This window comes from Cryptomeria japonica, chromosome 3 (genome assembly GCF_030272615.1).
Source record: "Cryptomeria japonica chromosome 3, Sugi_1.0, whole genome shotgun sequence".
Taxonomy (NCBI): Eukaryota; Viridiplantae; Streptophyta; class Pinopsida; order Cupressales; family Cupressaceae; genus Cryptomeria; species Cryptomeria japonica.
Genome location: NC_081407.1, coordinates 595595271 through 595667359, shown reverse-complemented (window position 1 = coordinate 595667359; position 72089 = coordinate 595595271). Strand labels below are relative to the sequence as shown.

At 35.4% G+C, this 72089-nt stretch overlaps 1 protein-coding gene across 1 annotated transcript; it reads left to right on the top strand.

Annotated features, from left to right (window-relative positions):
• The first annotated feature begins 32225 nt into the window (after positions 1 to 32225).
• On the top strand, positions 32226 to 63615 carry LOC131078627 (uncharacterized). Its single transcript, XM_058016381.2, has 5 exons — positions 32226 to 32491; positions 33274 to 33416; positions 33715 to 33844; positions 50123 to 50314; positions 63119 to 63615. The coding sequence occupies exons 1-5, from the start codon at positions 32324 to 32326 to the stop codon at positions 63326 to 63328; spliced, it is 843 nt and encodes a 280-aa protein (XP_057872364.2). The 5' UTR covers positions 32226 to 32323; the 3' UTR covers positions 63329 to 63615.
• The last annotated feature ends 8474 nt before the right edge of the window (positions 63616 to 72089 follow it).

Genomic DNA, 72089 nt, shown 5'->3' with positions numbered 1-72089 from the left:
ACAGGATGACGTGGACCATTCATTGAATGACACGTGTCTGTACGGTCGTATAGTCAGATGGCATGTCTACTGTTGTGTCAGGGTATGGTGATGATGTGGCAGTATGAAAAAATCTTGCGTGGACGAATGACCATGTATTCTATACGCTGATGTGGAGTGTTGACTAGGTCGGCTGATGTGGCAGTTCGTACTACTGATTGTGCACTGAATGTCCGTTTGTACAATGAGGTGGTGGTCTGATTGTGCTCGCTGACTAGGCCTGTCATATGCTGACATGGTTGAACATGTGGTGATGAGATGGTGCTACATGGTCATATGGTGTGCTGATAGGGCAAAATAACGTGGCCCGACACAGTGGCAGGTCCCCCTGGCAATACGTACTACCAACTGTGCTTGACATGGGCTAATGGGAAGGAGTTGCATGGCGTATATTGTGTCTGCATGGACCATTGAGTTTGCCTGCTGACTGGTTTAATCAGGCGAGTGATTTGTCGCCACATGGCACTGAGAATGGGAGCCGATTGAGAAAATGTCATCGGTGGTGAACTTGTCGGCGGGAGCAACAGGCAACAAAGTAGGCACTGATGGTGGTGGCCGCCGAGAGCGGCGGCCGAACTATGGGCAGTGGCCCGACTGCTAGCATTAAAAAAAATCTGTGAAATAATTCAAAGCACAGTACGGTGTCGGGGGGGTTGATTTTTTTTTTGAATAAAACTTTACAATATGCAGAATATAAAAACTGTGAATTAAAAAATAATATTTACAAAAGAAATTCGTAGAAAATACTTAATATATTTTTTTTATTAAATAATTTGTACTGTATAGCCTTATAGGCTAAAAATAAATTAAAAATTCCAAAGCCCAAAATTTGATCTTCACCAAATATGGCCAAATTTATACTCATTTTTTATGGAAATGACCACCTGGACACAACCATGAGGTCCAAATCACCATAGGATGCCTCCAAAAAGAGCATCTCCCTAGATCCGAAAATGAAAGCCTCCAAAAACTCTCCAAAATGACTAATCAATGAAGCCCTATAGGCTTTGATACTATGTGAGAATTTTTTGAAAATAACCAAGATCTAGGGCACAATGAATAGCACAATAGAGAGACAAAATAGATTGATAAAAATGAATTGTATTCTATTTAAGATAAAAATATTGATCAATTGGATCATCAAGAATTACATACAATGTAGATGAGTCTGCTTATAAAGGCAAGGTTGAGAGACAAGAGAGCACACAATGATGACATGTGGCTCAATGAGATGCAATGGTAGGTAGGGGCAGGTAGGAGAAATAGTAAAATATTCCACATGAGGTGGATCACCCACCGAAGGTGGAATTATCACTCCACAATAAGTGGATGTGATAAAGTAACAAGAAGTTCGCACCATAAAAGGAGGAAATTCTCCTACATACACACTCCCAATGTAGCACATCTCCCTAAGTGTCTCATATGCAAACTACTATGATATGCATGTACCTAAGTAAACTTAAGTAAAGTGTAATTAGATCCAAGATGAATAAACAATTACACCAATAGAGACAACCCACAATTAAGGAGAGAGGGGGAAATGAGAAAAAAATGTAGCCATGTCATTAATGCAGTATGACAAGATGATGTTGAGAGTGGCACAACTTGACTGTGGGCATGGAAAAGTAAGGTGGGAAACCATTATTAAGTCCTTTGCGACCTTGGATGGGACACACATGCTTCAGTAGCCAAAAAAAGGGTGAGAAATAGAGCATGAGAAGGGAACTAAGGTGTGAGAAGGAGAAATAGATGTGTGATAGTCTTGCATTGGATTCAAGTGAATTCCCTTTCAGGTTCCTCTTATCTTACATTCCATTCTTATTTTTTCATAAAAATCTTTGGTATCTACATAAAGTTTAGTCATAGAATGTGTTATGCCCAAAATATGGAATTTTATCTTTTTATTTTTTTTAATTTTGATGCCCATTTGTTATTACTTCTTTGAATGAGGCAGCATATATACAACCTTAATCTCTAAATTTATAAGAAATTAGAATGTTTTGACATCATAAATGTTATTTGTTGCTTATAAATTGTATTTATAGCATTATTATTTTGGGAGATTATAGGCATTTTCTTCAACTCAAAATGGTGTTTGAGTAGTCTATATATGTAAATCCTCCTTTTTCAAGGACAAACTTATAAGTATGTTCAACTATCTTGACAACCTATTGAATGCAAAACCTAACTACTAGCAAACTATTCTTATTTATAATATTAAGTTCTTGTAGCAATCCTTGTTTATGAAAGTGTGTGTGTGTGTGTGTGTGTGTGTCATTGCCCATCTCTCCTTGTAGGTTCTTAAAACTGTGGAGGATCTTCACCCATCTACTAATTCTTCAATAATTGACATCTGCTACATTTGTACATTGGTGGGAGCCTACATTCCTTAGTTTGTATAGACATTGCCTCTATAAGATTAAATATGTCATCACATTCCATCATACCCACCTTAAGACTTGTGAAATGCATGCCTTTGACCTTTCCTCCACAATCTTCTAACTTGCAAAAGAAGGAAGCATCAAATTTGACTATTACTTTGTAGACCCTTTGGCAAGCTTACTTAGAAATGGATAATGCCAATGAATTTAATTTTAATGATATAAAACAATTAGAGAAACAATATTAAAATATTCTAAAAATTAGCTTTATTATTCCAGAATAAGAATCAGCCCTAACATTCTAATTGGAAGGATTAAAAATCTATGGTAACACCGTCTCTACAACCAAACTCTACTTGGTGAGAAATTAGGAATGATCTATAATGTAAAGAAAGAGGATTCTTTAGACCAATTCATACAACACGCTAATGGCCACATGAATGAACTATCAGTTGAAAGAAGCATAAAAAATATATATGGATGTACGCATATATTATAGACTATTTAGGGTGGTATAAGGTAAACAACCAAATATCTTTGGAATAAAGTGGTTGGTTGATTCTACTCTCAATCAATGTATTCCAAATTGGGTATGCAATACTTAACTACGCCTAACCCCCACTTTCCATCTGGGAAGGCTAGCCAGGATGAATCCGCTGTTACTTAGAATGATATAAAACCTCGAGATAGAGACGATCCAAGGATGAACCTCTAGGATTATTGAGGTAGTGGCAAGTAGTTATTGGACCATGCCAATAATCAATGCTTGGAATACTGGTAGAGATTGTCCATCCTTCACTTAGTTCACATAGGTGATTTTTTTTAGAGCTACCCTAGATATGAAACAAGATCGAATACATGGGTAGTTACCTTTTCATGTGGGTAGCAGTAACCAGAGCTAACCATTGTATCGAGAGGGTATTTTTCTAGTCACCTATAGCATAGAGGTGACTAATACCATGTGCTACATGGGTTGAGAAGAAGATAGTTGACTATATCACCAAGGTCACAAAGTGATATATGTTGGAGGTTACTTCTTCCTAGGTGAATAAACTCTTCATAGGTGGCCTATACATAGTTGGAATCCATTGAAATGGTAGGTTCACTACTTGGGGATTCTATCTTGATCCCATATGACCCTTGGATTGGAGGATGAACCCTTAATGTAGTATGGGATACACTGAATCCTCTACCTAGTTGACCAATGTATATTGACCCATACTTGTCACCATATCTACTAGTGTAGAAAAAGAAGAAATAGATGCTACCCACAGTGTAGTGCGTAATACACTGATGTTTGTTTTCTATTGGGATGCACTAGAATAGGACGAGATTGATTCATCCTCTCCCTACATACATATCATACATGATTTGTACCTAACCTTGTTATGACAAGGACAAACCCACGATGTAGTATGGGATGCACCGAAGCTTATATCTAAGTGGTGCAGGAGCACCTAGGACTTAGGCTCATAGTCCTTCTATAATTTTGGCTTGTAATGACCTTAGCCAAGTCAAGTTTCTAATAAGGACTCCAAGAGGTTCCAAGGTGTGTGTGTAATGTTTGATTTGAGTCAAGTGTAGGCTTGGTTGTGTTAGTTTCCTTTCTAGGTTTGCACTTTGTGAGTAGGTGTTAGGGTGAGTAGTTAAAATGGCCTTCTTGTTCATCAAAAGAGGCATAACTTGGTGAGATAATTAGAGAGGTTTAGAATAGTCTTAGGAATGTTTAAAAATGCATGAATAATTACTTGTAATAGGTTGCCTAAGTTGGCAAAGCAAAATTTGGAAAGTTGTAAAAGTTGTCATGACAACTTTGGTCCTAAAAGAGCTTAGCGGTGGAGTTAGGGTTAGCACATTGACCTAAGATGCCTTCACACTTGGGTAAGACTATATAAACCTCCTCTTGCATGGTTACCAAGGTTGGAAGTTTCATTTTTGGTGAATGACAATCTCAAACCACTCATTTTCAGACTGTTATCACTGTTTTTGTCTTATTTTGCATAAAAGTGAGCACAAATGGATTGAATCCATTGGTCCAACTTTGTAGAGTTTTTATTTGGTGTTTTCTAGTACTATTTGGTCCATTTCATGCTTTGTTGATAGTGATTGTTAGTACTTTTACTATTTTGTTTTCAAATAGCCAGTTTTGGCTTGTAAATAGCAAATTTGTGTAAAAAATGGTTGCCCCATAAAATACCTTTGTGCTACCATCATGACCTATTGGGACATGGAAGGAAACCCTATGTACAGTGTAAATATGCAAGGAGGACTTCTGGAAGTGAAATTCATCATAGTTGCCACCTTGTTCTAGGCGAGTCTAGGAGCAACCCGACTAGATAAAACATGGTGTAAATTGAATGTATATTGCAGGGGTGGATCCAAAACCTTAACCTAGTCATTTGGGATGGTTCATGATGTCCATACAGAGTTTTAGTTGTAAGGGGAAGCCTTGACAAGTCCTTTTGATACCCTTTTCATAAAGTTGGAGAGTCACTGTCCTAGAAATCATTGAAACCCTAGTCAAACCCTCATTTTTGGGTTGGGGCACTGTACGGAAAGATGGGAGACTAAAAATTGGTGAGTGATTGAATAAAAATAAAACTCCTTGCAAGGTCTTTTGGACTATAAAACGAAAAACCCATAAAAACCGGACTTAGGAGGCCTAATTAGGTCTCATCCTTGTAGCCCTATTTCTAGGCAATTTTATGAAATCGGTAAGGGAGTTGAAGATTGCAAAACCCCAAATGGAACTAGTTGAACTCATTCCATGGTAAATACCACCTCCACACCTCTGCAAGATCTTATAACAGTATGGGGGTGAAAAGTGGGAAGTTGACAAGTAGTTGTCAAGGTTGCAAGATGAGTATTTGAGAAGCACATTGAATTGGTAGAGTGCCTAGTCAAAACACTTGTTGCAAACACCTTAAGAGTTGTAAGGAGAAAGTCCTAGTAGATATTGGGAAAGACTTGGAGGTCTTGAAGCATAGATAGACCTGGTGAGGTTGGTGGAATTGAGCAACACCAACTAGGTGAAGTGTGAGCAAGCTAGGTAAACCCTATCACTAAGATCATGTACAACTTGTTCCCAAGATAGTTTGTTTGGTCCACCTGGTTGGGGTGGATGGGGTAGTGGTTCACATGATTGGTATTGTTGCACCCCATAAAAATGTAAAATAAAACCTAGACAATTAGGATGATTTGATGACCTTTCCATTTTATCTTCTTGACTAGGTATCTAAAATAAAGATCTTGTATTATATTATTTTCTTACATGGATATATGATAGTATGAATTTAATCTTAAATGTCTATTTAAAATTGGTTCGGGTACTCTTATTCATGCTAATTTTATGTGCACAAAAAAAAATTATGCTCTAATGGAACTGCGTTTTTACATAGGTATCAGAGTCAAGATCAAACTCTAGACCTAGGCACCCATATATTCCATGTTTAATGAAATCTTCTTAAATTTTACAGCCATGGGATGCAGAAAGAAGGGACAATGTAGAGCTCCCAAGAAAACTCATAGGAACCCAAAACCACTACCTAAACCTAAGGAACCCAAGAAGTTTGTATATATTTCATAAATTATATCATATTATATATTAGTAATATATAAATTTATTTATATATATTAATATTAAATATTATATATTGATATTATATTATATATAATTATATAAGAGATTATAAAATATTATATATTATAGACAAACAAATTAATTATAATAAACAAACTAACAAACGATTAGAAAATGCACAAAAGTAACAAATATCTATTAGTAACGAATATCCATTAAGATTTTTGAGAAAAAACTACAATAGGTCTTGGGATTTCCCTTGAGATTGCTTTGGGATTTGGCTTGTATGTGCCAAACCTAGAAAGTCAATAGCAAAAACATGTTTAGAAGTTTTCCTTGGTTTTCCAAACTTTGCCTATGTGGTTAATGACTTTTTTTAATTTGAATTTGATGAAACAAAAAGGTTTGTTAGGAAAATCATCAGCTTTCTACCAATATAAATTATGTCTTATTTTAAAGTTAAGAAAAGATTAAATTATTGATTTTCTACACACATTATGATTAAAGTTCCGATTGATAGGCTGAATGAAAAACTTCTATAACTTTCAAACGATTTCACATTTTTCAAATCTAAAAATGCACCACATTCTATACTTCGCATACTATAGGATAAAAATATAAATATAAAGTTTTGACCAAGTTATGGTGATCAAACATATGAGTTTTTACATTTTTAAAAAGTTCTAGTAAAAAAATCATAACTAATTATTTGCTTGGAAATTCTTTTATAAAAAATATGTGTGGCACATCTAGGCATGTATCCTTTACTTATATTTAAACTCTCATAAAAAAATATTATGTTTTGCTTGTACTTAGGCTGGTCAGACATACACTTGCTTTTTAACTTTTTTCGTAAAATCTTAGTACTATTGCATTGAAATTTCAAAATTTCACCAAATAGATTTACTTTTTTTCATAAAACAACTAGTAGCTTAGAAACTATATTTGATTTTCTACAATTTATGTCCTTACATATTTTTGAAATTACATTAAGAACCTATTCATTTAATTTTTATGTCAAGTTGTCTAACTTTGTTTTTCCAAATTTTCATCACTACTTGAGGGCCTAGTTTGGTCCCTCATGATCCTACACATACTCAAACATCAGTTCATCTTTGGTAGAGTTTATAGCTTTTGACATACTTCAAAAGTTTTTCATCATTATATGGACATATTGTCAAGAGGTCTTATCCTTTTCTTTCTCTCTTTTAGAGGGGATTTTCGTTCCCACTGGGTTTTCTCTTTTTCTCTATTTATGACAGGTTTCCATTTACAACTTACATGAGTACTTTATCAAGCCATGTTGTTGGGACTTGTCTTTTAGTGATTAGCTTACTCCCCAAGTATTGCTAAATGGAGGATATTAGTGTGAAAATGGGTTTAATCTTGAACTAGTTAGGATTTAGCCTACTTAGTAGAGTCCTATCTACACTATACTTGAGCTCACTTAGATAATATCTATACTTTTGTCTTACCTCATGTAGATTCACCAAGTGACCCAACACTTGTATAAAGTCATACACTTGTTTCATACTTGGAGGTGTATTCAAAGTTTGACTCCTACTTTCTCACCTCTTCTTACTTGCAAATTTATAAACAAGGCTCAATTATACACTTTACATTAGATTCAAGTGTGATATTTCTCATTTTGCATGTTTCTTATCTATGGAGAGTTTTGAGTTTGCAAGTTTATCTTGGCTACTCCAACATATTCCTCTTGGTTGAGTGGATGAAATTAAATGTGAAAAAATTCCTCTATAGGAAAGGAATTGACAAGCTATGAAAGAAAGAAAATAATGGGCATCCTCAACTTTGGTGTACCCTTGTCATGCCATATGCACCATCCAATAGGCTTGGTTTGAGCTAATGTAGTCCTATCAATCTTTTCTTTTAATTTGTTAAATATTGGATTGCAAAAATTTGTAAAGGAAAGTCATTGTATGCAAAAATATATTAAAACCTTCTCTCAAATACATATTTCAAAGGGCCATCATCATCCCTTATTTCATCTCTTCACCATCACAAGGAGGAAACCTAGAATTTGGTAGATACCATTTGAGATTCAGATCAAATGTTGCCAAAAGAAATAGGGTATTCTTATTGTTTACCTTCCCATCACAATGGACTTAATAAGTTTCTCACAAAAGCTTAAATTAGGATCTCTATTACGAATTGATTAATTTATATACCTAAGCATGATGCCAAATATCTCATAAATGTCTCCAAGAATATGAGTCTATATTAGTATATCAATAGGTGAAAACATATCTACAAATAAATTTTTAAAAAAGAAATGTTAGAAAACTAGAATTAAAAATTTAATAATATAATCATTAAATCAGTTTATTAATAAAACTAGTAATTTCTTACCTTGCAATGGACAAATAGCTATCATCAAGGACCTTTTATTTGACATTTTTTTTTTCTTTAGTAGTGTTTCTAATACACCATCCATTCCACTTTGAATAAAGCATCATCAATTGTAAAGCATCTTGCACCTCAAGTGTTCTCTCTAATAATGTGAAATAATGGGATACCTAGTCTCCACAAGTTTCAAGAATTCATTCTTTGAAAAATTCATGAAGAAAGGAAGTGAAGTGTGGTGGTTGCAAATGAACAACTAAATATTTCTAGATTTTATCACCACTTGCTACACTTAATATATCTTCCCTATATCTTTTAATGTATTTTTTCAATGCTTGAACACGACATGGGATCTAAAAGAGGTGATTATAAACACCCTCCACCATCATGCTAGATAATTTGCATACACATAAAAAAATTGATAACCATTTATAAAATATTCAAGGCCTCAACCTCCTCTATGACCTCTCACAAAATATGAAATTGAAATTCTACATCCTTGCACTTCCCAAAATAATCAATAGCTCTAAGAAAATAAGAGCCAAGTGAACATGTGACTATAAATTTGATGAGTGTTGGTGTCTAATATCAGTCTACCCATTAATGACAAAGAACAAACTATCTTAATCCAACTCTACCTCATATGCTATATCACCAAAATTACAATATAGTATTCTTTATCAAGTAGTATAGTGTGTATCCAAGGGGAGTGAATGAGAGACCAATAAAATCTGCATATTTTCATATTTTTTAAAGTAGAGATTACATGGGTAAAAAAATGGTAATGGAAGACTTTGGCATATCTTGTGCTTGCATTTTGAATATAACTACAATTATTCCCACCTTATCAATAACACTAGTATATATCTTTCCTCTTCTAGAAACATCACCATTACCACTAGTAACCATGAAGGACATAGATAAAGTTGATTTTGTAAATTGTGTCAGCATTGGCATACCCTTAGACTTTGCTTCCACATTCATATGCAACCTATGAACCTTTACCTTCTCATCCTCTTTTATAACTAGACACACTTTAATCCCATGTCTCATAAGGCTCAAGAAATTATAATAGATTCTAATGTAACCCCCTCTAAAATATGTTTTAAAAATGTGACATAACCACACCCCACTACCCCTCAAATTTTTCTTTATATCCTTGTTAGAGCTATCACAAATTGAAGAAGAGGTTTTTTTGGAATTAAAAGGGTCCTTTACATGAGGTTTTAAAATGGTGGAAGGATATTTAAATGGATTTTTTGGTTGTTCTCTTTCACCCATAGCACTCACACACACTAATGAACCCGAACTAAGGCTAAAACTATTATCCTTCTTTCTTCCATCTCATGTTCACTACTTGCACTGTATTTACTCATGTTGTTTTGTGAAACAATAATGTAAGTGTGGATTGAAATCTTAAAAAAAATAGATATATTTCTTCTTTGAAACTTTGAAAAATTAAAAATAAATAAATAAATGAAAGTTTCACTTACATTTCCCACTTCTCCTACTATCTCACTCTTCATACTGCTTACTTATTTTGTATTTCTCTTGTTGCACCCCCAAACCCTACTCAAAATAATTTATTTTGGCTCTAACTTGGTATGTAAAAATGAGTTGGAATGATATAGGGAGTTATTTTATTGATTTGGAATTAATTATGGTATGAGAGATCACAAAAAATAAGAATAAAAGAAGAAGGGAAAAGCATTTTGCATTTTTTTTAATGTTTGAATGATTGGGATGGTTGGGGGTGTCAACCATCTTGATAATGTCCATCCATATTCTTAACATCCCTCATCTCAAAAATGTTTCCAAGATGGTTAGGGTGAATTTTGAAAAATCAAGGATGGATGGAAGATATTTCTGAGGCATCCCTATAATTGTGATGATAAAAATATAAAATTCATGGCCCATAATACATGGGATTATAATAACCTAAGAGATGGCATTTTTATGAAGATTTGACTTTTTATAAACCAATGTTAATGGAGAATGAGAAGGCTACAAAAATAGGAATTTTTGATTGCAAAGATAAATAACTTGAGCATGAAGATTATATTCTAGTTGGACTAGTAAGAACATTTCAACCTATAGTTGTATAACGTGTGGAACATATTCAAGAGTAGCTGGAACTTTGAAGATCAATAAAAGTAAGGAAACCCACACAAAAGGCACACGAATCATATGCACTTTATGTAGAAGTTGACGAACCACTCAATGTTTGAGAAGAACTTGAAAGTGATTATACAACAAATTGGAGGCATACAATGGATGTTGAAAATGAGTTGCTCATAAAAAAAAAACTTGGGAACTCACAAATCTTCTTTCTACAAGTATAATAGTTTGGTGCAAGTGGTTGTTTAAACAAAAAAATATAAGTTAGATAGATCAATAGACCGCTATAGAGCTCGGTGAACCAATTGGTGACAAAAACATAAATCTAAATTGTTAGTTTGGATTATCATGACACATTCTCAATTATAGTCAAGATAACATCCCTCAAAGTTTTTGTTATAATTTTAACAGCCTTTGATCTTCATGACCATCAGCTAGATAAAAAACATCTTTAAATGTATCCTTAAAAGAAGTATATATGAAACAACTAAAAGGCTACATACAGGAAAGAAAGAGAGTTGGTGCGCAAGCTTCAAAAGACATGTTATTGACTAAAATAGTTCTCAAGAGCATGGTATGAGTATATTAATGGATTTCTACAAAATGAAAGATGTGATAGTATTAATAATGATTTGAATGTCTACATTAATCATTTTATTGAGCCAATGATATTTTTAGCTTTATTTGATGATTACACTACCAGTATGTCAAGACTCGTTTAAGTCTATACTAGTTGTAGAATTTTAGCTGATCAATAATGATAAAATTCATTACTGTTCTGGTATTCAAATTTTAAGGGATAGGGAGAAAAAAAAAAAAAATTGTTCCAAAACACAACAAGAAGTAGATTATTGTGATGTAGATTGAGCAGAGGATATTGATAGCACTAGTTCAACTTCAGGGATATTGTTCTATTTTTAGTGGAGGTTATTGAATAAATATAAGAGAGTTTAGATAGAGTCTTTTAGAATGATCCGGGAGGATATGCTCCTTAAAATAGTTTCAAATCTCGTGTGGGTGGATGATTCCACACACAGCAATTTCTAGTTGTATTGGCCCAAAATGTTAGTTGGAGGATTCGAATCCTCAACCACTCAACCTCCGATGTTGCCTCAATTCCATTGCACCATGAGATTCACGCTTAGCTGAGTATAGCGCTTAGTTTTATTTAAAGCGTAAGCCACTTAGTGCTATCAAAAGAGGCAGGTGGGAGTTGAACTCCCAACCACCGGTCTCCTAAAACCAAGGATGGCCGGTGCGCTATTAATAGTGCATAAGATATTTTTGGAGGATATTTTACATAACCAAATATATTCCGCCTAACCTTATTTAAATAAGGTTATTTTTTAAAAACAAACCCCTAATAATGGAGTAAAATCCAAACCATAAAATGGAAAGAGGATATTTACGAGATTATTTTCCCAAGGGGGATTATTTTTTGGTTTTGGTGGTTTTAGCTTAATTATGGCTAATTTTACGTATAAAAGGGGGTATTAGGCCTTTGAAAATCATCCAGGTGATGGGAAGGAGATGTTATGTTGAAGAGTTTGTTGTTATTCCTGCATGTTGGAGGTTAAATACTGATGTGCTTGAAGGGAATAGTTTTTGCAAGCATTTGTAATTGATTTCTTGGAGTAATCGGATCGGTCCCCCTATTGGAGCAGGACTCGGAGACGTAGTCCATCTAGATGAACTTCGTTATCAATTGTGTTTGCTCTTCTATCTATTTTTCTCTCTTTTCTTTCTATCATCATCTTTAATATGCTTTGTTCATTTAAGCATTTTAATCATGTTAATTCGCTTATGTATGCTTTGAATTAACTTATGTAATTGCTATAAGCATTCTTATGCAATAGTCATAGATCCTAATCAGATCATAGAAGGACTGTCTGTCTTGGTTTTCCTGAAAACCATGCATCCTTGCTTCAGTTCATTATAATTCAAAAAGAATGATCTAAAGAGCGCCAATGAGATGGAGCAATTGTACTACTTTGATCCCACATTATCTATGCTTTTGTATAAGACAACAAAAAATATACAGAATTGCCAAGTTGTTAACAAATTCGGGCAGTGAGGTTAATGAACACTATAGGAGGATAAAAGTTCACTCCAATAATCAGATTTCAGGAAGGCTGATGCGGTTGATTTGAGCCCTGCTTCTTCAACCATTTTTATGGTTGATCATGTAATATTTATTAATAATGGTTGCGAATTAAGTGAAAAAGGTGTTTAATTTTTTTTATGTATTTCCTTTTATAGCACCATCAACACATGCTAATGTTCTCTTCAACGTCGTTTGTATTAAAGTTATAATTTTTTTTAGGTTGTACACTATAATCACTTGATTCCATTCAATTATATGTGTCATGATTGCATGTGTGATAATAATTGAAGAATTCTTTACTTTCATTTTAGATGAGTAATATTCAATTACTTTGTGGAAATAGTGATACACATAATTAGCTAGAGGATAGCTAGCAAACTATATACTATTTATTATTTTTATTAAACATGTATTTAAAATTTGTTGCTTTCATATTTGGCATACCTAAAATTTGAACTTTAAATTGGTCTCAATGTTGAATGAAGGTCCAAATATGTGTTTATGCGTAAGCAGTGAGCATGTGATCCAAGGTCATTGTCAGTCAAAATATGAAAAATGGATGAATTTTGGAAATAACCAAGAATTGAGGGAAATTATTTGATAGAAATGTCCTTCGCATCATTTAGTGTCATGTGGACAATTTTCGCCTGAACCCAATTCATATTTTACCATATATTAAACTTTCAAATTTTGGTGTCCGTCGCCCAAAAATGATTAAAATCTCTCATTTTAGGTTTCTTCATGAGGATTAAATAATGTTGTTGGCCCTTTTCCCTACCATCGACATGTGTTTCAAATTTCAGAGCTTAATTCCTTACCATTTGAAAGTTCTGCTCATTTTCCTAAGTTTGGGCATTAAATTGAAAATATTTAAATTATTTTTCAAAAAATAATTTAATATTTTAAATTGTTTTAATATTTGGTCATTTTTGGGAAAAAGTTGTCTAAAAATGTCATTTTCATTTCTCCTTTATTCTCCTCTGTGCTCGATGGTTTCTAAAGGTCAAGGTCATAGTATTTGAAAGAAATGGTTAAAGATGCTACGTTTTTTAGCATTTTTAACCCATATTCATAACCTCAAACAGAAAAAGGTTAAGAATGCTCCAAAATGAAGCATCTCTAACCTGATTTCCTAACCTTGTGTGGACCCGCTTTGTCAAGAAAGGTTAGAAATGCTCCGTTTTGGAGCATTCTTAACCTTCTTCATAAGAGTTAAAAAGGAAAATGCACAAATGAAATGCAGTTTCATGGCTTTTTGTAAGCGAATACAATATGATCAATAATGTAAATCTGTAGTGCAAGTGTTTCTACCTTTCGTTCCATCCATACAAAGTCGAGAGCTTATGAACAAATTATGGACAAATTCATCAAAGCTTACAAGGATAGAGGGATTTCATCGATGTTGTAGCTGCCATTGCTTTGGAAGACGTGACTCCCAAACCTGAAAATATCACAAGGATTGATTACAGGATCTATATGCTGCAATTAGCAAATGTAAAATCGACTTCCATGTCGTTAACACTTTGACAAGTTGATATGCATGTCGTGGATATGGGACGTTTTGTAAAAAGCATCAACACTTGATACTTGTTGAACAAAATGCATAGGCAAATCGTGGAAATATGGAGAAAGCATATTAGTGAACTACAGACAATGCACGTGAACTGTTTGATATAATGCATGCATGCTAATTGTTTGACAGAATGCATTGGATAAATGTCATCTTGCAGTGCAACGATTGTAAAGAAATTATCTAGCTCAGATGTAAGGTCGAATTCCACAACCTTTAAATGGGAGCCTTTGATCAACAGATGGACATTCATCAAAGCATAAAAGATAGAGAGATTTTGCCAGATATTGTCATTGTAATTGCTCTGGAAGATGGGGTGCAAACCATACACGCATGATAAAGTTGCTAATTACTTCGTAATGGTGCAAACCGTAGTTTCATAACAGAGTTTAGGACGGCTTTGTATAACATAACTGCAAACCAACACTGCAAATTGTCTAGCGACATGAATACAAATCATGGAAACTTAGCCAATGCCATGAATGTTTGACAGGATGAAGCAACCGTAGATCGTGGAGGCATACACAATACACATAAAGTGTTTGAAGTGTTGCAGATTGTGGAAGCTTAGACAAGGCAAGCGAACTATCTGATAGAATGCTTCAAAGAGATGTAACGACAGGTGTAGATTTGAATGCCACAACCTTTGTCAGTTCCTTACGTGGTATCGGCATTCATCCCGAGCCCAAAGACATAGATGCAAATGTGGAAGCTTAGAGAAGATGCATGAACATTTTAAAAGAACGCTCAAAGAGATGCCATCGAATGGAAGGGAATGGTTGAAAGATTTGTACAAAATGCATGTGTTGAAAAGGCTATATAAACTTTCAAAAAGATGCAGGTGGTGGGTATAAAGCCAAACTCCACAATCGTTGCTTACATCCTATCTACCTCTGTAAAATGAGAACTTTGACATAATAATAATGTGAATTTTTATTAGATGTTGATGTTGTAAATGTCTGATCGACTTGCATGCAAAATGTGGAACCGTAAACAAGGCACATGAACTGCTTGACATAATACCTCAAAAATATGTCGCCTTCGGGATATCATGGTGTTCTATGAGAAGGAATTATGTATTCAAATATCAAAAATATCATATAGTTATGGCTTATGATGTTGCATTTTGAGCTACATTTATGACAGAGGAAAATTTGATCAATAACATAGTTGGAGAGTGTGTGGAAATGAATTCAGGTTATTGGTGAATGAATATTTTTTTCATTTCAATGATTGAGGTATCAATCTATGGACATATTGCAATAGTCAATCCTTTACGTCTTCATGGAGGCTCTTCGAGTTGAAGTTGGCAAAGATGGAAAGATCAACTTTCGCAAATACATGGGAAGACTTTGAATTCATCAAAAGAGAAAAGATGTCCAAGTTGTTGATCTACAAATTACTCATAAATCAAGAGGAGACATAGGACTAATTCTAGCAAAACCAAAGTCATACTCTTCTTTTAATATAATGAATTTCAAATTATATTTTCACAAAAGTGGTTTATGTCACTTGTTGTAACTGAAAGTTTGATATTGGGCTTCATTTTTGTAAAAGTTAGGTAAATCCTAACTTATTTCTAAAGGGTAGTTATTTCAAGTGATCACTTAGGTAGTTATTTTAAGAAGTTATGCTAAGTGATTATGCTAGGTGGTTATCCTAAGTGTTTTCTTATGATAGTTATCTTAAGTGGTTACTGTAAGTAGTTATTCCTTCTAAAAGCCTATATATTCAAGACTTTCGCATTGTAAAGGGGGATACTTTTATGATAGGGGGAAAACTCTGCAGAATTTTGTTGAGGAATTAAGTGAGAATTTTTTATGTTCATACCTTCATACTGAGGGGTTTTTGAACTTGTATATTTTTAAAAAGAATAATGAAGAATGCATTAAGTTCGTGTGTCTTGAATGTATTCATGAGTTATCGTTACTAATTTCTCGTATGTTGAATTAGTAATCCCTTTATGTATTGGCGAGATCTATTGATGAAAGACATCATTTCATGGTATCTTGACTTGCATGTGCTAGTACAACCTATCCCTTCGTATGTCGAGGTTTATTGTACTTCTTTCATCAACGTTGCATGACTAACCTATTTGGTGGTAACCCCCTTTTTGTAATTATTATCATTTATGGAATCCTACTTGGTATTCATATGTCTTCTAGTAGGGTTTTTGTTATTAATCTTGGTTTAAGTTCTATGTTTTCTCCTTTATGTACTTTCAGGTTAAAAGTACACAAAAATCCTAAATACCCCTATCATACGAGGGAGATGCCCCTCTCAAACGTAGAGGAAGATTGTGGTTTACCACAATCTCTCCAACTGTTGGAACGATTGTCACTGCTCATCGGGCAGACAGGGTTAGTTTCAGATAAACGACCATAGTGACAAATCTGTTTACCAACAAATTTTTGGCAACTCTGTTGGGAAGCAAAATACCAGTGCGCTTTGTTCCTCAGAACTTGTAAGGTACCTTCTTCAGAATGAAGGTTGGCAACTCTATCTGAAAGATCGAATTTAGAATAATGGTTTGGTACAAAGGAAATTTGGAAAGTGACAGTGAAAGTGATGATGAAGACTATATATATCAAAAGAAGCAAGTTCCTGATGAGCCCGTACAAGTCAAATTCTTGAAGAGCTTTTATGGTGGCATGCGGTTTACTCCTGATAAGATTCATCCCTCTTTATGTCAAGTGTTTCAAGGCATTGAAGAAAAGGATGGAAAGGATATCAGTTTTCTTGCTTGTGATCATTTACCCAAGTCAACAATCAAGAACGATGAAGACAAAAGTGATCTTTCTCCTAAACCAGTTGCTCAACATAATCAAAGTCTTGATAATCCGGAACAAGTCAACTTATTGAAAAGTTTCTATAGTGGAAAGAAACTTGATCCTCATAAAATTAATCCTTCTCTACTCCAAACTCTGCAAAAGATTGAGGAAAAAGATGGAAGAGAGAACCAAATTTTTGCTCGTGATTGTATTCTTGAATCAACAATGGATAATAATGATGATGCTCATTCTCCTCCACCTATTTCTCAACAAAATCAGATTCTCAATGATTCACATATCAAGTTTTTGAAAAGCTTCTATGGAAATAAGAAACTTGATTTTGACAAAGTGCATCCTTCTCTGCTTCAAACATTACAAAAGATTGAACAAAAATATGATAATGAGAATCATTTCCTTATTGATATGAATTCATGTGAGAAAAGTAATGAAAGGAGCCCATTAGAATGTGTATATGCAGAAGAAGATGAAGTCACATCTACTTGTAAAGATACATGTCAAGAGAAAGATCTAAAGGTGAGTGAGATAGAGAACGAAGATTGCATTGAAAAATGCCATGAGCACTATGAAATTGTCATACCAAAGAAAAAGTCTTCTATCAACTTGAAAAAAATGAGCTTGAAGATGATGAATCAAATTCTTTTCAGACATGCATGCAGTCGAAGCTTGAAGAAGATGATGAAGAAAGAGCGTCCCAAGATGAATCCCCTATAGTCTTCATTCCAACTTGGTGTCTCAATTATTCTGATGATGACTTTCTATGTGGAGAAGATATTATCATTCATCGATCACTAATAGTTGAAGATGAAAACTTTTTCGAGGAAATCAAAGGTATGATACCTAATGGACAATCTTGTATGGATATGACCAATGGAGAAGCAACCAAAAGTAAAATTTTGCAGACATATTCTTTATCTTAAAAAATGGAGACCTTTACTGAACTTCTAGATCAAGCTTAAGTGAAAGAAGTTGAACCATCAAGCATCCACTCTTTATCATACATGTCACCTAAGTATGAAGTTTTCAAATTTCATGAAGAGTGTGATGAAGAGGAATCGTTGGGACAAGATAACACAAAAAGTAATGTAGATGTCTATGAGTAGGTTGAAAATGAAATATATGAAGGTATATCAACAAATGTCCCTATCTTGATGGAATTGCAATCTATGCCTTATGAAGTATTCAAGGTTCAAAGCAGTCCTCCTTGTGAATCTTTAGATAAAAAAGACACCCCTATCAAAGAGGATAGTTTTGGGAACTGTACCAAGAATGCAGAGATAAATGAGGTAATGGATGATCTAATGAAGGAAGCCAATGAAGTTAATTCTCATAATGATTGTATTCCATATTGGTGTTTGAAGGGTTCAAATGATGACTTCTCCTATGGTGAAAGTGTGTGCCTCAATCCTTTGTTTTCAGATGAGTGCATTCATACAGGTGCTTTTCAATTTGATATTCATAAACATGATTCAATGGTTATGTCTACTCAAGTTTCTTCACATCACAGATTATATGAAGGTTGTCCAATTCATGGATTAATATATTGCAAACCAGACTATTAGAGGGATCTTTAGATAGAGGATATAGGTATACTTGAGAATATTCCCAAAATTGCAAATGATGTTCAAGGTGGTGCCAATTTGATTCAAGAGAGCCTACAGATTTATGATGAGAGATGGTTGTTTGGTTCATTGTTCAAAGATGTTTCTCATCTTATACATGTTGATCTTGCCAACCTGTTGAGCTTACAGGTGTCACATGAATGTACAACACTTTTCCGCAAAGGTGCCTATTTCTCTTAGACTCTGAATGGTTTTGTATGAAGATCGTGAAGAGATTTGAGGTGGGATTTGCCTACTATGTACATACTTTAGTTAGAAGTTTTGTTGTGTTCATCCCATTCTTGGTTTGTGTCTGGTTTCTCCAGGTATTCCCTATGTTGTTTCTTCTTTGACTCTGTTGCCCAATGGATAGTGCACTAGCCTGTGAACCAGAGATTTTGGGTTCATCCTGTGTCCTTTTCAGTCCTTGTCCCCAGTCAGAGCCAGTTGTTGCCCCCATATTTAGCATACCTAAAATTTGAACTTCAAATTGGTCCCAATGTTGAATGAAGGCCCAAATATGTGTTTATGCGTAAGCAGTGAGCATGTGATCTAAGGTCGTTGCCAGTCAAAATATGAAAAAAGGATGAATTTTGGAAATTTCCAAGAATTGAGGGAAATAATTTGATAGACATGTCCTTAGCATCATTTAGTGTCATGTGGCCATTTTTTGCCTGAACCCAGTTCATATTTTACCATGTATTAAACTTTCAAATTTTGGTGTCGGCCGCCCAAAAATGATTAGAAGCTCTCATTTTAGGTTTCTTCATGAGGATTAAATAATTTTGTTGGCCCATTTCCCTACCATCGACATGTGTTTTGAATTTCAGAGATTAATTCCTTACCGTTTGAAAGTTATGGCCATTTTCCCTAAGTTTGGGCATTAAAATGAAAATATTTAAATTATTTAAAAAATAATAATTTAATATTTTAAATTGTTTTAATATTTGGCCATTTGTGGGAAAAATTTGTCTAAAAATGTCATTTTCATTTCTCCTTTATTCTCCTCCATGGTTGATGGTTTCTAAAGGTCAAGGTCATAGTCTTTGAAAGAAATAGTTAAAGATGATCCGTTTTTTAGCATTTTTAACCCATATTCATAACCTCAAAAAGAAAAAGGATAAGAATGCTCCAAAATGGAGCATCTCTAACCTTATTTCCTAACCTTGTGTGGACCCGAAATGCCCTGTTTTGGAGCATTCTTAACTTTCTTCATAAGAGTTAAAAAGGAAAATGCACAAATGAAATGCAGTTTCATGGCTTTTTGTAAGCGAATACAATATGATCAATAATGTAAATCTGCAGTGCAAGTGTTTCTACCTTCCGTTCCATCCATACAAAGTTAAGAGCTTGTGAACAGGTTATGGACAAATTCATCAAAGCTTACAAGGATAAAGGGATTTCATCGATGTTGTAGTTGCCATTGCTCTGGAAGATGTGACTACCAACCCTGAGAATATCACGAGGATTGATTACAGGATGTATATGCTACAATTGGAAGATGTAAAATCAACTGCCATGTCGTTAACACTTTGACAAGTTGATATGCGTTCCGTGGATATGGGAGTTTTTGTAAAAAGCATCAACACTTGATACTTGTTGAACAAAATGCACACGTAAATCGTGGAAATATGGAGAAATCAGATTAGTGAACTACAAACAATGCATGTGAACTATTTGATATAATGCGTGCATGCTAATTGTTTGATAGAATGCATTGGATAAATGTCATCTTGCAGTGCAATGATTGTAAAGAAATTATCAAGCGCAGATGTAAGGTCGAATTCCACAACCTTTAAATGGGAGCCTTTGATTAGCAAATGGACATTCATCAAAGCATAAAAGATAGAGAGATTTCACCAGATATTGTCATTTCAATTGCTCTGGAAGATGGGGTGCAAACTGTACACGCATGATAAAGCTTCTAATTACTTCGTAATGGTGCAAACCGTAGTTTCATAACAGAGTTTAGGACAACTTTGTATAACATAACTGCATACCAACACTGCAAATTGTCTGGTGACATGAATACAAATTGTGGAAACTTAGCCAATGTCGTGAATGTTTGACAGGATGAAGCAGCTGCAGATCGTGGAGGCATAGAAAATACACGTAAAGTGTTTGAAGTGTTGTAGATCGCGGAAGCTTAGACAAGGCAAGCGAACTGTCTAACAAAATGCTTCAAAGAGATGTAATGATAGGTGTAGATTTGAATGCCACAACCTTTGCCATTTCCTTACGTGGTATCGACATTCATCCAAAGCCCAAAGGCATAGATGCAAATGTGGAAGCTTAGAGAAGATGCATGAATAGTTTAAAAGAACGCTCAAAGAGATGTCATCTAATGGAAGGGAATGGTTGAAAGATTTGTACAAAATGCATGTGTTGAAAAGGCTATATAAACTTTCAAAAAGATGCAGGTGGTGGGTATAAAGCCAAACTCCATAACCGTTACTTACATCCTATCTACCTCTGTAAAATGAGAACTTTGACATAATAATTATGTGAATTTTTATTAGATGTTGTTGTTGCAAATGTCTGATCGACTTGCATACAAAATGTGGAACCGTAAACAAGGCACATGAACTGCTTGTCATAATACCTCAAAAATATGTTGCCTTTCGGGATATCATGGTGTTATATGAGAAGGAATTATGTATTCAAATATCAAAAATAGCATATAGTTATGGCTTATGATGTTGCATTTTGGGCTACGTTTATGATAGAGGAAAATTTGATCAATAACATAGTTGGAGAGCATGTGGAAATGAATTCAGGTTATTGGTGAATGAATATTTTTTTCATTTAAATGATTGAGGTATCAATCTATGGACATATTGCAATAGTCAATCCTTTACGTCTTCATGGAGGCTCTTCGAGTTGAAGCTGGCAAAGATGGAAAGATCAACTTTCGCAAATACACGGGAAGACTTTGAATTCATCAAAAGAGAAAACATGTCTAAGTTGTTGATCTGCAAATTACTCATAAATCAAGAGGAGACATAAGACTCATTCTAGCAAAAGCAAAGTCATACTCTTCTTTTAATATAATGAATTTCAAATTATCTTTTCATAAAAGTGGTTTATGTCACTTGTTGTAACTTAAAGTTTGATATTGGGCTTCATTTTTGTAAAATTTAGGTAAATCCTAGCTTATTTCTAAAGGGTAGTTATTTCAAGTGATCACTTGGGTAGTTATTTTAAGAAGTTATGCTAAGTGATAATGCTAGGTGGTTATCCTAAGTGTTTTCTTATGATAGTTATCTTAAGTGGTTACTGTAAGTTGTTACATAAAGTAGTTATTCCTTCTAAAAGGCTATATATTCAAGGCTTTCACATTGTAAAGGGGGATACTTTTATGATAGGGGGAAAACTCTGCAAATTTTTTTAGAGGAATTAAGTGAGAATTTTTTATGTTCATACCTTTGTACTGAGGGGTTTATGAACTTGTATATTTTCAAAAAGAATAATGAAGAATGCATTAAGCTCACGTGTCTTGAATGTATTCATGAGTTATCGTTACTAATTTATCATATGTTGAATTAGTAATCCCTTTATGCATTGGCGAGATCTATTGATGAAGGACATAATTTTATGGTATCTTGACTTGCATGTGCTAGTACAACCTATCCCTTCGTATGTCAAGGTTTATTGTACTTCTTTCATCAGCGTTGCATGACTAACCTATTTGGTGGTAACCCCCTTTTTGTAATTTTTATCATTTATGGAATCCTACTTGGTATTCGTATGTCTTCTAGTAGGGTTTTTGTTATTAATCTTGATTTAAGTTCTATGTTTTCTGCTTTATGTACTTTCAAGTTAAAAGTACACAAAAATCCTAAATACCCCTATCATACGAGGGAGCTGCTCCTCTCAAACATAGAGGAAGATTGTGGTTTTACCATAATCTCTCCAACTGTTGGAATGTTTGTCACTACTCATCGGGCAAACAGGGTCAGTTTCAGATAAACGACCATAGTGACAAATTTGTTTACCAACAAAATCTTATTTCTAATTTATGTAGTTTACCATTATAGCATATAAGGTTCAATACAATAAAATCCATACAATATGTGCTTGTTACATTCGAGTCCTAAGCCTTCTAATATGAAATAATCATATCCTTGAATGTTAAATATTTAACTATTTATTGGTGTGAATGAGGCGTTTTACCTAGCAACTTCCCATCTAGGTCCTATTTGCATTTAGTTAGTTAAGGTTTATAAGATTTCAAAGTGCACACAATAATATAATTTCTATTTTAATGTACATTTTTGTTTAAGATATTACAAATTTATATAGGAGTTTAGTCTCCTACATTATAGGAAGCACTCTCTAATAATACACAACTCACGTAGCTATAATCTCTCGTACAACCTATAATATTATAACAATAATATTAAGTTGTTTGTCAACAACTTCATAGCTCACCTAAACACATATGCGAACACTAATACCTCCACCCCCTACCTTAGTGTGAACATGGGGAGAAAGTATATCACAATACTTAATGACCATATTTAGTAGCTCACCAAAAATCTAAGGTAAGAGTAGAGACATACATATCTACTCATGACAAGCAATGGTATAACTAGCCACACCACACTTACTTTACTTTCATCCAAGGATAGGGACAAACACATCTACCCATGGAACCAAGGATAGGGACTAACACATCTATCCAAGGTCTTACATCAAGTTTGGATAGGAAAAAACACATGTCTATCCAACATCAAGGTTATGAACAGGAACACTCAAATCTGCTCACAACAATTATGATTAGGGACACACATCTCCAATCATAATCACCAACTCATTTGATTGGAGACAAACTTTTCCAATTACTTATACCATCTTGTGAATGGGGACAAACACATCCATTCACAAGAAATCAACAATCATGATTAGGGATAAACACAACCAATCACAAATACAATAAAAAACCATGATTGGGGACAAACATGTCCACTCACAAATAGATACTTTTGATTTGATTTAGAAAATATATTCCTCCTCACTATTTTCGTGTAGAGGGTCTTTAGTAGCCACTTCAAAAAGGCATTCTTCATCATCATTTGCAACTAATGTCTTATTAGTATTTAACTTTCCATCAAGGAGATCGTTGGCATGTTGAATACAATTCATAATAATGTGTCCCTTCATCTTGCAATAGTAGCACAAAATTCTATCCTTGAAAAAACGGTTTCCCTTTGATGTAGAAGAAATGTTTTGAAGGAATGGTTGGGCTTGTTTTTACCAAACATTTCAATTTCCTCTACAATTGGGTCCATTTTCTTAGTTCCTTCATCAATTAGAGTAGATATTGTATGTTCCATGCTAGCATCTACTTTGTTCAATGTGAATACAATTTTATCCATAACTAGGAGGCATGCTATTTAACAAAATATATTTAGCATCATTATCATCAACTTTAGCATCTATCTAAGCTAGTTGATTTAATAAAGAATGAAACTAATAGATATGTTGAACAATGTTGTCACCTTCCACCATTTTTAGCCTGAACAATTTATGCTTTAAACCCATCTAAATGTGCTCGATGCTTTTGATCCAAACAAACTATTGAAATAATCCCACACTTCCTTTGAGGTGTTCAACAAGTTGATGTGGTGGAGGTATGCATCTAAAAGTCCAAAACCAATCAGATCTATTGCTCTTTGATCCTTTTCAATCTAATTTGTGCTTCCATCAACATTAGTTAGCCTTGTTGTTGCTCCACTTACCACATTCCACAAATCCTTTTCAATAAGGATGAACTATAATTTGATTTTCCACATGTGAAATTTTGAACCCTCAAAATTTTCTTTCAATGTACTATTTTTCTCCATAAATAAAATATTTGACCCCCCCCTTTATCAATTTCAATGATACTTGGACAAATTTGTGACTTAGCTAGTGTTTTTTTGATATCATTGGTGGTAGATTTGTTTTTTCTTTAGGCACTCAACCTTCTCCTTCAAACATAGCCACCTACAAAGCCTTCAAATTTTTGATTGAATCTTATTTGATCTAGATCCGCCTCCTGTCCCAATGCCTTTGCATGCCTACAAATATGAAAAATTGAACATTAAAATCATCCATGCTCATCGTAGTAGAGTAAATTTCTTGCCTTCCACTTAAAATTTAAATGTATAACTAATGCCTGACTTGACAACTCAACAACATCAAATTAAACAACATTGAACACTACGTTCTATTTGTCCAACAAATTTCTTTTCATCCTACTCTGATACCATATAAGATTTTAGAGTCAACACAAAAATATAATTTCTATTTCAATGTACATTTTTGTTTAACACATTACAAAATTATATAGGAGTTTAATCTCCTACATTATAGGAACCACTCCCTTAATAATATGAGTTGTTCTAACAACTCACATACTTAAAATCTCTCGTACAATCTATAATATTCTAATAATAATATTAAGTTGTTTGTCAACAACTTTATAGCTAATCTAAACACATATGCAAACACTAAATCCAACAAGCTTACTAAAAGTACTTTTAGGTCATTTATTTTTTGTGTAGATCCTATAATATGGTTGTGACATTTGTCATAACTGTATGTTGTCTTATCTTTCACCTTGCCTATAGAAGCAAGGTTCCTCTTATACAATATGTATCTTGTAGCATCTTAAATGTATTGTATAATCTAGAATTTATTTCTTAATACTCCCTTGTGAAAGGTATTTCTGGTTTTGTGGATGATTCTAGTTGCATTAGTTTATTATGTGACTCTCACATAGTATCAAAGCTTCAAATCTATAAGTGTCTTATCAATTTAGAAGATTTTTTAGCAAAAACTTTTGTTGTGTGCATTTTGGAGCAAAATGGACCCCATTATTGAATGTAAAAGTCTCAAAAATGTATAAATATATATAAAAATTGATAGGGTTTGGAGTAATATGAATTGATTTTTTTCAAGGGATTATAGAAAGATTGTCTCAAACAACCTATACATTTCATATAGTCAACGTTCTTGTAAAAAATGGTTGATTGGTTAGCATATTTAGTAAAATGCCATATAATAGATACAGTGTTTGCATCCTCCTCTATGCCATTTTCTATGGAAGCATATAGTTTATGATAATCTACATCGCTCAAGTATGGATTGGATTTTATTTTAAAAGTTTATCAAAAAACATATATTATGAAGCTACTAGTTATGATAAACCAAAGCTTTTGTTTCTTCCTAACTCCTAAGGTCTTATCCCTAATGGGCAATGTGGCACCATTGACCCATGAGCAATCACCACTCATCTATAACCTAATTTCTCTTGGAAGCATAGCCAAAATCGACTACCTCCACCTAGCCTAGTGAGTAGTGACCATCCTACCACTAAAATAGTGGTTGAGCTCATTTTTATTTGTCTTAAGGAATATAAATTTTCAGTAGGGTATCTATTTTTTACATTCTCATAGGTATCAAAAAGCTAGTTCCAAGCACTTCATAGTGGCATAGGTATTTTTTAAAATTTTGTTGCAAGTGCCTAATATAATTTTAGTGTAAAACCAAAATTTACTTGTATTTTTTTATAAGACATATCTTATGTCCACTAAATCTTATTTGGAATTCTTATAGATGTTGGAAAGATATTTTCAAGCTCTACACATTCATTCATGTCATTTTTCTAAAACAACTCTTAGAAATTAAAATTTTAGTTGAAGTGATTTTGACTACTTTGGCTCATTTCTTGGAGGATTATGAATCAATTTCACTATTGATTCATATTGGGAAGCTTTGATGATTTTATGCCTATATAATTTAGAGATCTATCTTAGTTCATGATTGGTTTTTCATTTCATATTTTTTAATCATCTTGCAAAGTGAGAACAATAAACAATGAGATATGGTATCTTGAAGAATTTAAGTTGACTTCATATTTTACCACATCTATATGGGCTTGTTCCTCAACCAAGTATTTTTTCATTTGTTTATAATTTAAAAAATGACAATGTCATAGGATTGATTCGTCTTCACATAAATGATAACACTTAGAATGCCACTGCACACATTGAGTATCCCCGTTCTCTTTAGACTAAAGTTTGGGAGATCCATGGAGATTTAATATTTATTCATTCTTACATGATCTTATTTTAGTATTTCTTATACTTTTTGATGATTTAGACAATATGCTATATGAATATAATACAAATAAGGATATTATTTCTTTGGAAATTCTTGCACGTTTAGATGATGAAGGTGATGAGGTTTCTTCTAATTGTCCTTCTCCTCCAACAAATACACTTGTTGAACCTTCATTTTCATTGATTTTTAGAGCTCAATTATTGAGTAAGATTCCCTTTGTTCTCGCTTCTTTAGAATTTGGCACGTTATTTTATCTTTAGTAATTTAGTTCAACAAAATATTCTAGTAGTTCATATTTAACTTTATGGGATGAAATTTTGAAAGGTAATATAGATTTATTTTGAGTCCCACCTTGTGAATTTAGAGCACACACTAGGGTATTCATTTCCTCTTTGATGGTATTTACAACACAGTTGCTATCTCATTTTTAGAGATTATCCTTTATGAATCTTGACAAGTTTTTGAACTAGTTTCACCTGATTGCATTATAACATCCTTTGATTCTGACATGTGGAAACTTGACTATATTTTAGAGCCACACATCAAGAAACTCCTTACCTTATCTCACTTCTCAAAGAGGGTTTTTCTTTTACATACACCATTGGATTTTTTCTTCCCAAGAGAAGAAATGTTATTTGCCAATTTTGGATAACATTTAAAATTCATCTTTAATCACCATTAGCACGCATGAGCTACTACTTTGTTGGGGAGATATATAGTCCCACTCTTCCTCTCCTATGGGGGTGCTATTACTTATATAATCATGATGGTTGTAGTCCTTGGATATCATATTAACGCCTTCTTTCATCACTTGTATGTGTTTGTTTTCATGTTTTATATCTTTTATAGAGGGTTTTTCCCTGTTGGTGTTTCTCCTTTACTCTATGTTGGGACTCAATTTGACATTACAAAATTTTCTTGAGTCCTAACTCCTTTGTACATTTGGGCCTCATTTTTTCTGTCATACATTGTCAATTAAGTGATCTTTAAAAGGGTCCCCCTTTGTCAAATTTTCCCAAGTAATGCTCTCCATCATCCCCCACATGCCTCCCATATGTCAAAAGTTGTAAAATCCTAAAAAAATTATAATTTTAGGAGTCATTTTGTCCTTTTTCTATCCATAAAATTAGGAACTTTACTTGCACTATCATATATTTCTAACATGAACTTAGTATTTTTTTACTTTCATTATTGTGAGGTTTCTTAGCAAGGCTCTTTGCACCATTTTTTTCTCTCATTTTTTTGTATTCCCTCCTTTTGTTGAATCCCAATAACTTAGTTTACACCTCGTTTCCTAGTCCCTACATGCAAACTTTCTCTCATCCTCCACAATATTTTATCTCCATTATTTACAAACTTTAGAGTGCATCCAAATATTTTCACCAGCCAGCTCATCCACTTCCTATATCTTGTTCCACAAGGTTTCCCTACATCTTTATTTCTATAATTTTCTTACATATCTATGCATTTGGATCTCTAACTGAATGTCCACTCTTCCCATATACTTTCACATCAAATTTTCACACGATCTTTAATTACCTCTCGTCCTTCATTTTTTCCTTATGTTAAATTATGAATAACCTTTCTTTATATTTGGAAATGTTGTCTTGATGTATAGTCCCATTTATTTTACCCACATTTCTTCATAATGGTCCCTTCATTCTTTTTACCCCTTTTACAAAGTTCAAAAATGCATCTAGAGCTCTATTCTACTATCCAATTTTGATATCATATTGTATATTAAAATGATGCGGATTTTTTTTATCTCATATGGTTCCTCATCTAACTTTTGTATTTCTTCTAATTCACTTTAACTACTCCTCTATACTTCCCAAATTATTATTAATGCCTCATATCACTCTTGCAAATACCAAGCTAGTCTTTCCCTTCAAAAAAGCACTGTTCATCCCAAGGATAAAAATATAAAGTTTAAAATAATAGTGGATGATGAAGAACACCATGTCACCATGAATGCAGTTATTGAATTATTTGATGTAATTCATCTCTACACCATCTCAAAGCTACCATTATAGTGAATTCAATGAGATTTCAAATTTGTTACACATGGCATTAATGAGATTTGGTTCTCTATCAATTTTTCATAAGGATTCATTGACCAAACCAAATTCTATAAATGTTATTTCATTCTATATTCAGATTGTCAATCATTTCTACACTTGTATGCAACTAAATTTTTTAACATCTTCTAGGATACCAAATCTTACATGTTCAATCGTTGTTTGAGTAGCACATTTTATAAGTCACAAAGAGATAATTTATTTGTAGAAAAAAATTGTAATGAAACATATGCTCGACCATTTATAGATCATTAGAAAAACATTCAAGCATGAAAGTGTGATAATTTCTTCCTAGCTTAGTGTTTTTTCAAAATACCATTTTTTAATGTGGATGTAAAAATAATTTGATAAATGTTGTAATACTTTAATACATTGCAAAAAATATTTGTAATTTTATTTTCCTTATTATACATGATTTTTTAGATTTTGGAGAGGGATGATTAAGCATGCCTAGTTATTGATATCATAGCTCTTTTTTCATTTCCGTGTATTATATCTTTTGATTGATTTGTAACTATGTGGCCCAATATAAGGCACTAACCCTAGAAGAGTTTGATGCTCCATGCACCTTTAAATGAATAATATTTTTAACCAATAATCTTAGAGTAGGAAGTTAGTTTATGTGCATTTCATGATTTAATATTATACTCAAGAAAAATTTGAAGCAAACCATTTTAATTTTTTCATCTTAGAGAATCATGTCCTATGCATACTTCCATTAACTTAATAGGGTTATATATGTAAAAGGGTTTATCCTCAGCCTAGTGATAGTTTTTGGGACCAAGCATACATTGGATACCACTATAGTTGTTTCAATTTATCTATGTTCAATTATGTTTAATTATTGTTGAAGGTTACCTCTAGGAACACCCTTGTAGGTCTAGTTGAGCACAAATTGAAGAGAATATCTACTCTTAGCAATTAACATCATCACTTCTTGTTGCAATGAGCTTCTTTATCCAGCTTCAAGAATGACATATCACTAGCCTTAGTGGGTCAATCCCTCAAAAAGTGTGAGTAGTAATTTTAGGACCCAATAGTCCATTTGTGATATCAATCTTTTGTACATGGGTATCTAACAATGCCTTGTTACTAATACCCATCTTTGTATTCTTACTTTTGTTTGTTCCTTCCTAAGTTGCACTTAAGGGAGGGTGTTGCTGTGAAAAAAGGTTCCCATATATGAGTTATATTCACACTTGGTTAGTTTAGTTAAATTACAACATTTTTATGTGATTTACATTTTGTGTCTCATGTCAAATGTTTGTGACATTTTTTTCGTAATATTAAGTTCTCCTATATTTCCCATTGCCTATATAATAAAAGTTCATCTTGTAAATTATGTATCTTGTAGAGAAGGTTGTATGAATTGTATAATTATGCATTTTATTTCTCACTACACTTTTATAGAAGGCAATTTTTGGTTTTGCGGGTGATTCTAGCTGCTCGAGTCTATCATGTGACTCTTACATGTGGTATTACATCTCTTATAATATGGAATATTTGTCTATTGAAATGAACAAATCCCATTCCAAGATACTATAGTACCATATCTATAGTATAGTGCATGAGATAAAAACATGGTCTAACCCTAATGAAAACTTACATTTATCTTGAGAGTATCACATAGGTGGATAGGAAAATAAAGGTGGGTGCCTACAAGAGAGAAAGATAACTACCTCCCAAAGAAGAAATATTTTTTTGCAAGCTTATCAAATATCAATTTTCAATTTAGTCCATTTCCAACAATCCCATTGTTCTTTCCTGGATATCAATGTCTCCATTAAACCTCTTAGCTAGAGGAATGAGCACTAATCTTTTAAGTCCTAATGAGAGATATGATCCTTAATCATTTCCAACAATCAATTAGCATATCAAATTTAGAGTAAGACATCTAAAATATTGCACAAAATAGCACATGGATCCTATAGGTCTACATTTATGACCTTATCATATTAGTAACCCCAAAAATTAACTTATTCATAATATGTTTATAAACTTCAAAAAAAAGACATTTTGTTTATGCCAAACTATATATTGACATATCACATGATCTTATTTTAAGATATTCAAACACTCATAACAAGTGATTTTCTTAAATTTATGGTTAGTAGTCTCCATAGCCAATGTGTAAACAACATCTATCAAGCACATATATTTTATATATGTCCCAATAACATGTGTAGAATCAATAAAAATAATAATATTATTTAATATATGGAATTCACATTAAGTGCTTTTCATGGTAACCATCATATTTTAATGGTGGTAGTTCATAATCATTATCATATTAGAAAAAATCTATTTGAATTGAGATAATGAATTTGACTCCTTGAAGAGCTGGATTGCTAATGTTTATGTAGATTCATGAATGGTTAGATATTACAAACTAGGTGCATGATTTTATATAGTAGTTGGAATAGATATGGTGTTCAAGCCATTGTTGTACTTAGATCAATTGATTTCTTTTAGTTTCATCATCCTTCACTAATTTTAAAAATCATAAAGCAAGTTTTCTGATTAGATTAAAGTTTCTCATAACAAGTAGATGTAGGATAATTACATTGTACATTTATTTGGAAAGAAAGAGATCATGAAGTTCTTGGTATAAGCTATAAGATAATCTAGTTATATTTAAATATATATTTTAACACATACACCATGATATTTAAGTCAAAATGGTTAGGGACATGTAATTTGAGTAAATGTGTACTGTAAAAAAAATTGTATTCATTTATAAATAAAAAGAACTATAAAATGAAAAGATCTTGATATGCAAAATAAAGCAAAAAATAATCTACCCTTTCATCATTTAATTACAAAATTTTCATATATCTACAAGTCACTAACATCTTGGAACATCATCTACAATTTTGCTATGTCATCTTTGTACAACTTGATCAAGCCACAAAAGAAATTGGTAAAGGGTTAACATTTGGTATTTACAAATTTTTAAAGGAAAATAGAATCTTTAGGTGTTGCAATTCACAACTATATATGTCATTTGGGTGAGTTCAGTTGAGCTATTTCAAACTCTCTAAACCCTTGCAACTAACCCTTCTCTCTTTTTGATAGGTTGTATTTACAAAATAGAGGATGATTCTATCAATGAATCTAATTATTAGTAAACGGTTAATATTAGGCATTCAAAAATTTATAAAATGTCTTAAAAATAATTTTTTCTATTCTTAAAATAAGTTGTATTTACAAATTAGATGATAAATCTACCAAAATCTAATTATTAATAAAGGGTTAATATTTCTACGTTTTCAATCGTGAGGTATCTTTTTTTCTTCACCTTGCTAAACCAAATGAATATATTATTTACATCAAGTTACATATTTACAAATTGCATTTCATTTAAAAAATAGAATTTTGAATGATTAAAAATAAAATAAAAAAAACAAATATTCCTAAACCACAAACTCTGCAAATGACTTTTAAAAAAGTTGAAGAATAACTGCTAGCCCTTAGTGTCACTATAATCACGCCTACTATCCAGTAACAATAATTTTTCAACGCACAGTCTATCGGCAAATAATAATTGTTGACGACGCAGTCTCTGCGGTGTGGACGCTGGGAAATAATAAATGAGCATGCTTTCGGTACCGGCCAAAACCATCGTTAAAACTTTTTTCTCTCCATATCCATTTCGATCTCGCTCTAATCTGCGAACTACGTTTAGGGTGACAGTGCGTGCAATGGCGTCGTCTGATACTTCACAGTTCCAAAAGATTCAAATTGAGCGTGATGATACGGTAGTACTCTTTTTCTTTCTCTTACACAAAACCCCCCTCCCTCCTTTTCTAGGCCACAGAAATACATCAATTTTGCGTTTATAAGGGTGGTTTTTCGCTGCTCTATTTTAGTAATCCACCAGAAGCTCTTCGTTCAGTGTTTATGGTGATTGCGATTTCAAAATAAGAAGGAATTTTTAATGCAGTGGTCGGTCCTGTTATTCTAGGACATATTTTGTGAATTAAGAGTGGGAACTGATCTTATGCATTAGGGCTTGAATTTCCTCTTGTGAGCTATACGTTCGAAATCCTCAATTCAATAGATCCCCTTTTTTTCCGCATCTACGGCCATTGCTCTCTCTGAGCACAAGCGGGGGAAAAATAGCAGTTTTAATCTGAATTTACCATGAAAAATCAATTTATCTCCGCGAAGTTAATTATGTAAATCAATGATGGGATAATAAATTATCATGCCAACGGATACAATAGTTATGCTTTACACGAGACCCCATATGACCTCCTCTTCTTATTTCTTTAAGATTTAATGTGACCTCTCACTGTTGGATTAGTGATTTTTTGTGTTCTTTAGTAGTTTTGATAGGCCATACTTTTCAATTTACTTTCAACGCTAGTAGTGATTTTTACTTTCCTGTAATGGGAAAGCTTCTGAGTAATATCACTTGCGAATTAAGTATTTGGCCCCAAAGTGTTGGGCCTGCGATAATATACACCCATGATGTTTTTGCTGTGTATTCATTTGCTAGGTATGTTCTCAGACTTTTGTAAATTGTATATGCTTACAGGTCTTTGATGCTTACGTGACGGGAAGAGAAGATGCACCTGGGATTGTGGTGTTGCAGGAGTGGTGGGGAGTTGACTATGAGATTAAGAATCATGCAGCTAATATAGCTAAAATGGATTCTGGTTATAAGACTCTCATTCCTGAGTAAGTTTTTTTTACCATCTTCATAAAGATATGCAGCATTGTCAATTGCAGAGCCTGTTGAATTAAAGACTTTTATGTAGTAAGTTTTAGATTGAGACAATTGATAGGCTTTCTATTTAACTTACCTGTTCCTGACCCCTTGAGTTAAGCTTCTCCCAGTATACAGAAATTGAAAAAACAAGCTTATAAGGTTTAGTTTCTCTCTATTTGGATTTTCCTAAATAGCAATGTTGTATTTGTGTGCAAAGTAATATGATGTTTTAATGAAGGTAAAGTTTGAGGTACTTGTTTTTTGCAGTTTGTATCGTGGGAAAGTTGGTTTGGATGCTGCAGAAGCAAAACATTTGATGGATGGCCTTGATTGGATAGGTGCTGTTAAAGATATAAAGGCATCTGCGAAGTGGTTGAAGGAAAATGGTTCAAAAAAGGTGAGCGTTAAAGCTTTAATTGCACTAAATCTAAAGTTATATGTCATGAACATTCCCGTGTTTAATGAAATAGCTGAAAGGGACATTTATCATATGTGTACTCGGTTTTCAGCTCTCCTCTAACACAGCCTCCGAGAATCACATAAAGCTAACAGATTCTATCGAAATCAAGAGCTAAGCATTGTTACTCAGGATCTTGATTTACAGCTTTAATTATTACTTGCAGATGTGATATTGATTCACAGCTTTAATTAAGTTTTGGGAGTTGTTTTTTTGGCTGTTGGATTGGTTTGAGATGATTCAAGACTGCCAAAATAATTTAGGAAAGACTATGTATATGAAATTCTCAGGGGCATGAGTCTTATGTTTGGACTTCGTACATAGCAAATGTGTACCTCTCTAGGCTTTCAATATCTATTGCTTGATTAAACAAAACAAGAAAACTTGGTAGAATCTACTATATATCAAGTTACTGAATACTCGAGCGCATACTTCACAAGCTCTGCGAATACTCACTTAGTTGCCAAGTATTTGTGAGTTTTTTTACTGCACGAGTTTTCACAGGTTTAACTTGTGTTTTTTTTAATTTTATTGTGGGAGTTTTTATAGGTTTAACTTTAACATGTTGAATGGCCAAAAATTGCCAGAAATATCAACTCCCATTTTTTTTTATTTAACCATGTTGAACTACCGAAGACTCACCTTTATCTATTTAATCAATACTGGGTAAACAAAATTGACTTCACATGCCAACACAACTTCAAATTGTTATATGGTGAAGTCATTGCCACAGGTGCAATCTTCTATACCAATTAGGGAGCTCAATTGAGTGCAAAAGACCATACCCTCTAGCCCCCAAAGTTTCACTAGGTTGGCGAAGAGGAAATTATAAGAACTTGTAATTTTATACTTGCTTAAATATGAAATTTATGATGATGATTTTCAAAGACAATCATCATAAATTCATAATAGTTATCAGTTAGCAGCTAGCTATTGTACCCACTATTCAGCCTCACACGATGATGTGATTTTGTAATCCATATGTGTTCAAAAATCAAAATTAATAAAAAACACTTCCTCATGGTTTTTTAGACTCATTTGATAAATTTTCGAATTGAATTTTGCAAAAAAATGTGTGTTTTAATTATTTTAAGTTGTCGAGTTGAAAATTTTGGACTTGCCAATGCTCTCCGAGTCTGAGTCTGCAAACTATGCGTGGGGGTACCACTTTCATATGTGTGATGAGTAGCCATGTATCCAATATGCATCTATAGATAGGTACCTCATGGATATGTTTCCTATGCAGAAAAAACTTGATCTGTATTCAGCTACAGCTGGGATATGACATTACTTTATTTTGATCTTATCTAGGTAGGGACCACCATAATGCCAAGGAATAATAAAAGAATATATTGATGGCCGACCCAAAATTAATTATTGGCAAATAAGATTATACAGAAATTATTTAATTTGGCCAACTACGTGGAAAGGCAGTGGGTATGATGAAAGGGCATCGGTTGTGTCTCTCCCCAAATTAAAAATATAAAAGGGAGTTCAAACCCCATATGATGGGCATCACAGAAGAAGGGAATGATCAATAAAATGAAAATGATTCTGAGTTAGAGCAGGGCAGAGAAGAATAAGAATAGAATTAGGACAGAATGAGAACAGAATAAGGGGATTTATTGAAGGAATATCTATCCAATTAAGAGCAGAAAATCAGAGCAGACATAAATTGATGCAGATATAATTAGATCATTACAGCAGACCTGAATATTCCCTTACAGGAAATATAGATATATTGTTGTAACAGACATAAAAATATTATTGAGCAGATCTGAAATGCACTAAATCAAGATATAAAATCAACAATTTCATTCCTAAATATAGTCCATACCTTATTTGGGGATTCTAGGGCAAATTAGAGTAATGTTCTTTCTGTTTTGGGTGTATGATCAGAGATGATCAAGGGAGATGTTTATGGGCAACCTACGGATATTTGGGGGTATCCATGAATAATTATGCTGAGATGGAGGCTTTGATGAGGGGCATCGTGTTATGCATCTCCAAGGGGTACTTGAGAGTGGAGATCGAAGGAGACTCACAGGTGTGCATTAATGCGATCAATAAAGGCCATGTAGGGAGTTGGAAGATGAGGCAATGGATTCAAAAGATTAAAATATGGCTAGATAAACTCGCAGATTACAGTTTGGCTTATATATTAGAGAAGGCAATAAGGTGGCAGACTATTTAGCTAACAAAGGGGTAGATTGCCGTTTGGAAGAAGTGGTTATAGGAAGGGAGAATGTGTGGTTGCATTTACAAGAGATTGTAAATAGGGAGGGAGATGGTAGGTTGTCGACCCTAGACAAGGGATTGGACAAGGACACGCTTTTCTAAAACTATTTGCTGTAGGATATGATCCAAGATGACAGAGCATGTGAATGCGAATTATGGATGTATTGACCGATGAAATTGTGTTGGACACCGCCAGGAATCTTTCAGCATCCTTTGCAGGTTTGATACATTGGAGTTCGATAAAAATCTTGAAAGGGAAATCAAGGGAGGAGTTGTTATAAGGAGCTTTTCGACCCCATTTTACTTACAACAGAGAGAACCGGGCGGTGGTCGGGATGGCTTTTGAAGTGTTCGGGTGCAGGTGTGTAGAGGAGACTTGAGAGGAGTAGTACAAAAGGTTGTTCATGATAGGTGATGAGCAAACTCTTAAGGTGCTTGAAATGATTTTGGACTCATTTTAGGAGAAGGGCACTACCATGATGGGTGAATTTTCAGTCTCTTTTTCCACGCGATTGTTCAAGCAATCGACTCTACAGAAATCGGGTATCAAGTTGGAAGCGATTTTGTCGCCCAGGCATTTTGGCCCAAAGTGGTGGACCAAATATATGAAATCGAGTTGGGCAACTTGCATAGGCCTCTGTCCCTATTATTTGGTCAAATGGGAGACGACGATGGGGAGTCAACTCTCCAAGGCAGAGGAGGAGAGGGACAAAATTGAGGAGAGGATAGGATCTCGACGTCGACTACGTGGAAGATCTTCTACGAGTGTATCTAGCGACAAGAATACAACAAGTTGTGTAAAGCGATTTTCTCAGATAAGACCCCTTTTTCAGCGAACCAAGCAAGGAAGCTGCTATTGCTCTGCAAAGGCATTGGGTTCTTCTGTAGAAACTTGGTTTGATTTTCAGGATAGGTTGGTCTAGATAGGAGTTGTTTGTGGGGGAGAAGATCTTGGGGTGGGTTGTTCCAGTAGTATGAAATGTTATTTGTTGGGATGGTTTAGATAGCTAGGTGTCATTGCCATTTTGTTTGCCTTTGCTATGGGTTGGCAATGTTCTATTTGTTCAGATAATGAACTAGTAAATTTTTTTTTATTAACTGAAGGAAAGATTACATTTATAGAAGTTACAAATGATTGTAGATATTAATAATGATACCTACTTCTATCTACCTAACAAATTATTGTAGACACATTAAATACAATATTGACCATTAACAATATAAGGAATTATTATTCTAACACCCTCCCTTAATGGTCAATCTATCAAAAACACCAAGTTGCCCCCTGAATTTTACAAATTTATCCGAACTCAGAGACTTGGTGAGAATATCTGTAGTCTGATCTGCTGTTGGAACATACTGCAATTGAACTGATCCGTCTTCTACCAGCTTGTGGATGTACTGACAATGAAGTTCAACATGCTTGGTATATTCATGGAAGACTGGATTTTTGGCTAGTTTGAGCATCCCTTGATTATCAGTGTACAAGGGAGAAGGACTTGCTTGCGGCATCTGCATGCCATAAAGCATCCTTCGAAGCCAAACTGCCTCACATGCGGCCTTGACTATTCCTCGATATTCAGCTTTGGTCGAGGAAAGAGCCATGACTTGTTGCTTCTTGCTTCTCCAAGTGACAACACCAATACCCAAACTGAATATGTACCCAGAAGTGGATTTTCTATCATCCATTGATCCTGCCCAATTTGAGTCAGTATAACCAATCAGCTTTGGATCGTTGCACCTAGTATACAGAATGCCATAGTTTGAAGTGCCTTTCACATATCGTAACACTCGCTTCGCTGCAATCCAATGATCAGCTTTTGGAGCTATCATGAAGTGAGAGATGTAGCTGACAGCGAAACTGATGTCAGGTCTAGTGGCAGTGAGATAGATGAGGTTGCCTACTAGCTGTCTAAATTTTGTTTCATCTACTGCAAGTGAATTAGACTTGGCTGATAACTTCAGCCCTTTCTCCATAGGTGTGGAAGCAGGTTTACAATCCTGCATTCGAAACTTATCCATTAAACTACGGGCATACTTGGACTATGAAATAAAGATACTGTCATCAGTTTGCCACACTATGACACCTAAGCAATAATGGAGAAGCCCCAAATCTGTCATGTCAAAAGCTTGGCACAAGTCTTGTTTGATTGCGACAATCAAATGTGTTGAATTTCCAGTAATGATCAAGTCATCCACGTAGACAACAAGAAATAGGATCTCATCACCAGAAAGTTTGACGTACAGATTAGTGTCAGAGGGACTGCGTTGAAAACCATGTTCAACCAAATACTGATCAATCTTGAAGTACCAAGCTCGAGGGACTTGCTTCAGGCCATAGAGGGCTTTTACCAATCTACAAACTTGATGTTCCTTACCAGGAACCTTGAAGCCAGGAGGTTGAGTCATATAAACTTCTTCCTGCAAGTCACCATTGATGAATGCACTCTTAACATCCATCTGGTGAAGTTTCCATCCAAACTGAGCTGCAATGGCGAGAAGAAGACGAATTATACTCATCTTGGCAGTAGGAGCAAAAGTCTCGTCGTAGTCAATGCCCCCCCGCTGTGTAAAACCCTGAGCAACCAATCTGGCCTTGTACTTATCCAAAGTACCATCTACATGATACTTGACTTTGTAAACCCATTTATAGCTGATAGATTTTTTTTCCAGGAGGCAAATCAGAAAGAACCCAAGTGTGATTCTTTAGAGGACTATGGTATTCGGTCTCCATAGCCTTTTCCCACTCAGGAATGCCTTTAGCCTCAGAATATGTCTGGGGCTCATGGATGCTGTGAATGTTGAGCATAAGTGCAAAGTTGATTGTATTTTGCTGCTTTCTCTTACTGCAAGCGGATCTGCCCTCAATAAGCTCATCATCATGAAGATCTCCGATAGTCTTGGTCCACCATTTAGGCCCGAGGGTAGAAGTACCAACATCTGGCATTGGAGGAACAACATCCCCTGGAGTTTCTGGAACAAAGTCATCTGGATGCGAATCCTGTGGAAAATCAGGTGGTGCTGGATCGGTAGATTCCTCATCTTCAGAGTTAGAATACTTTGAAGCCCTCCCATCATGGGAACCAAGAGGAAGACGAACACCTACATCGGGAGTCTTCACAGATTGAGTCGCAAGATTAGGAGTAGTAGAAGGCATAAATGGACCAGTAGTCTCATCAACCACAACATCACGACTGAAAATGACACGATCTGTCTCTACATCAATCAACTTGTAGGCCTTGTGGTTGTCGCTGTAACCAGTAAACATAAGTGTTTGGCTCTTTGAATCCAGCTTAACACTCTTAGCGTCTGGAATCCATACATGAGCCGTAGAACCAAAGACTTTCAAATGGCCCACTTTAGGCTTGCGTCCTGACCAAGCGTCTATAGGAGTCATCTTCTTAATGACATGTGTAGGTGACCGATTTAGCAGATAGACTGCAATGTAAACTGCTTCAGCCCAGTATTTCTTAGGAACATTTCTATGTTCTATCATAGAACGAGCCATTTTAGTAATGGTGCGATTTCTACGTTCAACTACACCATTCTACTGAGGGGTGTATGGTGTGGTGAGTTGGCATTTAATGCCATGCGTAGCACAAAATGTAGAGGAGTCATTGGAACAAAATCCCCCCCCCCCCCCCATTATCGGACCTTAGAGTGACAATTTGAGAACCAGATTCTTTCTCAACTAAGGCCTTAAACTGCTGAAATGTACTGAACACATCTGATTTATTTTTCCGAAAATACACCCACATTTTACGACTGAAATCGTCAACAAATAACAAGAAGTACCTGCAACCAGTAACAGATGGAGTGTTCATTGGCCCACATACATCAAGCGTGAACCAATTGAAGGACCTTGGAAGCTCATCAAGAATCACCATCCGAGAATGGTGTCCGATGCTGCTTCCCAGCTTGACAGGCTGCACAAACTCCATGATTTTGAGGTTGGATCTCAGGTAGACCAGCAACTAAACCCTCCTGATATAACTAAGAGAGATAGTGCATGTTTAAGTGCCCATAACGATGATGCCAAAGTGTTCTGATGGATGTACTCCTAGGAACCAAAGTATGCTCTTGAGAATCACTGGAATCAGCAAGTCTATACAAACCATGATCTTCAAGTCCCATAGCGATTGTAGTATGAGTCTCCCTATCAACGATGCTGCAGATGGACGAAGTGAAGTCAACATCTAATTGAGGAGAATGCCTCATGATCTGACTGACGGAGAGGAGATTATGCTCCATGCCTGGAACATAGTAGACATCAAGAAAAATTAAATTTCTACCTCCTGAGTGAATCTGGACAGTGCCCTTACCAACAATTGTGTACTCTTCTCCTCTGAAGATTACTGAATCCGAAAATGGTTCAAATTTCGTGAACCAATCCCGACGATGAGTAAAATGCCGCGAAGCTCCTGAATCAATATACCAGGTAGAAGAGTGTACTGGATCTGCTGTTCTCTTGGCCATAAAAGCATAGAAAGCAAATTCTTTCTACTCAGATTGTTCGACGACATTTGCTTTATGTTGAGACCCTCCTTGCTTCTTTTGTTTAGAAGCCAATCGAATTCGACACTCGACCTTCATGTGACCAAACTCGTGACAATAATTGCATTGAACGTTCTTCTTCTTCTTGCTGTCCTGAGAATAACCAGAGCTTTTCGGCTGAGAAGATTGAGTCTTCCCTTTGTTCTTAGCAGAAGATTTGGCAGAGAATGCTTGCTCGGTGGAGGGAGAGCTGGTACTGCTTCCAAACTGCTGTCGCCACCGATCTTGTTGTAAAAGCTTGTTACAAAGATCGGAAAACTTCAAATCGACGTCAATAGAAGTGATATTGAGTGTTTCGATGAAATGCTCATATGACCGTGGAAGACTCTTCGGAGTAATGACCACCATATCTTCTTCCTCCATTTTTCGACCAATAGCTTCTAGTTGGTTGCGAATATCCTTGATCTTTGTTAGATGCTCCCGAAGAGATGTTTTTTCATCCATCATGATCGTGAAGAGCATATTCTTAAGAAAGAACACCTGCTCTTGTTAGAGGTTTCATGAAGACTTTTCAAATGATCCCATATTTCCTTTGCAGTTTTGACGGACGGTACTTGAGGTAACTGCTCATCGGTAACAAAGAGTTTGATGAGCATGACGGCTTCCTGGTTGCGTTCATCCCATTTGTCCTGATCTTTCCGACAGTGTCTGGACGTTGATACGTGCCTAGAACAACTGCATCAAGACATCGGTACTCAAAAAATGTTAACATACGCTACTTCCAAGTGTTGTAGTTGCGGCCGTTGAATTTCTGGCTGCTTTAGAGCATTATATTCGTTAGAGATGCCATCACGTACCCCAAGGTCCAACTGGTGAAAGCACGAATGCACAAAAAAAAGAGGATGCAAGTTGGATTTAGAGGCAGAAATTAAAACTATAGCACAGTTTTCGAGGCAAAATTTTTGAAAGACCCAAAAAAATTAAACGACGACCCAATTTAGATCTCGAAAAACCCACCAAGAACCTGTGGTTTAAAATTTCATCCAACCGAAAAACTGAGGGTTTTGATAAAACCCTAGTTGGCTAAACCATAACCGCCAAAAAATTGAGGTTGCACATGCTGGAAATAGACTGAGGGTTTTAAAAACCCGAGACGCAGTAAAAATCAGAGGGTTCAAACAAAACCCTAGGCACACGTTATAGATTAGGTGCGAAAAATCGCACAAAAAATGCAGAGGGTCGCGTGCAGAAAGATTGAAGATCAACGACCGAAAAAATCGCGAGCAAAACCGACGCGAGCAAAGGAAAAATCCGTCATTGCAGAAGATAGAGGTCGCGGGTCGCGAAATACAGTAGTTGTCGCCTAGAAAAATGGTTGCAGATCGCGCTACAAATAGTCGACGCTAAGCAAAAAAAAAAAAAAAAAACGCGGGTTTTTTTTTGTTTGCACGCTTAAAAAGATCGTGTGGACACAGATGCGAAAATCGCGGAAAACAACACCGTCGGAAAAAATGCGGACAGAGATCATGCGGGCTCAATGAGCTGAAATATAGACGCGATTTTGAGTGGATGGTGGAGACGGAAGTCGTGCTGGAGCGAACAGACAGATCCGACCACGAACACACCCTCACAGGCCCGTGATTTTTAGGGTTAGACAGATGCAAAAACCCTAGGCGGCTCTGATACCATGTTCAGATAATGAATTGGTAAAAAAACTTTTTATTAACTGAAGGAAAGATTACATTTATAGAAGTTACAAATGATTGTAGATATTAATTATGATACCTACTTCTATCTACCTAACAAATTACTGTAGACACATTAAATACAATATTGACCATTAACAATATATGGAATTATTATTCTAACACTATTATGTTTACCATGGTTTCTTTTTGAATATAATATAGGGAGCTATCCCCATAAGATAACACTTACACCCCCCCCCCCCCCCCCCGAAAAAAAAAGAGTAATGTCCCCTTACATATTTTAAGTTTATGGGGTAGACAATGTTGTGGGCATTGCCCTGAGTTTGTTTGCGTCAATGAGGTTCTATACATGCTTAGTAATCAAACAAATACTAATACGCTATAGGTTTGCCCTTATCATGTGAAGACTATCTGTATGGATGCAATTTCTTATCTTTTCCCTATGATAAAAGCAATCTTTGGAGTTAATTATTACTTAAAGATAGTTTATGGTGAAACTCCCCTCCAAGATTCTTACCGAACTTTGGTACGATGGTACCTATCTATATTAATTCATCTATTCTAAGTTGCTAGTCCTGGTTTGGATTTGGATTTAGGTTCGTGGGTTTGTTCAATTTTTTTTTTTGGGTGTTTTCGGTCTTGCTTTGGGTTCATCCATACAAATACATATAAAAATAAAAAATATATGTAGCAGCGAATAAGTTCATAATATACCACTATCAACTATGCTAATAGTAAAGTAACATAGCAAATACACCATTATATATATTAATGTTTTAGTCCAAACAACATAGCAAAATGCCAAAATACACCACCATATCAATGTTTCAGTTCGAAAATAATAATATCAACATTAACAATCAGCCATATTATCAAAAGTCATCAAACATATCATCCTCTTGCTGTGGCAAACTAGAAGCACAAACAGTGCCACTGGCATCAGTACTAGCAATCTCAGCCTTAGGAGTAGCCTCATGATCATTAGGTAGTTCAAGATCATCATCATCAACTCCAAGTGCACCAAGGCGGGCAATTGAATCATCTAACTCTGCACGTTTTGGTTCAACATGTTGATGATATAGCGTCGGTAGAAATCCTACAAGTTGACTCAACAAGATCAAATGTGTGAATGCCCTGTTGGCCTTACACATTTGATGAATCTATCAACTTATATTAATCCTTTAATATCTTTATTAAGTCACATATGCATTATCAGGTTTAATGATTAAACATACATTATCGAGTTTGACTTATGGGATTTGTTTCAAAGGGGTTGACTTTTGGTTAAAGTCCGCCACCCCTCATTTGAAGGCATGCGATGCTTCATGAAGGTCGTGCCTCCTTGATGAGAGCCGAGTCTTGGATATCTCCTTTCGATGGATATATATGGACATGGTCTTCCCTCTATGGAACTGAGATCAGACAACAAGTTCGATCATAATCAGGCAGATCAAATTCATGTACAAGCAGATCAATTGATGGTGGGAAATTTATGTAGCGTGCTCGGGGGTGACGATAAGAGCTTATCGTCTATGGTTGGGAAGGTAACAGATCTGATGTTTGCCTGTGGTTAATGAGCACTACCTTAAAATCAACATGGTATTAGAGCCAGGTTCCTTCTATAGAGCCTAATTGCTTGATGGTAGATCCTGTGCTCTCAAGGGAAATTCAATCAAAAACAATTGAAGATTTATGATCTCTTCCAGATCGAAAGGCGACTACAGAGGATAATGCAATGATTACATTCGTTGATCTCCACCCTTCACAGTGGCGTCGGTCAGGCGTCTAAACAAATCAAGTGGCAATTAGGGGATCGAGTCTCCCAAGGCCTTGAGAACAAGTATGATGGCCCAAAATCCTTTTCGTCTGAAGTTCTGTGGGGGAACGCAGACAACAACCTGTGCAAAAAGTTGCCTGCTGCCCAGTCACAGGATTTCGCCCAAGATTTCAAAGCTCGGCATTGTCAGCGTTGAAAGATGCTGGCTTGTGACTCGAACTCGGGCTGCTGTGGTTGGAGAGGTTTCTGTGCTCAATACAATTTTTTTTTGAAGAAGAAAAGGCTAGAGATGGAGCCTGCAACCCTGTGGAATCAATACTTGGATTGGCTTTATCAGCACAAGGAGCTCGGATTGTATATCGATGTCATCCGAATCGGGTTTACGGATGAATTCGTGGAGGCAATGGAACCCAAGTTTCAAAGCGCTTTTAAGGCCTTGGAAGAGCTTGAGGCTGGTTTGATTGCCAATCCGGACAAGGGCCACATGGTCGGGCATTATTGGCTCAGTAAGTCTAGTATTGCTCCCAATCCTAATTTACGATAGCAAATTGATAGAACGCTTGACGCTATCTGCAAGTTTGTTGACGATGTAATCAACATCAAGGACGACCTCTCTGCTTAGAGCATCACCCGATTCTTGTTGCCAACTTCCCAGTGTGAATTCACTTTGAATTTGGTTTTGGAAGAGTTGCAGAAGGATCCGTGGGCGGCGCAGACAGATGCAAGAGCTGTACGTTGTGCTAGCACTGCTCTCAGCGTGGCCGCGGGGCTTGTGTGCCTGGCACTGCTGCCAAAATTATGCTTTTCATTGGCGGTCCCTCTACCCAAGGTTCAGGCACTGACGAATCTCTATTCAAGGTAGGAAGATCGCTTGCATTTCTTCGTAGAGGAAGAATCAGCATTCAGAGGAAGTCTGACATATCGTCAGAAGTAACCTTGGACGAAGAGATCAGAAGGTTGATATTTGCTTTAGAGAGAGCTTGTTTTTCAGCTTCAGAGGGAGCTTGACATTTTAGCTTTAGAGGGAGCCTGACATTTCAGCTTTAGAGGGAGCCATGTCATCATGAAGATTTGGTTAATGCATTTTTCTCTGTGATGGAGAAATTTGAGGTGAAAGTTCTTGTTAATGAGTTCTTCTCTGAGAGAGAGAAGTTCGAGGTGCAATTCCTTGTTAATGAGTTCTTCTCTATGAGAGAGAAGTTTGAGGTGCAATCCCTTGTTAATGAGTTCTTTTCTTGTGAGAAGTTCGAGGTGCAATCCCTTGTTAATGAGTTCTTTTCCTGTGAGAAGTTCGAGGTGCAATCCCTTGTTAATGCATTTTTCTCTGGGAGAAGTTTGATCCACCCTCTGCGAGTAGGCATGGTGGAGATGCATTCTTCTCTGTGAGAGAAGTTTGAGGTATCAACCCTTGTTATGCATTCTTCTCTGTGAGAGAAGTTTGAGGTATCGTCCCTTGTTGTGCATTCTTCTCTGTGAGAGAAGTTTGAGGTTCCAACCCTTCTTTCCACCCTCTGCAAGTAGGTATGGTGGATCCACCCTTTGCGAGTAGGCATGGTGGAGATGCATTCTTCTCTGTGAGAGAAGTTTGAGGTTTCAGCCCTTGTTATGCATTCTTCTCTGTGAGAGAAGTTTGAGGTATCAACCCTTGTTATGCATTCTTCTCTGTGAGAGAAGTTTGAGGTATCAGCCCTTGTTGTGCATTCTTCTTTGTGAGAGAAGTTTGAGGTTCCAGCCCTTGTTCCACCCTCTGCGAGTAGGTATGGTGGATGCCATGTGAGAGACTCCATGACTTAGCATTTGTGTGTATTCACCCTTTGGGAGTAGCCATTGTGGTCAAACATCACGATGAGGTGATAAGCTTCTTTCATTCACATGACTGTAGTCATTATGTTAGTCATCAATGAGGTGATGTGACTTGTAGAGATTAAGAAGGATTCCTCCCTAGCTAAGAGGGAGTGTTGATGATATAGCGTCGATAGAAATCCTACAGGCCGACTCAACAAGATCAAATGTGTGAATGGCCTATTGGCCTTACACATTTGATGAATCTATCAACTTATATTAATCCTCTAATATTTTTATTAAGTCACATATGCATTATCAGGTTTAATGATTAAACATACATTATCCAGTTTGACTTATCGGATTTGTTTCAAAGGGGCCGAGTTTTGGTTAAAGTCCGCCACCCCTCATTTGAAGGCATGCGATGCTTCATGAAGGTCGTGCCTCCTTGATGAGAGCCGAGTCTTGGATATCTCCTTTTGACGGATATATATGGACGTGGTCTTCCCTCTATGGAACTGAGATCAGACAGCAAGTTCGATCATAATCAGGCAGATCAAATTCATGTACAAGCAGATCAATTGATGGTGGGAAATTTATGTAGCGTGCTCAGGGGTGACGATAAGAGCTTATCGTCTATGGTTGGGAAGGCAACATATCTAATGTTTGCCTGTGGTTAACGAGCACTACCTTAAAATCAACACAACATCCCAATGCCTTGCCTCCCCTTTGTCGTAGGTATTGTCTTTGTGTGTTAGGAGCATCAAGTTTGAATGCACATAGACCAAACCTTCTGCCCTCTTGGAATGTAGTCTATTGCGTTTTATTGAGTGGATGAATGTGTATGTGCTCCAATTTCTCTCGGATGATGATGAACTAGAAACCTATCAAGATTTTCAATTTTGAAATTAGAGAGTTTAAGAGTTATGAATAAAAATTTAAATATAAATGTAATATTCATCAACAAGAATTTATAAATTAGAATCTTAACAGTTAAGAACTTGTGATTAAACTTTGATGGCAATGGGCTGTAGGTGCTGGTATATTTCTCCATGGAAGCACCACCATTTATGAGCACCAACACTTGTCTAAAAGAGCATCAAGATCACAATCATCGGTGCTTGCGAAACTCATGAATTTAGACCTCACCATAGGCCGTATGAGATCAAGAAATAGTCTATGAAGGGCTGCCTTGTACCCATGAGCAACTTCAGGATCTCTGCATGGGGCAACTCTAGTGCTACTCTCATTAAGGACTGCCTGATTATAGTTCTTGGGCTCAATGCAAATGCCAGGAGATGCAAAGGGGTAGTCATTTTGTTCCATCTCTCCACCATGATTTTCTGTAGTTCCTTGAAGATTTTTTCTTCAAGAACTTGCTTTTTCTCATTTATGATTTTTTCTCATTTCCTCAATCATGGAGTCAATGCCATCATATACCTTACCCTAGCAAGGCCTATCCATGCTAGTGTATCAGATCATGCTCAATATAGGCTCAGTAAATCTTAGGAGGTACCCAACACGATCCCACCAAGAGTCATCTAGTATCATTGCCTTAATGGCAGCTGCCCTTGTACTACTAGATTGCCTCCATATGCTCCAGCTAGCATTGATTACCATTTTAGACAATCCCTCTTTAACCTTCACAAGGTGTCTCAAAACAATAGTGTTGGAGGCATAACGGGTCTCAGTAACCTATTTCAAAATCAAAACAATAATAAATTAAAATCAAACAAAAAATAAAAAACTTAGAAAGTTTACCAAACTAGAGTCTAAAAAATATTTAAATTTTAAATAATTTAACTTATCGTCAAGAGCTCCAATCTTGAGAATTGTCTAAATATGGGTTGTGATATGTGGTGGTTCGTGATGAACATTTGGATCTCCTTGGCATCATCATACATTTTTTTGATCCACTCAACTTTCTTGCCTATTTTTTGCAGCATTAGGTTGAGTGAGTGGACAGCACAAGGTCTCCAAAAAATGTGTTTGTAGTTTGTTATCGCCTGAATGACATTTTGAGGGCCAACTTGCTCAGTGGCTTGGAAAATAATGTTTGCAATGAATGGACCATCCTTCACTTGCCCTTCACAATCCACTGCTCTCAAAAACATTGCACCTCTCATGGACAGTGCAATAACATTGACCAAAGTGCGATTTCTTGCATCTTTCCATCTATCAGATACAATGGACACACCCGTTTTGAACCATGAATCCTTGATGGGCTTCAAGGAATCCTCTACATGTTTCACCTCTTTGTCCAATAAAGTGGTACGCACCTTCTCATAACCTTGGCCCTTGAACCCCCTTGGAGCCTCATTAATTGATCTCACCATTTTTTGCCAATACGGTCAGAGAACAACTATAAATGCCAATCCATTTGCATAGATGCATCTAGCTATGTCTTGCTCGGCAATGTCTCTAGCCTCATTGTGAAATGACATTTCCAAGGGCCCCTTTGCTCTTATTTGTCACTAGTTCTTGAGGAACACACAAGAATAGATGGCCCTCTACGGGCTGTTCATTGGAAATTGAAGCCATAGAGGCCTTCGATGTTTTTTTACTTCCAGACCTTTCCAAAGGATGAACAATTGCATTCCCAGCTGCTTCATCTGCTTGTCTTTGCTCTTCAATAAATTTTAGTACAATAGAGTTTGCAAGAAGGGTTTTAGGTGGAGGCTGCCCTTCAACTCTTGGCTTGCCTGTACAAAACTTGATGCCTTTCTAAGGGATGAAGCATAAATGTTCTTTCACTCTACTATAAGAGCTTTTATATTCCTCTTTGCAATGGCAGCAAATCCAAAGGAAACCTCCTCCACCTGGTAGTTGCTGAACCATTTCCACATATTTCCATAGTGGAGAGCCCGGGTCTGTTTTAAACCGAGAGTTCCTAGTACTAGAAGCACTTGCCATTCTATGAATCCATAAACAACATACAAAGCCACAAACCAAAATGAAAAAATAAAATAAAACTAGAGAGTTCATTTTATTTTGTAAAAAAATACAATGAAAAATTAAAAAAAACAAACAAAATTAACAAAAACCTACCTCTTTTGTTGAAATCTTCCTCTTCAATGTCTTTGAGGAGTTCTCAACACTTGGAAGCACATAGGAATAGCTCACAAACTAGCTTAGAGCATGCAACAATCACCCTTCAACATTCCTTGAGCAATGGCAAGCAAACAAGAAAGTTTAGCAATGGAGGCAAGAAGTTTTCTTTTTCATTCACAAATGCACAAATGAGATATGTTTCACCTTTTTGGCCTTTTTAGTGGTCTATTTTAGGGTTGGAGGGTTGATTTGACCAAAATAGACCATAAAAGAACTAAAAAAATTAAAAAAAAGTCTAAAACTCATCAAAATCTGCCTGGGTTCTGCTGCTCATGTCAAAATTTGCTGCATGTACGGCAAAATTCTCCTCGGGTCCTTCACAGTGAACCCACAGTCAAAATGTGGGACCCTGGCCAAATTTGGGCTGGACCGCATCCGGACCCGTATTTGGGCCAGAGACCGGACCGGGACCCTGGGCTGCCATGGAAGAATCTGGCAATGTAGCATTTATTTGTGGCATTCTTAAATTTCTTACATTGATTCATTATGGGGGATTCCAGAACTGTTTTGGTGTTTTGACATTTTGTATTCATAAAAGGAAGTGGGTTGGTGGACAAGAGTCTGATGAGACTGCCCCAGTTGAATTTTTGAACACATGAGAAAGACTAATGAAGAGGATGCATGCCAATGGTATGCTTAACTGTTGCACTGTCAACTGGTACATCAGTCACTGTATGAAGGTTCAGCTATTGCTATGGCAATTCTTTATTTATAAGCAGATTCTTGTCCATTCACCATAAATAGAAAGTTATACAACTGTTGGCATTTGTGGCTTCATAGTTGTCCCAGATTTGATATTCGAGGAAATACCACTAACAAAATGGTGAATCTTTCCATTTAGAGATAAGGCCGGTTTGTTGACCTGTAGAGGTCTGTGACATTGGATCCAGAGGGAAACTATATCTTAGTCATTTTTGGTTTGATAATAAGCTTATTTATTTTATGTTTGTAATTTAAATTTTTAAGCATTGAAGTAAACTTCAATTGGTTGGTTGCCTGTTGTTTTAACTGGCTAAATCGCATTTCACAAAAAATCACTATGGATCATTAATGGTTGTTTATCATTTATGGCAGTAAATAATGATATACTCATGTTTTACTTTGCAGGTTGGGGTGACTGGTTTTTGCATGGGTGGCGCTTTATCTATTGCGAGTGCCGTGTTGGTTCCAGAAGTTGATTGCGTTGTTGCATTCTATGGTGTTCCTTCTTCAGAACTAGCAGATCCATCATCAGCAAAGTCACCCGTGCAGGCTCATTTTGGAGAACATGATACCTTTGTTGGATTTTCAGATGTGACGGTAAGTTTTCTTTTCCAGGCACACATTACAAAAGTTCCATGTGTGTTGGTTAGTGCTGGAGGTTGTTGATTATTTAGTAGAATGTGTGCCTCAGATAATTACAACATGAATCTCACCCTAGACAGAGTTACAATGTTTTAATTTGTTTCATATTTATTTTTTCAAATTTATTAACCAAACCAAGCTGCTAAGTAGCATGTTAATATTAACACACCTACATCAATTGCTTTGATTTAAAAAGATACCTCATTAAACTTGTTTTAAGAAAAAATAATTAGATGTTTGATCCCTATGAACAAATTGCTTGTAGAATAGTGTTACAGACTGCCTATATATGTAATCTTGTAATGTCCCCTAATGGGATATTCCTATATTTTTGCCCAAGCACCTTGTAAATGCACAGGTCTTCTGTTTAATGTTTCCTCTTCTTTTCCTTTGATGCTTGCTTGATTATTGATTGCAGATTTGTATTTGTGTTCTGATCTCTTTGGTAGGGTTCATATCATTCTTCCAAATTTTCTTATAATTTTGATTTAGTTCTACTTTTACATCTGGTTTTAATGCTTCAGATATTTTGTTCTATTCGATGGATCCTTTTTTCTCAAATGAAAACTTCTCCCCTTTATATCCTTCAATGTGAGAGAGAGTCACACCTCTTCATAATGGTCACAACATTTCACAATTGCCACCCTTCGAAAGGGTCACAACCCTTCATCATTTCTGCCCCTTTGAAAAAGTCACTTCCTTAATTCCTTTGCTCCCTTCTTTCTTCCTTATCCCTTTTCTTCCCAAATGATGTTTTCTTCTTTCCCTTTTATAGCTCATGTTTGAGGGAGTCCCAGCTTTTCATTTCATGCCTTTCGACCATTCATTAAACTTAACACTAAATTTTAATTATATTAAATTATATTCTAGCAATAATTTAGCAAATTGTTCAATTTTCTAATACAGTCATTCAACCTGCCAAAAGAAATCTTGGGCCCTAAGTATTGAGAGAGGTCAGGAAGTGCTCCATACCTAAGTCACCAGGTTCGGCCGAATTTCATCCTTGAAGTTCGAAATTCGCCGAACTTCAAAAAAAAAAAAAAAAATTCGTTGAAATTCGCCGAACTTAAAAAAAAAAAAATAAAAAATTATTATTATTATTTTTTTATAATAAATTTTTAGCCTTCTTCTTCTGTTAATATTTTTTAAACACATCTTCTTTTCTTTGATTAAAACCCATTAACCCGTTCTTTCTTCAGGATATTTATGTCTGTTAGAACCCTCAATTAGGATGAGAAAAAAATGCTGAAGATGATAATTGATTACCCAATCAGTGAGGTATTCCAGTATTTGGTGATTCTGTTATTCTCATAAGATGAGATAAAGATGTTACTTACAATAAACCTTATTAGCAATTCATATGGAACCATCCCCCATATGAAAGATTGGTTGTTTTATAGAATATATCTGGCATATTTATACATATGGCGAACTTAATTCGAATTTTATACATTTCGAATTTTTCCCTCATCGAACTTCATTCGAATTTCAAAGTTGTCGAACTTTGAATTCGAATTCGAACCTAGTGACTTAGCTCCATACTATGTATAGGGACACATCATGTCATTACATAGCTCAGTAAAATCTCGGGCCCTTATCTGCCCCATCTATAGTAGTGGCAAGGGATGGAGGGTGTGAGGTTGAGAATTCAATATACATAATGACCTTTGTGATAAGATTATGCTATACCAGTGAAGAATATACAGTGGAAGAGGAGCTTATGATTTTAAGGGCTCTGACAATTTCTTGACAATCTCAATGAGCAGCATAATGGAGGGGGGAAATTGGGAAGTTGTGGGTCCTATGCAGTCCATAGCAGCAAAAGTTGTTTAGGGAAAAAATTGGGAAACCAAAGTATAGGATTTTTTGAAAAATTGTGAAAAAATTGGATTAAAAAAAAACATAAAAAATGTAGAAAAAGAGACAAGAACTACTTTCATTTTTTTTAAAGCCATTTTCCAGTGTCCATAGCATAGAGATATAGTGAGAAAATTAAATAGAGAGTTTAACCCATGCATTGTAGAAAATAGATTTTTGTTGTTTATATTCATATCTGATTTCATTGTATAGCACAAAGCATACTTCACAGTGCATAAATAATAACTAGATGGTAACAATGGACAAAATATCAATTGCACTATAGTTTGTAACTTTCTACAAAGTTAACCTATAAACTAAGTACAAAGTTCCAAAAAATGAAACATAGCCATTGACTATGGGACGTGGGTCCTAATGATGAAGCTCCTGGGTAAGAGTCTCTCCTAAGTCGTTCAATCTCACAAGGATTCAAGTTGACATTTGTTAGGATCTCAAAATCCTCGGGCTCAAGAAAGTCATCAAGAGCAATCCACTAAGACTCTGAATCAATCTCATCAAGGTCAATTGGCTTGTCATTCTCAATAGTATCTGCTTTTGTCCATGCAGAAGCTAGTCTCAGCCTTACAAGGTTTTTAAAACATAATGGATACAATTACCACTATGACTGCAAGTATATTAAATGTCTTAACCATGAGCTTTTTTTAATTTAAAGCAGAGGTTGTGGTGAACAAACACCAAATTATTCATCCTTTGGTGTGTTAGATGATTGTGTTTTTTAGAATGTATTGTTCAAAAACACTCCAAGTACTCTCATAAGTGGTTGAATTGCATGGCTGGCTCAAAATGCATCTTGCCATTTATCTACGATTTTTGGTTTCATGACCAAAAAATCTCACCGTTGCGCTGAAAAAGACAAATTATTTGGAGCAATATCATATAAGAATATTAAATTTTTTTCAGATATAATGTTCATGTCCATGAAATAGAGAGAGTCAAAATTTTATAGTCTACCTGGTTTGAAGGTTTTCCTGCCTTCCATGACAGAAAACCACTTGTTTGCTTGTATATTGGCAACTCTGGCTTAGCCGCTTGCATTGTTTTTGAGATAGGAAACATTTTCTTGATACGTATGAACAAGCTTTGTCTGATCTCAACATCATGTCTGAATGAAGAGTTATAGAACAATGATTTTTGAGATAGTATCCTGCAACATGTAGTGGAGACTGGAGAGTGCACTTGTCGGTCCATCTTCTATCAATTATGTCCCATAATGGCATATACATGTCTCTATTATTTTCCATTCTACCCATCACCTCCTTGGTCCTATCCATTGCTTCATACAAATATCCTGTGGGGGATTATCCCCATTCACTAGTCTCAAGAATTTTATTAAAGACTGTAAACATTCTACAACTTGTTTGGCTGCATCCCAAAAACTAGTAGAATACATGTACTCTGCCGTTGTTATGCCACTTGCTTGATTTGTGAAGCCAGACTCCATCCACTTGTTTGAGACAAACATTCATTTCAATTTCATTTTTTGTTGGCAAGGAGTCTGTAGTGCAAGAAAGTGTGTTGGAAATCTTGTCACCCCTAGTCAAAGTAGCTCCTTGCCCTTTATGAAAGATTGCATCATACATAGGATTGACGAATATAAATTCCTGAACCAATTTATAAACCAAAAATTTGAACTTTGCCCAATGTTTAATATATGATCATTGTGTTAAATAGTTTGTGTTCATCCTCCTGTGTAGTTTTTTGATTTGCAAGATTATATGTTGCTTGTTTGGATGAATTTATGATACAATGGACTCACATAAACACTCATAACCAAGTTTGGCACTCATAAACAAATGAGAAACAATTGCACTAACAGGAACAACTGATAACATTGATATTTTATGCAATAAACTGTTGCAATAAGAGCAGGTTACAGAGATTAAACATATGCTCAATCTGACCTTATTGACCAGCAAGTTTTGCCCACTACAGGAGGCTGAAAAATTTCTTCGTATCAATATCTTATCACCGCCCAATCAGCTAACTACATAGGTTTGCACCTAGGTTACTTATGCTCATGAAGCTCACACCATGGGCCAAGGATGGCTGCCAAATGCCAACACCTTTGAAAACTCACACGTTTTCCCTCACATCCAGTGGCCAAAATAACATATTACACCCAATCCAAAATTTGCCTTCAAAGGTGACACCAATCACCATAAACCTGGACGTCCAGCAGCACACAAGAATCACCAACCATCTTTATCATTATCGCCCAGCCATAGTCAACTTTGGTGCTCAATGATGAATTCACTACCTCAGGCCTTGTTGGAATGTGTGGTGGCTAGTTACAAGAAATAAAATCGCCCTCAAAAAATGACCACTCTTTTAGCAATGTGTCTAAGCATTTCCTTGGTAAACTCTTGTCAATATTCAAATAATTTGTCTTGTCTACAAGACTTCACAAATTAAATCTTCAGTTGTTAATTCTCTTGTGAATCTTGTGTGATTCCACCTGCATCAAGGTAGGGTAGATCTCTCACCAAGGAAACTGATTCCCCTAGGATTTTCCTTCAATAAGGAGCTCCAAACTTCACAATAGAGAAAAAAAAGCAAGCATGAGCAAATGAGCTCCCAATTCTTGTTTTAATATTTTCCCATGGAACTTTACCGAAGGGAACGTTTTAATTTCTTCCTTAAAATATTTTATTAAAGCACCTTTATAAAGTGACTTTCAATACTTCACCATTTAATTCACTAGTCACTTTATAAAATTAATTGAAGTCATCTATAAAATTTGTTTTATTGGACAACTTCATTTATTTAATTAATTTATTTCTTGATTTAGTTCTTAAAATTAGCCACTTTATAAAATTAATTGAAGTCATCTATAAAATTTGCTTTATTGGACAACTTCATCTATTTAATTAATTTATTTCTTGATTTAGCTCTTAAAATTAGCCTATGGGAATTAAATAGGCTACTCCTCGCAAGGGGACATCACAATCCTCCCTTCTTGAGATTGCTTGTCCTCAAGCAATCGGAGATTTGGATGGTGCAAATTTTTTTCGTCTTCTCAAATGGTGTCCTTTAAAGGCATGTCCTTCCATCTAATGAGATACTCCTTGGATACTCTGGTTCTCAACCTTTTCTCTGACATCTAGAATAACATCAAGAACCAAAATCAATTTGCCCCCCTCATCAACAGTGGAATCTTGTAATGTCCCCATTTTAGGGTTTCCTTGCATGGCAGTTGGCTTTGACCTTGTTCGTGGGTGTCTGTCATGCCCGAGGGGTTATTTGACATCACTAGCGAGTTCAGTCAGCCTCAAGGGCACATATGCTACTTTTCAGGAGAATTTTTAGCTTTTTCTGTTTTCTCCAAGGATCTTGGAGAGGATGTCTATATTGAGTAAGTTGCTATTTTTAGCTCGATTAGGCCACTTCCTTGTTAGCAGCTTGCTAGCATTTTCAGTTTTGTATCTTGATGATTAGTTGTCCTTTTCCCAACGTCATGGGGTCATTTTTATATTAAATGCTAAAGTTTAATGTTATGCACTTTATGGCATTGAATTATTTAATATTTAATATTTAATATTTGACTTTCGTTTGGGCTTCCAAGTATTGAAAAGAAAAATATTTTATTATTTTAATATAAGTGCTTTCTTTTGGGGCATGGAGTTTTAGGAAACATAAGGGGATTTAAATATTATTTTATTTCTCCAAAGTTTGGCATGGAGTTTGAGTTTAAAAAGGGGATTTCAATTCATTTTGAAAGTTGAGGTATGCGTGCATGAACTTTCTTGCGAGAAGGAATATTGCAGGGTATGTAGAAGCTCGAGGGTGAGAGATCTCTCTAGGGTGATTAGCTATTAGTCTTGCTCAGACGCTAAGCTTGGTATTCAACAATGGTAATTTTGTGAAATATTATTGATTTATGAGGGTTTGATTAAAATGAAGATCATTCGGTTCTTTTGATTGCAATGCTTTTCCAGTTTTGAGATGTTCTTTGAAGAGGATATTTGCAGATTTGTGGTGTTATTGATTAATCTTGTAGAAGGTTTCGAGCTATTGTTCACTTGAGGAAATTCATCTAGTGGTCGATTTGAGCAGGTTAGAGCAAGTTTAATTCTGGGTATGGTTTTAAAAGGGTTTCCTATGGTAGATGACCAGGTTTGAGAAAGAAGAGGCATTCAAACTGCAGCATTATATAGTTATCATTCTAATATCTTTGAAAGATTGGAAAACATATAATCAGCAATTTGTTAAAGAGATTCATAACCACCATTATAATGTGTATGTGGGATTCAATAAGACTAACCCCAACAACCCATCTACATTATGGAGTACCTCGGGAGATCACATAAGGTACCTTGAGCCTATCCCTTTCCATCAAGTCCAAGAGCACGGAATGACATCCGTCATTCAGCCTCCTAGCCCCACCCAGGGTGGGCGTACTTGATGGAACCCAATGCTACTTGTATTCCTTAACATGTGTTTCATCCGACGGTTGGTCAGATAAAGTATTATTAACATGATGGAATATTTACTAACATGATAGACATGCTGGAAATACACGAAGAATACACATGAAAACACAAAGCATACACACGGATATAGGCAAACATGGAGCATACATGCGAATGCATGTATTGTTAGATTCCTTCACATTGACTAGAATGATTCATTGATTCATCTTTACCCTGTAGGATGGCAGGATCAAAGCTCTGATACCATTTGTAATGTCCCCTATTAGGAATTAACTTAATTTGCCCTAGAATTCCTAATTGAAGTCTGGATTGATGCCTTGATTTAGACCCTGCAACCAAGTTAGTCATCAATAGAAAAATATACATATATTTCAACAATGTTCCAAAGGGAATTCTACTCATCATTATAATACTCTTAATGGACACAAGATTCCCATGGGGTTTTTCCCAACATTCCATCCACACTATGAAGCACCTTGGAGATCATACAAGGTGATTGAGCCTATCCATCAAACCCAGGAGCTCGTTAATGGCACCCACCATTTGGCCTCCCAGCCCCACTCGGGGTTACCACTACTTGAATGGACCTTTTTGCTACTTGCCCTCCTCATATGTCCTACCTCCCCTCCATAATGGGATGGTGGATTGGCTATAAGTTTAAAGGAGACTCTATCATAATTAATTATTCATATATATATATGCTAATAAATAGTAGGGATGATAACATTAATTACTGAGCATTAATATAGGATGACTAAATATCAAGGTTACCGGGTGATGGGGGTACTTGGAGACTGGTACCAGTATTGGTACGGCTAAATTTCAAAAATAGGAGACGGGGGTACTTCAAGATGCCAATTTTTTTTAATATAATTTAATAATTTCTAGAAAATATCATGACATAGAACTTTGAAAACAAGAACAGTAGTACAGTTTAATGTTAAATTTAAAATTGAGCAAAAATTGAAATTAAAATTGCTTATAATACTGGTATCATAGCCAATCTAAGTGGCTCTGCATCAGGAAGTTTCCGGAGACGCGTCTCCGTATCCGGTACGCATCTCAGGGGGTAGGAGACAGGTCTCCTGGTACATAGCTAAATATGATCAAGATTATGTATCATCATACACAGCACTTGGTAACTACACCAGTTTGCTGATATCTCTGCAAGTATGTCTTTATTCTTTATTTGATTCCCTTTTTCTTGTCTGCTGTTCCATCCGGTATATGTCCCTTTTTGTTCTCCTCTTATTACCTTTTTATGTTCCCATCTTCAAGTGAAGTGATACTTTTCTTTGAATAGAGATCTCCTTTCAAAGAGACATGACTTTTGTTATGAAATGATTACTGCCTTTATTAACTCTAAATGTTGCCTTTATTAACCGTTATCACTGCTCTTAGAAAGCTTAAAATTGTTAATGTTTATATCAGATTTGAATATAGGATCTTTTAAATCTTATTGATGCAATTTCCACTTCTTATATCAATATAAGGATTCCTTTGTATATCAATTAATTTAACATGAACTGCTGTACAATGATCAATTAAAACTGATATTAATCTTATTGCAATTTTACATGAAAATAAAATCAATTAATATATTAAACTTCCAACAGAAAATGGCCTGCAATATTCTGGGAGGAAGTCGATATTGTTTCTGCACTGTAATTATTCTGTATGTCCACAATACGATTGTCTCCCTCCTTATATAAGGAGAGAGATGCCTTCGTAGAGGCATGCCTCTACGTGGATCATGTCCATGTAGTAGAGACATGTCTCTCGGCCGTGTAAGAACATGCCGATACGTAATGTAATGCAGTTGATTATAATTAGTAACCAATTTGCATTTGTTACATTGTTAATATGATTTGCTAAATGCACATAATCTGATCGATAGTAAATATCGACAAGCATATGATTAAATGTTATTTGATATAATCAAATTAATTATATGTGGATATTTAATAATGAATAGTTATACATTATTAAATATATACATATTATTAATTCATAATCATATTTCAAGATTAATTTTTAAGCAAGAATCTTATTAAACACATAATGCAAATAATGGATTAATAGTTATACATTATTAAATATATACATATGATTAATTCATAATCATATTTCAAGATTAATATTTAAGCAAGAATCTTATTAAATACATAATGCAAATAATGGATTAATACTTGTAGAGGATAGATATCAAATGTTTAAGGCCGATAGGCCAATTAAGCATTTGATTTCATCGATTAGAATTATCTGACCGAAGCTACAAAACATTAACAAAAATGCTTCCTTTTATCCAGTTTTAATCGCTACCTTTTAGACTTATATGAATCTCTATCACTGTTTTCAAATTATCAATTGCTTCGTTTTAAATTTTATCAATCGTAGCTTTTGGGATGATCACTGTCTTTTAGATATTAGTAATTGCCTTTAGTAGATTAATTGCTGCCACCTTTATATCAATCGCTCCATTTGCCATTTAAATTGCTCACTTAATCATATTATAGCTGGCTTATATCCTTTAACTCTAATTGCTGACTTTCTGCTGTTTATCACATTTTACGGGTGCAGTTTGGAATCACATAATTGCTTACTATCATCATTATTCCATAGGCGATAACACTGGCTAAATAAATGTCATAGTTTGCTGCTCTATTAAGATTGTGATCGCCATAAATAATAACAAGACTGCTGTTTTATAAATAATGGGATTAAGACTGCTGTCAATAAATAATGAGATCAAGACTACTGCTTAATAAATAATGAGATTGCTGTCTTCCTTCACTGTTAGTCTGGGTCTGATCAGAAAATTGTGAAGTCTTACGGAGTAAGACAATTTTCCGAATTTATTTAATGATAATGAATCAGTTATAGCCGGGGTCATGACAATGAAGGATGTAATCCTGATGGGGCATTTTATAGTAGACAGTCCCTATAGCACATGGATGACCAATGCCAAGTGCTACGCGGGATTGTTAAGAAAATAGCTGACAATATCACTAAGGTCACCAAGTGGTATATGTTGGAAGCTACTTCTTCTTGGGTGGATAGAGTTGTCAATGGCCTATAGGTGATTGAAGTTGGAATCCATTGGGCTAGATTGGTTCACTAATGTGAAAATCTTTGGGATGGAATAAGGACCCTCGGTGTAGTATGGGATACATCGAATTCTATTCCTGGTTGATAGATAGTATATTTGATTCTGTTGGGTTGAGGATGGATCCCTGATGTAGTATGGGATATATCGAATCCCCTTTCCAGTTGCCCATTGGTGCAGAAGATTGGGGAAAAGAATGGGACTCATGATGTAGTGTGCAATGCACTGACATTCCTTCTCTATTTGGGATGCAACATGGGTAGGTGTGTGTTAGCTATTGTGGATGAGCCAGTCACTGTGTATATACTGTAGACACCTAAAAATGGTCAACGCTTGCGGAGTCATACTTTAACATTTGCGCATTGCCTCATTTTAGGTTTTTGCGTCGCATTAACATTTCTCCTATCTCACGCACTTGGTCTTTATCATTTGCGAGCATCGAGTCATTCTTCTACATTCTTCATTCATCTTACTCTCGAATTTGGTCTTGTCGACAACACTCTCCAGTCATGATTTTAATCGATCTTATCTTATTGCATCAATGTGTGTGCTCATTTGTCATCATTTTGGACATCGTCAATCCTAATTAGGGTTTTGTCCTCTTATCAATCTTGTCATCTGGCGATCGATTTATCATCAATCCTTATCATTTTCAATCTTGTCGTTTTAACGATCGATTTGTCATCGATCGTTGTCATGTTCGATCTTGTCATTTTGCGATTGATTTGTCATCGATCGTGGTCATTTCCAATATTGTCGTTTTGCAATCTATTTTGTCATCGATTCTTGTCCTCTTGTCAATCTTGTCATTTTGCGATCAATTTGTCATCGATCGTTGTCTGTCTCAATTATGTCAATTTGGATCAATTTGTCATTGTTCCTCATCAATTGGTGCATTTTCTCAATTAAATCATTTATCACATTGGTCATTTATCAATTCAAAATCATGATCGATATCAATTATCTTCAATCAAGACCTAATTGTCATTCTCGCATTGCTAATTCGTCTTCTAGGGTTTTATGATTTAATCATTTAACCTTGTTTGTCATTTTTCCCTTTAGGATTAATAAATTATTTATTTATCCTAAGTCTTCTCATCACAATTAAATGTTCATTTAATTGGCTAATTATTCCTCTTTTTGTGAATTAATTAATAAATGACAAATTATTAATTAATTCACCTAATTTCTTAATTCCTAATTTTCCTCTTTTTCTAATTTTCTAATTTTCTAATTTTCTAATTTCTAATTCAATTTTCTCCTATTTTTCTCCTAATTTCATGGGAATGATATTTCAATTTGTCATAATTTGTCATAATTGACAATCAATCAATTTTGACATAGAAAGTTGTCATAATTTTGTCATAAATTATCAATCAATCAATTTTGCATAGAAAGTGCATAATTTGTCGTAATTGACATAATTGATTTGCAATTTCCATTTGATTTGAATCATGCTAATCTTGTCTTTTCTCCAATTTTTCTATAAATTGGATGAATTTCTTCAATCAAATCCGCTAATCAGATTATCGAATTTCTAATCAATCACGCTTCGAGTACTTTTGAGCAATTTTCTTACCTACTTGCTTTCAATCATGTATGTGCACTTGTAGGTGAGATCCACAACCAAACTATTTGAAGAGGAAAGAAGAACAATGGAGCCGCATGAAGGAAGCATTCAGATCTGCATATGGTTTGCATAGTGTTTACTTTTGAATGTTTCAATTTTCATGTCTCTATTGGATGTAATTAGGATAGATCATTACTTTTAAGCTTTCGTGATTGGGCTAGATTAGTATGTTTATATGATTGGGCTAGATTAGTATGTTTATATGTTTGTGATGATTTCCTATTTCCTAAGCTACATATACAATGCATACTGGAGCTAGTAACTAAGTATATGTGATGTATGCTGGTGCTAGTCACTATGTATATGTGATGTATACTGGAGTTAGTCACTATGCATATGTGATGTAAGGTGGAGTTAATCATTGAGTATTTATGATGTATGCTAGAGCTAGTCACTATGTATGTGTTATACATGTCAGAGCTCGTCACTATGTATATGTGATGCTAATCACTGTGTATATTTGATGTATGCTAAAGGTAGTCATTGTGTATATATGATGAATGTTGGAGCTAGTCACCTTGTGTTTAGGTGATGCACGCTTGAGCCAAATACTAGGTGAATTTGAGATTATGGAAAAATATGACCCCTATGTGAATTTGCATGTGATTGTACACTAATAATTGATATTGATTGGTATGGAAACAACATTTGATGGTACTTTGTTATTATTATATTGTAATTGGTCTAAATAGAACCTTACACTTAAATAGTCGTGTTAAAAGTGAGATCAGAGATTTCATACAAGAGAAGAGAATGAACTCTCTCTATTATTTGTTGTGCGAACTATGAAGTCTCTGATTTCCCAAAGGGGATATGTAGGCAGGATCTTCATAAATGAACCCTCAAGGTTTAGGTCTGGGTCTAGGGATGACCCCAACACTCGAGAGCTTACCACCTTCAAGTGGAAGTGTAAGTGGTGGCATAGAGTTACTGCTAACATGGTGATTGGAGAACTTATGAAGTTGACTCTTCTCAGCTAGAATGAAGATGCTTGGTTGATTAAGTTGGTAGTTGTCGTGAATTGAATTAAAAATAGAGATTGTAATGACCAAGGGATGGATTTTACTTAATTATGTCATACTGGTTATGGAAGTTTTGATTTGAACTTAAAGAAGCAGATGACTAAGATGCTAAAAGTTGAAGTTCCAAAGAGAACTCAAAATTCCTGACCTTTTTTCTGAGTTATTTATTCCAAGCTGGTTTCAAGGTGGTTAATAATGGCTATTTTGTTTCGTTACCGTTCACCTGAAATCATCTGCATGTTATAATTAGGTTCCAACTTCCAACATTTCAGGTCTCTTTAGCGAACCCATCATCAGGTGAAGGATTACTTGGTAATAGCATGCTTTTTGTCAGCTTATGTGATTTATAACAATGAATTGAATAGATTAAGATATGGTTAATTTAAAAATACTACTAGTAGAGAGCTCTTTTATTATTAGACTTGCATTCCTTGCACGTGATCAGGATGCAACGACTGTTTTCCAAAAGATATTTTCTTTGAGAGGATTGTCAATGAGATCTGTATAGTTTTCTTTTATTTGTAATAATTATTGTTCTTGTATGCATATATTCAAGGATATTCCAGCTGAGGTTATTAGTGAAGTTTTACCATGATTAGTTGAATCACATTTGTTCATGTCCCCATCTAGTTGTAGGATAAGTCAATGGCAGTGGATAAGGAAAATGTAATATGCTTGTGTTTTACTTTGCAGGCAGCCAAGTCTCTTGAGGAAAAGCTTAAGGCATCAGGAGTTCCCCATGAGGTACATATTTACCCTGGCAAGGGTCATGCATTTATGAATTCTTCTCCTGAAGCTGTCAAGAGGAAAACGGAACTAGGATTTGGTGACCATGATGAGGGAGCAGTTGAGTTGGCATGGTCTCGATTTCGTTCCTGGATGAAAAACTATTTGGGGAATTGAAAACCTGCTTGTTTGGTGAATGGCTGAATAGTATAAATAGAAGCACATTATAGTTAAATGGTCGGGTAGGTCTGATTACACTATAACTGTTGTTGTTTTTAGTTGTAAATTCAAATACCATATTAAATGAAATTGGAAGAAGGGAGCATGACATGGTTCATTGTTAAGCTCCTACACTCCTCTTAAATAATGCTCCACTGTGAACAAATGGATTTAGGAATGTGTCAAAGATGAAAGTTAAAACTAAAAAATTAATGTAATGCTTCGTGAATTGGATTTTTTGAGAACTGAACAGTTTTTCTACCTACTTTAAATAGCAAGTTTTGCAAAGTTAGTATGAGAAATCATAGATTAAGTTGCTAGTATTAGATTTACATTTTGCAGTAAATACTGAAGCAAAGAACATACTGCTGTCTTCTGTAGTTTATTTTAATAACTAATGCACTTGATTCTTATATGGCTTTGCTTTTTACTTGACTGCTACAGTACATCTCAAAAAATAAATCTACGTTTTTGTGTCATGAAACACAAGATTTAAGCGAATGCAACCACTATAAGATGAGGTCTTGTTTTCTTTTATTCACCATGCGGAGTATTGATTGCAAAGCTTTTAATAAATTGCATGCCTGCCTTTGTGCGCTTGTACTGCAATATGTTAATTTCACTCATCCATTTTTTAATGAAGAAAAAATAGGATAAAAATTCATTTATTTGGCATGGTCACACAATATACTTCTGTTATTTCAGTATGTATTTCTTCACTTGCATGGATGGTGAGAGTATTGTTTGTAAAGCTTTTAATAAATTGGATGCCTGCCTTTGTGCCCTAGTACTGCAATATGTTAATTTCACTCATCCATATTTTAATGAAGAAAAAATAGGATAAAAATTAATATATTTGCCATGGTCACATGATATACTTCTGTTACTTCAGTATGTATTCCTCCACTTGCATGGATAGTGATGATTTCTAGTACTTATAGCAAGCTGGTGACAATAACATAATTTACATTTATGTGCATATGAATTTAGAGTTGCTTGAATTATCTCTAAATTGAAGCAGTACGGATTTAATTATATACTTGGCGCCAAGATTATGCAGGCTGCTTTTGAGATTTACCAAGGGAATCAATTTTATCATTGACCAAAAAGGGGGCCTTTGGTCATAGAGAAGATAGTTTTGTGCATTTAAGGAATTTGAAGTATTGTTTTTTATTAAAAAAGCACCGTTAACTAGGGCGTTGACCCTTTACATAGCCAAAAGGCTATATAATTTTTTTTAAAACAGCCTAAAGGCGGCAAACAAACCAAGCAGGGGTACAAACCCCAAACTAACAAGTCAGACAACCAAACACCTGTCAAACTTGCAACAACCCACCCCAAATCAAGAGTGGGGAGAAACACCCAAAACTTGACAAAGGGGGGCTTGGGAAAGGGAGGCAGATTTTCCCTTCCGCCTGTGACAATCAACCGTTCAGGGAACACTGTCATTAGGAATATTCAAAGAAAAATCAGGCAGGGGGACCCTGCAGAGTCATTGCCAGATTGCTGCCGTAAAACAACAACAAGAGCAGAATCACCAAGAGAAGAGCGAGGCAAAGGAGCAGGAGCAGCAGAAGTTGGAGCCAAAGGGGCGAAAGAGTCCACGACAACAGTAACATCAACAAAGGCTTCATCAGCAATAAGGGGAATCTCATTTTGGGAGGAGACATCATTCTCCAAAGAGGAGTCAACATAAGCAGACTCAGAAGCATAAAATGTCAAATGATCTTCAATAGCATCCTTCCACCAAGCTGTTGCACCTCTGCGGCGTGAGAGAGAACACTCCGAAGCTAATTGACCCGTTGAGAAGCATCTTCGACAGCGAAAGGGGAGGCTCTCATAATCCACTGATTGGGTCCAAGGCCTATCCCCAACCATCAGAACCACATCCCCAGGGAGAGGTTGAGACATGTCAATATTGATTAACAGACAGGCAAAGGTTGAATGACCCATGGAGGTCGTGGTATCATCAACTTTCAAGAAGCTACCAATGGAGCTACCGATGGCCTCAAAACAAGAAGGCTCCCAGAAATAGAGGGGAAGATTAGGGAGGCGGACCCAAACCGGACGAGCAGTAAGAGGTTCGGTCAGGGGGTTGAAGGAAGTTGTCCAAGACTTAATAGAAAGAGAGTGATCTCCTTAAGCCCACAACTTACCCAAAACCAAATCTCGATCGAAAGTAGAATTAAAAGAAGCAATGAAAAATCCTTTAGCACAAGGAAAATACTCAAAGCCATGAGCAGCTAAAGGTTTCTAGGAGTCACTCACCCAGCTATGAAGGTCTGGAAGAGAAGGCCAAAACCCAGTAAATCTGCAAACCAAACCACCTTGTTGATAAAACTCATCATTTTCTGCAACCTCCTGGCCACAGACCACAATAGGGGAAGTCTTGGCATAGGGAAGAGGACGAAATGGCTTGTGGAGATGAGCAACAACTTTGGCCACGCGGGCAAAGCTACGCCCAAGAGCAAATGGAGGAGGTTCGGGATGAACAGGATCACCAACAATAGGAATCTTGGCACCAACAACACCAGCCCCGATAACAACACCCACAACAGAAGAAGGGCCATCCACAACAACAGAGGAAGGAGCTTTTCCAACCAAGCCCTCGGTAGCAACAAATCCCCCAACACCGGTCGCAGGGGACCGTAGCCTCAATAGTGCAGGCACCTCCAGCCAAACCACTAGCCACATAATGGGGGGGGGGGAATAGAAGCATTCAAAACTTGGGCGGGAGAGAAGTGACCGTTACACAGAGAGACAACCATCAGAAAGGTTCTTACTTCTTTGAAGTATTGTTAAGCTGCATGCTATCGTGTGTAATAAGATATAAAGTTGTTTTCCCTTGTTTTTTTGAAAGATAAAAGCAGCCTAGGGAGAAAACATCATTTCTTGTAATATTTTGAAGACATAATTCTTATTGAAGTCTTTTGCCCATTCAATAATTAAGGTTAACAAAATACAATGCACTTAAGAGGGTGGCCTAAGCACAACTTAAGATTAAGAACAACTTTTTATAACTATAAGGTGGTCTCAAACACTAAGGTCTCTTCGGTGAAATATGTTGTTTTTTCATAACATTAATGCACTTAGGAGATACTTGGTGGTCTCCTAGGCAAGACATTAGGACGTCACAAGTGAGGGATAGTTCTCTCAAGAGAAAGACACCATTCTCCTTACTGGAGAAGACCAATTATAATTTAATTTTTAGATACTTGGTTTTTGCATTTGAGAAACATGGTTTTAAGCTCGAGACATCATGTTCTTGTGGAAAAGATATCTTGGTCTTCCCTTGAGAACCATTATTTGGTGCTCAAGACATCATGGATTGAATTAATATATCAATGTCTACCTTATAGTTGGGAAGTAGTACAATTTGTTAAAAAATTGACAGCAATAAAGTTAAAAATAAGAACAACAATTAAATATATAATTCATATAGATATAATAAGTACATTTTTAAAATGTCGAGAGATATTATTCTTGAGGTATTTTATCTACTTTTTTTTTTAAAATTTAGTTATTCAAGTATTTTTTTAATTTATTTATTGATGAGTTTTTCAGAGGTTTTATTTTATTTATTTAAAAATATATTTTTTCTTTAATAGTTTTTGTTAAGAGGCTCATGTCATTATACTCAACCCCTTGCTGTCATTATGGTTACACAATTAGGAAGATAAGAAAAGGAATTGTAGATAAGAATTGAAATATTTATTAAAAAAGGAAGATAAAAAGCAAGACTATGTTTAAATTGTTTCTTTTATTATTATAATTAGGATGCATAGATAATTCATTAGACAAGAAAATAAATAAATATAGGACTACACACAATAGTTGAAATAGTTGGATTGTAAGCTTAGTATAACTGAAGCAAAGTGGAGATTGGTTATATATGGTATGATTTATTATGAAGAGAAAATGATTCAAAAAGCTTTGCAGTGCTAGATCACATGGATTAAATTCATTATTTTTTGGTTTGTTTTTAAATTTTGGTTTTCTAATTCATATGATTTTTTTGATAGTGGTATTTTAGTCATATTTATCAATAATTGTTTATCAATATAATTGAAAATTACATCAAACAAGTTCAAAGCTGAAACTCCTTTACTCGAGTTCAAAATCTTGATGCTATAAGAGAAAATCTCAGCCTTATTTGATTCATTATTATGATAGCTATAAATGATACAATGCCTATTCCACAATTTAAAGGTGATAATTTTGATCATTATAGAGATAAGTTAAAAAAAGGTATTAATATGTAAAGGAGTATGTGCTATAGTAGCAAGGTGGTATGATGAATCTCAAGATTAAAATGTATTGAATGCAAAACAAAAATTAGAGAAGAAATAAGAGGAGAAAGTATGACGATAGATATAAATGTTACAATGCCTATTCCACAATTTAAAGGTGAGAATTTCAATTATTATAGAGATTAGTTGGAAAAAGTATTAATATGTAAAGAAGTATGGGATGTAGTAGCAAGGTGGTGTGATTAGTCTCAAGATTTAAATGTTTTGAATGCAAAATAAAAGTTTAGAGAATAAATAAGAGGAGAAAGTATGAGTGGCTAAGTTTTAAGTTGTCACAAGTTGTAAGGCATTTTGAAACCTCTGTTGGCTCTCGACAAAGCTTTCATAACCTTGTCGAGGCACCACTACTTTTTTAACATTTTCATTCCTTCAAGGGAAATGCTTGCTAGTGTGTGTTGGAGATTATAAAGGTTTCAAAACCTTTGTTGGTTCCTCATGAAACTCTAGGTGTCGAAACAAAGGAAAAGCTCTTCCAAGAACCTAACACTTGAATCATACTTTCATAATAGGGATTGGCATGACTTCCATTATCCCACCTACCCAAGGATGATTTACACTTCTAATGCTCACCAACCACCAAATCTGATTGGCATCCAAATATCATTTGTTTGAAATGCTTGACCATGCTTCAATTATTGCTACAAAACCCCTTTTTTTAACACAACATTCCCCAGGATATCATTTTCATTGGATGTCTTGTTTGGTTTTTGATCTTTTGCACACAACCTCATGAGCCATTAATGGTTAGAGTTATGGAAAGGTGTAAAGAATGTTCTTTTGGGTCCTAGTTGATTAGATTAGATTTGAAGAGAACACGTGTGTAAAAATCATTAATGGGAATGATGGCTAGGGTTTGTGAAGCAGTAGTCGGCTAGGAGGGACCTCAAAGAGATAAGTCCAAACCGGTTAGCAAGAGTAAACACAATGGAAACACAGGGACATGATGGAGACAATGCAAAACAGATTGAACTATATCATGAAAACTGATTACAACCAATCGGTAGCAACTGGGTTATAGAAATTGGCTCACAGGCCCGCTAAAACATGCTCAAAATACATAACAGGTCACAACCGAGACCTCAAATATTAAGATCTATCTTCTATGCTTAGTCCCACTTCTTGATTACATTCAAATGCTCTATTACAATGATCTATAGGATCCAAGGGGATTCGGTCGGCCCAAAAAAGGATCAAAACCCGAAGAACAAGACCTAACGTGCAAAACCAACAAGGTCGGCCTTCGCCAAATAAATTCCTCTGGAAAATCCAAAGGATGAAGTGTAGATCACGGGAAAAGGTCGGCCACACGCTAAGGAACATCGGAATCAACGCTTTGGGCTCCACAAGCTATGGAAGGGATCCGGTAGATCACCAATGCAAATAGGTCCAGGCAACCGGTAACAAAAAACTATTTCGGAAACTGGTAGCGATAACTTGCCGGAAAATGATCCAAATGCTCCACATTTTTGGAATAAGGAAGATGATCAGGTATTCAAGCAAAATCCAACTCCACAAGTTTCGGTGAGCCAAATCCGGGACACACAAAAAGAAATGCTGAAATTGCAAACATAAAGAAAATATTTTTGGTTGATGCAAGATTGCTATGAACCGGGGGTGCTCCTGCATCAGTTTGTGTCTCTGTAGTCTACCACGAATTAATGAAAATTTTAATGCCTCCCTTTAGGATTATAAATGACTCATGTAGCCCTCATTTTAGAGAGGTTCCTTATAAGCTTTCCAAGGAAGAGACAAAAGAGAAATCCCTGGTAATTATTTTTTTGTTATTTCTAATATTGTAAAATTGGTTAAGTTCCTTGAATTAACGAAAGTTGCATATTTTCACCTCTTCTTAGTTCTAGAATGTTTTGTAATTCTTCATCCATGCAACAAGGTTTGTGTATCTATTACTTACCTTGCTATGTTTTTGAAGTATTTTTACCATTATATATGAATGATTCTTACTACTTTTTGAGGGATATGATTTGTTTGCAAAAACTATCTATCAATCTCCTCTTTCCCTTTTATTGAGCGTCAAACCCTTGACCATCCATGTGCCATTATGGGCAAGGAGGGAACCCCACTAAGTCCTATTGCATCTCTACCTTTCCTTTTCTATATTTTTTCTTCTCCTTTTTCTCTTGTGATTCATTAGAGTAGGGGTAGGTTTTAGTTTCAATTTGTGTTGTGTTGGATCAATACTTGCATCTAGGATTAGAAAGAAACCATCCTTCTCTGAAGGTTTGATCTCAAGTTAGCAAGATCTCACAATTGAGAGATCGTCCCCATTGTTGCTTTGAAATGTGGAATTGTGTTTAGTATGGGTGCAATTTCTTGGACAACAATGAACATTGTTATCTATATTATGCATAGGAGCCCAACTATTGTAGTTATAAATAATACATTGTATGAATATTGCTATGGGAGAAAGCCTACAATGGCATACTTGAAAGTATTTGGTTACTTATGTTCACATAAATGTTGAGAGAATTAAAAATTAAATACAAAGAGTGAAGCACACATATTTATAGGTTATAGTGTAGAAAACAAAGCTTACAATTTTTATTCCCCTCAAAGTAGGAATAATAGTATTTGAGAGATGCTGTATTTGTTAAGTAAATGAATAATTTGAAATCGAAAAGAAAAAGTTAAAAGTTTTCAGTTTATGTTGTTATACTGTGACTTACCTTTCTTACCCAAAGACAACTTTTCATCATTTTCCAAAAACCCATCCTAGAAATGAAAAAATCATTATATGAATTTATTTGCATAATTATGTATCCCCTTATGACACTCAATGGAACTAAAGTACGGGGATGTGCAAATAAAGGCCTTATGTTCATTCATTCGGAATGAAATAAATCAATGGCAACAAATGAAGAGACATGAGGAAATGGAAAAAGTTACAACATTAACTCTTAGGTCTGAATCACAAAAAGTGGATCAGATACGGAACACACGGTTTGCAATTGCTGGTCGATCTGATATGCAAGAGAGTATAATGATAACCATATGGTCCAGCCACACCAAAGTTCCAAAGGCAGTTGGCACAATCAGTGAGGAGAGAAGTCCTTGGATACCTTGGGGAACATTGGCATGAATTAATAAACGAGTTGAAAAGGAAGGAGTTTTACTATCATGCAACCATCCGAAGAGCACGAGGGTATACTATGGTGGCCTCCCACATGGGCAGGGACGTGCATCATACAATGAGAAGGCAGAGGCCTCTAGGTGGTGCAAAATAGAGCATATGAACTTGGATTTTATTGGGCACTGCAGTCATCATACATAGAGAATTGGAATTGATGCATAATTAATTGCTTTCTCCTGATTGTGGACAAGTAAGACTTAAATGGTAGCCTTTTAATGTCTTCTCAATTACCTTGTTTAACTTTCAATCCTTGGAAGATTGCTAAGCTTTTTCAATGTTTTTCTTAGTGTACTACCATTATTAAGCTCTATATCATAATTATTAATCAAATAATAGATAATTGCATGCACATGAGTTTATTGGTAGGAATGTACTAAATATTGTGATTTATAAGAGAATTACATGCCTTGTAGCAAAGACACACGATGCAGATCTCCTGCATCTAAGTAATGCACAAAGTCATCAATTTTCCTGTAGCCACACAACGCACATGTCTACAACGATAGGGTTAATGAGTGATGAGGTGTCCACTCGGGCAACAACATTACAATCTTATTTCCATTATAATAAATTAGAATTCTCTTGTTATATATGATCAGGGGTTTAGTTTTATTTAGATTAATTTTTTATTAGTTTATTTTATTAGGTTTTTCTGTTCAGGGAGTTTTGTATAACAGTTTACAACTGTTTTTGCCTCCTCTTTATATCTGCTTGTTTATTTAATTTTGAATAACACAGTTTTTATGGGAATACAAATTATATTCAGATTGCCATTCTTCAGAGATTCCAGATTGTTATTTTCTGCCTAGGCTATCAGTGGTATTAGAGCTTTGGTATCAGACCTTTGGAGTTTGAAGTATATTTTTATGTGAAGCATCTGAAATTAAAATATAGAGACAAAAATTGATTGTGAAATCAATTTATTTATTTTTACAAGAATTTTATATCTTGTTATATTTGGTAAAGTTTGGCAAGAGATTTTGAGCAATCCTATAAATTTGCAAACTGTGCAAATTTTATGTACATTTATTTTCAATTTACAATGCAATCTATTGTTTCATTTATTGGGGAAATATTAACCGGAAAAGATACTTGGTTGGAATGGCATAGAAAAGTGGAAAATGCATTAATTTTTAATGATTTATGGTATAAAATTCAAAAGCCTTGGCTTTGATAAGAGTTTCAGTTAATGGAGATGTATATCGTCATATACAAGACACAAATTTGCTTGGGAAGCCCTTGACAAGTTAAATAATTTATT

What these genes read in the sequence shown, in the direction of transcription:
- LOC131078627 (XM_058016381.2), top strand. Translation starts at nt 32,324, where the DNA reads ATGAGCATGCTTTCGGTACCGGCCAAAACCATCGTTAAAACTTTTTTC. An exon ending in AGGAAAATGGTTCAAAAAAG is followed by an intron (nt 33,845 to 50,122) that starts GTGAGCGTTAAA and finishes TTTACTTTGCAG; the next exon opens with GTTGGGGTGACTGGTTTTTG. An exon ending in TTGGATTTTCAGATGTGACG is followed by an intron (nt 50,315 to 63,118) that starts GTAAGTTTTCTT and finishes TTTACTTTGCAG; the next exon opens with GCAGCCAAGTCTCTTGAGGA.